Source organism: Cajanus cajan, chromosome 4, assembly GCF_000230855.2.
Source record: "Cajanus cajan strain Asha chromosome 4, NIPB_CcT2T_4, whole genome shotgun sequence".
Lineage (NCBI taxonomy): Eukaryota > Viridiplantae > Streptophyta > Magnoliopsida > Fabales > Fabaceae > Cajanus > Cajanus cajan.
This window is the reverse complement of record NC_138520.1, coordinates 18,778,640-18,850,728: the sequence shown is the minus strand read 5'-3', so window position 1 is coordinate 18,850,728 and position 72,089 is coordinate 18,778,640. Positions and strand designations below refer to the sequence as shown.

At 37.2% G+C, this 72,089-nt stretch overlaps 1 long non-coding RNA gene and 1 pseudogene across 1 annotated transcript; one reads left to right on the top strand and one right to left on the bottom strand.

Moving 5' to 3' along the window:
* Window positions 1-48,421: 48,421 nt before the first annotated feature.
* Window positions 48,422-49,079, bottom strand: LOC145957037 (uncharacterized). Its single transcript, XR_014433468.1, has 2 exons — window positions 48,992-49,079; window positions 48,422-48,902 (listed from the first exon to the last, which is right to left on the bottom strand). It is a non-coding gene; the product is annotated as an uncharacterized LOC145957037 (long non-coding RNA).
* A 1,026-nt stretch (window positions 49,080-50,105) lies between these two features.
* Window positions 50,106-51,190, top strand: LOC109814478 (guanylate kinase 3, chloroplastic pseudogene; annotated as a pseudogene).
* The last annotated feature ends 20,899 nt before the right edge of the window (window positions 51,191-72,089 follow it).

Sequence of the window (72,089 nt, the reverse complement as noted above, 5' to 3'; positions counted from 1 at the left end):
ACAATGTCAATACAAAATCATTCCCTTGGGATTACACCCACGTACACACTTATTTAAAACCTATTCCAAAAATAATTTCAAAGCTCTTTTAACCTTTAAGGTTAAGATATATCATGGTTTTTTACTTTATGATTTATAATAAGCTTCAAAATCAAAGAAAATTTTATATAGGCTCAAAGGGGATAACAAAGGAAAAAATGTAAGGTATGTCATTTTGGCTATTAGCTTATAAGGAAAGAAGTCCAAAATGATATCAATAATACATGTGAAATAAGAGGCATCAAAGAGAGTCAAGACAAAACCTAGAGTAATTAGCATGATGAATGCAATCACACAAGAAAGAAGACAATGGCATGAAAAATGGTCCACCCGTCAAACAAGGCTCAAAATTCTCACAAGGTAGTTATTCTATCACAAATGTTTCAAACTTTAATTTTTCAAATCAACTCACTAACACAAAAGTGCAAAAAATAAGTCATATCAAGTTGTAAAACCCATCAACCAAAAATGGTGCAACTTTTACAATTCTTACATTTATAAATTCAATGAAAAAGAAGAAAAATTTTCTTCTTTTTTTTCCTTATTTTTTTTAAATCATAAAATTTGCAACAAAAAAACATCAAACAAAAAATTTACAGTAAAAGAAATTAAAACAACAAATGGAAACCGAAACTAATACAAAAAAATAAAAATAGTAAACAGAATATAGAATACAAAAATAGAAAATAGAATACAGTAATAGAAAAAATATAGAAATAAAAAATAGAATGCAAAATAGAGAAATTGAAATAAAAATATAAACAAAAAACTTATACAAAAACAATAAATAGAAACATAAAATAGAATACAGAAAAGCCACATTTATCTTTTTGCAAAGATACAAGTATTATTTCACTAACCATTTTTGGCTTAACATAAGTGTTCATTGGCTTGCCTTTTTCAAGTAACTATCAAAGTATTCTTTAAACACAATGTCCCTCCATGTTTCAACAAAGAAGTATTTTTTTATAGACAAACGTCTTCAAGCTCATAGCAATAACACAAAGTTAAAGCTTGAAAATCATTATGTTGTTTCATCTTACTATCAAAATGTGATATATCAAATTAAGTTTAGAGCTTTTTACAGGAAGAATGTATTGAATTTGTACAAATGATACAATTGTACATGAGTCTTTATTCTTTTGAGTCTTCAAGTTTCTTTAAATAGGTGTTTCATGAAGATGACAATTGCAAATCCTTGAGCGTCTCTAATGGACTTCTCTTCTCCATGGTGTGCTTGATGAAACCCAAGGAGGGAGTCTCATCTTCTCCATGGAATAAAATGAAGAACAAGGGCTAGAAAATCTCCAAGGATAAGAAGGAAATGAAGATGGGCGTGTATGGTGGTGATGGTGGGAGAATAAGATAAATGGAAGGTCGAAGGTATTTGGATACTTCTAGGTTGGATCACTCCACCAAGGATTGATGAAGGCCACTCAATGAAACCCTAAACTCACTCTTGGAAGAGAGGAAAGAGTAAGGTCATGGAACCCTAATGACTAAGGAAAGATTTTGAGGCACAAAATGATCGCTCAATATCATATAATCCAAAGTGTCTACATGGTGGGAGGCCTAGGGTATATATTGAAGGAAGGAAGGAATTAGGATTGCATTTGTGAGTGCATGGCCAAGTAATGCAAGCCAAGTGCACTCCAAATGAACCCTAAATTAACCCTAAATGTGAGGTGGGTTTCCTTTCCTCATAAAAGACTAAAATACCCTTTGACCTAAAAATAAAAAAAAAATGGACTTTGATCTCAAAAATCAAGGGTTAAGTAAAAAAAAAATCCTAGTCTAAGTGCCCCATAATATAAAGGCTAAATAAGAAATACAAAATAAATCCTATAATCTAAGATACCCTAAAATACAAGTGATGGCATCCTCACTTGCATGGACATGAGATGATGGACAAGGAAGATGATGCCTCACTCCAAGGATCAAGTTCTTCAAAGGTGGCACAAGGTTTTAGGGTGGATGATGATAGAATGGATGAAAATGGAGGTTGGGTAGAAGGTGTTTGAGGAAATGCTTGAGAAGGGTACTCTAGGGTTGGCTCACTAAATGATGATGAAGGCCACTTCTAGGGTTGTTTCTCTCAAGGTGGAGATGGTAGGGTTTGGCCGAAAATAGCCAAGGGTGACTAAGGAAAGATATAAAGGCACTAAAGGCTCTCTTTATATTCAATATCCAAAGTATTTACAAGGTGTGGTGTATTGGGTATTTATAGGAGGGGAGGCATCTAGGGTTGCATTTGGGGTAGGCAAATGCATTCCAAATGAAATGCAAATGAACCCTAGATGCAACTTGGTGGCCAAGGATAGAATCTTTGGGTATAGATTGGCTATATCTAGGTGCATGATAAGACCATGCAACCTTTGCCCTCCACTTGGGCCTAAGCCTTTCTAACACCAAAAATAGACCCAATAGGCACCAAAAATATGTGTCACCCTCTAATTAACACCCTAGCCCAAAATTAAAAACCCTAATCATCTAGAGCACCCCATAATACAAGGGTAAAATGGGAAATACAAGGGAAAATAAATTCTAAGTCCTAAACACCCCAAAGTACAAGGGTAATTTTGGAATCAAAGATAAGGGAAAAAATAGGAATAAAAATAAATGCTATGCTAATAAGAACTTAGGAGCTAAGGTCCAAAAGTGGCCTCACTCCTCCTATGATTTTTTTTCAACACTAACCCATTCCTTTTGCCTCCTTCAATACATCACCTCTTGGACTTCTTGGCCTTAGCGTTATTCCATCATTCCCTCCCTCTTGAAAAGGATTTGACCTCAAATCAAGAGGTTCCTCATGGTGGGCATCATGACCAACAAAAACATAAAAATAAGCATTAGAGGTAATAGAATATGATAGAAATGGAAAGTGTATCCTAAGAGGAGTTCTACTAAAAATGCTAAAAAGATTGTCTAAATTAAAAGGACTAGACTCTCTAATGTTAAGGATAGGATCCTCCCCATGGTGAAGTCTAGGTGTATAACTAAAACCTAAAAATTTAAAAAGACTAAAACTATAGCACATTAAAGCATTAGTCCTAAGAACTAAAATATCTTGTTGAAGGTACCCAATGTAGTGACCTAGGTATGTATTGGAAAATAAAGAAAAATTAACTAAAAAATTACCTAAACAACTTTGTATTGCATTATTTGTTAGATACATATGAGAAAAAGGTGTTAAGAGGAGTCTAGGAAACTCATATAATCTAAGTTTGTCTTGTAAGGAAGTATCCAAGTTAAGTTCAAATAAGTTTGAACTTCCTTCAAGATCAAAAATAGAAGATACAACACCATGAGATGTATCCAACAAACCATACAAGCCAAAAGTTGGGTGCTTTATGAAGAAAACTAAAGTAGAAAGAGTCTTAAAGAAAGAAGGCTCATCTATCTTGGGCACCACCAAGGAAGTAGTACAAGAGGTGGTACTAAGTGAAGTCCACTTCTTCTTCACACTAAATCTTGAAGTTGAGATTCTTTTTCTTTAAAAAGGACTTGTTTTTGAATCTCCACTTCATGACTAGTGGCAACGTGAGAGAAAGAGTTAAGGTCTTGATGAATAAAGAAAGTCTTTTTTAAATCATTTTCAATAGTAAAATGACTTTCTTTAAGCATAAGCCCTTTGGAAGAAATATTATCCTCCTTACTCTTCTCTAAGAGTGTTGGTTGTTTTTCTTTTTCTAACCACTCTTTAACCTTCTCTATACTTTTCTTAATTTTTTCTTTCTTTTCTATGTTCTTTTCTTTTTCTTTCCTTCTAAGTTCCTCCTCTCTTGTTGTATTTTCTTGCTCATGCATACTCCTAGGAACTCTAACTTCTTTGCCTTTTTGAGATCTAGTTAGAACAATCCTAGGTTCGGATCCACTAGTTTCTCTCCTCTCAACTAATTTTGCAAGTAGTTGTTTTATTTCCTCATTATTTCTTTCAAACTCTTTTTCTTTTCTTCTCAATTCTTCCTCTCTTTTTATATTTTCCTCTTCTTTTTTTCTTAGGTACTCTTTGAGTTGCCTAAGCTCATCCCTAACACTAGACCTAGTACTACAAGAGTTATGACCATGCACACTAGAATGATCACTCATCTTTGATCAAAAAGGTTTTCACAAAGTTGTTTTCAAAAAGGTTTGAAAAAGGTTTTCACAAAGAATGAGTGATAAAAGGGTTTTCACAAAAGGTTTTCAAGATGCAAGATTGGTATGAAAAGGCCTAAGTATACAAATTGAACTATCAAGGGAGGTGGACTACTAAGAATCACTTAAAAACCAAGCCTTTTCAAGTAAAAATTACTAAGCCTTTTCACACTTTTCTCACAAAACAATTTTTTTTTGCACAAAAGTTAAGTGTGTGTGTGTTGTGCACGCCCCCCTAGTAGGCAAATGAAGCCTTATAAACGAAACAAATAAACAAAGTAAAGTCCTAGGCAAATATACTACCAAAGCTTTAAAGCATGCAAAGGAAAGACTTAAAGCATATGCTAGTCGGTTTCCTAGGTGAAGGTTTTCAAATCACCTTCAAACTACACGAAATTACTACCAAAAAAAATGAAGAGGTTTAAAATGGCCAATTACAACCCAAAATGGAAGAAAGCAAAGGCCAAATACAAGAAGGCCAAAAATAAAACAAGAACGAAACAAGTAAGAAAAAGAAATTGTTGAATCTCCAAGTCTTCAAATCTCCACCCCTTCACAATGAGCACCCAAGGTTAGCCTTTCAATGGTGTTTGCACTCTTTGATTTGGTGTGATCCTCCAAAGTTCCTTGAACTTAAATCAGACAGCCCCTCCACTCAATCCACCAAGAAAGTGTGTGGTGTTTAAAAGCTTTCCTCACCTAGGTCAAGAAGAAAACACAACCCAAGAGTACAAGAGGCCAAGGAAGAAAACTAAAAAGGCACAATTAAAAAGGCTAAACTCAAGTGGATTTGTTGAGACAAACTTAAGAGTAGAAAGAAAGACTCAAAAACTAAAATTAAGGCACATTAACAAAAGGCAAGCACACAAAAGAGTAAGTCCTAGAATGGCACTAGAATAGAATTTATCAAATAGGCTTAAAAGAAAGTAATGCACTTAATGTGTTTGATTAAATGTCTCATAAAGTCAATAAGCATTGTCCAAAAGTCCAAGAATAACTCCAAGTGCCAAGGTATGAAAATTTGGTCCAAAACTCCACAAGTCTAGCAAAGGTTCCCTTTTTCTTTTGTCTTTGATTCTTTTGATTTTGTTTCTTTTGTTTCTTTTGACACTTGACTAGGTCACGGTTTTGAGGTCCAAAAGTCCAGCCAATACTCTCTTTTTTTTTTGAATTTTATAGTTCTCCTTTGCTTGGGTTTTACACTTGTGTTTGTTAGTTTGATGAGTAAGTCCTTGGAGTATCCTTTTAGCAACTTACAATGGCTTAAAGAGACAAGTTTTGAGTGTCTTCTTAAGGTTTTTAATGTGCAATGTCCAGCAACAAGAACTTGCACATAAAAGGAATTTTCATACTCAAAACATCAAACAATACATAGGCATGTTAAGTGCACCAAGGAATACACAAAGTGGCCGAAAATTTTAAAGCAAGTATGTGCAAAGAAATTAATCACACATGATATTTTAGGAATGTAGAACATGCTAGAACTAATTAGCATGCATGATTGACTCTCTAAAGCACATCAAGGACTCACGGCCATTTTATCAAACAAGTGGCATGCATGTCATTTTTTGTTCATTTCAAAGGCTAAACATAAAAACTTGGAATTTCTTTCAAGGTAGTTCAAAGGAAACAAGCTTATGACAAAACCATATGGATTATAAAATGAAAAACATCATTATATCATGCAGCCCAAAAATTTCCAGCAACTCAATTTTAAAGAAAAAATGGTAGGAACCCTAGCAAGGAAGCCTAAAGCACCAAGATGATTCACAAGAATGATGAGGCATGAATCAATACATGAAAAGGAGGAATAAGAATCATGACATATGACAAGATGATGACTCAATCATGCACAACAATTTAGACATTCAAGGAGACACAAATGACATAACCAAAAATACCAAAGATGGAAAAGTTACCCTTGAAGAACCAAGGCTCTGATACCACATGATGGCATCCTCACTTGCATGGACATGAGATGATGGACAAGGAAGATGATGCCTCACTCCAAGGATCAAGTTCTTCAAAGGTGGCACAAGGTTTTAGGGTGGATGATGATAGAATGGATGAAAATGGAGGTTGGGTAGAAGGTGTTTGAGGAAATGCTTGAGAAGGGTACTCTAGGGTTGGCTCACTAAATGATGATGAAGGCCACTTCTAGGGTTGTTTCTCTCAAGGTGGAGATGGTAGGGTTTGGCCGAAAATAGCCAAGGGTGACTAAGGAAAGATATAAAGGCACTAAAGGCTCTCTTTATATTCAATATCCAAAGTATTTACAAGGTGTGGTGTATTGGGTATTTATAGGAGGGGAGGCATCTAGGGTTGCATTTGGGGTAGGCAAATGCATTCCAAATGAAATGCAAATGAACCCTAGATGCAACTTGGTGGCCAAGGATAGAATCTTTGGGTATAGATTGGCTATATCTAGGTGCATGATAAGACCATGCAACCTTTGCCCTCCACTTGGGCCTAAGCCTTTCTAACACCAAAAATAGACCCAATAGGCACCAAAAATATGTGTCACCCTCTAATTAACACCCTAGCCCAAAATTAAAAACCCTAATCATCTAGAGCACCCCATAATACAAGGGTAAAATGGGAAATACAAGGGAAAATAAATTCTAAGTCCTAAACACCCCAAAGTACAAGGGTAATTTTGGAATCAAAGATAAGGGAAAAAATAGGAATAAAAATAAATGCTATGCTAATAAGAACTTAGGAGCTAAGGTCCAAAAGTGGCCTCACTCCTCCTATGATTTTTTTTCAACACTAACCCATTCCTTTTGCCTCCTTCAATACATCACCTCTTGGACTTCTTGGCCTTAGCGTTATTCCATCAACAAGGATAAAATAGAAATAAAAGCAATAAATGCTATACTACTCAAGATAGGCTTAGGAGAGGATCAATACTCTACATACATGATGAGCATAGCCCTAGACATGGTGTCTCCTCCATCCTCCTCCACTCTCCTAGCCATGGACCTAGTAATGAGTCCCACATGAAGCTCCAAGGGTGTTCCTCCATTAGTCTCTCATAGGCTTCCTTTGTCTGTTTTCAACTTCATTCCTTATGGAGGAAAGTATCCATTGGTGCATTAAATGTGAGCATTTATTAAATGTGTTTAACCAAATTGTCACTTTTTATATGATCAAGGAAGTTGCTTGTCACCTTTAGGGTACCAAAAGAGAGGAGCAAATGTGTGTATCAGTTGGAAATAACTTTTACATGCTTCGATGGATTTAGTTGTCCTTTTTCTAACACAAAGTATGTTTGTGTTCCTTTTTGAAGTATGAGTACCAAAGAAGTTTTTTCTTATTCTTTTGGATATGTTAAGGAAAAACATTGAAAAATATGATTTGGCTATTAGATATTATAAATGATATGTCTAATGAATGCTTTTTTCTTACAAATGAAATGTTTCATTTTAGAGACTTAAAGTCAAAACAACCAATTATCTTATCATTATCTGTCTTATAAAATGATCTGAAAAACTTTTCTCTTGAAAAACGTTTGAGTTTTTTATCATTAAAACTTATATCTTGATGAATCTAAAATCGCCTTTTAACTTAGTAGTAGCTTTGAGCGAATTTTGCTTTCTCAAAGTGTCTAGGTAGCTCACTTTGAGTGAGCTAGTATAATTGTCTAGGATTGCTCTCTAACTTCACTCGCTCAATGCTCTTGTTGTAGCTCTGAGCAGATTCCACTCGCTCTAAGCAAGTATATTTTTTTCTTTCAAGCAAGTTGATATCATCTCCAAGGTTGATCTTTGACTTGGCTTGCTTCGAGTTGAGGTTTGGTCACTTTAAGCGAATTTACTCACTCAGACTCAATCTTTTTGTGTGGCTTAGAGCGATAATTTTCCCTTTGGGATTTGTATTCCAAATTACATTTTTTCATGTGTTATAACTCAACAAAGAAAAATATTAAAAATACCTAATATTTAAGCAATTAAATCCTAAATTAAAATTAACTCTTGACAAGGTGTTTTGTGACCAAAATCCAGATTTAGAAGTAAAAAATATATCAATAATTGTCTAAATTAAATGGAATTTTAAAGAATATTTGAACATTATCAAGCTTTATATGTGATGATTGGGTAACATGTATAGTCAATTTTGTGTACACTACTTTGATAATGAAGTATGAGTTCCTGTAGTTTCTATAGGAAACCCTTGATTTATAAAGTAAAGTGAAGATTGGTGTTAATTGTGTAATTGTGTGAAATTGATGTTGGATTTGACTAATTGATGGTATAATAGACTAGTTTTAGGCTTTAATTAATGTTTTCACTCATTGGAGTGAGTGAGAAATGTTGAACTTGTGTGATTTTTGCACATTGTGGAGGATTTTCTTGAACTAGTATCAAGTCAGGAGCATATCTATGGTGTTGTGCATGATAATTCGCAATGATCTTTGTTCCCTTTGCGTCAAGCGTCAAATAGGTCTCATCAGGTTTTATTTGACATTGTTTCTACATAACTTTCTACCTTTTGTGACCTTTAGGACAACTAGCATTGAGAGCCCCAAATCCACTCATTTGTGTGCATGTGGGGTAAAATTTGACCCACACCATTGTCTCAATGCGCTCTGGTGCATCTCCCCATAGTGTAGAGTGTCGTGATGGGTTGACCCTAACATGTTCTTTAAGACTACTCTATTGGAACTTTTAGTTAGGGATAAAGTGTTTTACTAGCACCATATGCATATAATTTAGTCGAGTTTGTGCCCTTTGCATTTGTTTGAATCATGAACATTGTAAACATGTTGGTGGTTGTTGGATTATTCCTTAAGTTATAATTGTTGCGTATATATATGCCTATATATGTTGTCGATGCATATATTTCACATTCAGTAGTTATATCTCCCACTGATAGTCAAAGCGCAACATTTTGCACTCCTTGTTATAAATGTCTATTATGTAAGTGAGGGTCATGAAGAGGAGGATGATAGTGATAAGACATAGTGCCTTAGTAATGTTTAGATATGTTTTGATATAGGATGTGACATTAGAAACTTAAAGTTTGTGTTATGGTCTTTGATATCTTACCTTTAAATTGGTTTAGTTGTTTAAAAACATTTTTTAGATCTCTTCTAAACTTGTAATGGTTCATCTATAGCCACCAAGCTTCATTGTTTTAGTTTTCACAATATTATCCAATTTTGGAAATTCTTTTAGCTTATGAACAAAATATGAGTCCTCTATCCTTGGAGACCTATGTGAACTCTTTTCATTTTATACCTAAAGTATATGTGTCTATAGTTAATGGGATAGAGTGTGTCACAATAGATATTTTTTTGATATGTCAAAGATCATTAGTCCATCAAAAATCATAATATTTTTGTTATCATCAAAATTGTAATTTTAAAAGATGAAGTTAAAATTAGTGTTTTAATCACGACAACAATAATAAATAAAGATTTGAACCCGAATGGGAAAATGAAGTACAAGAGAAGTTTTAAAAGACATAATACATAAATTTTAATTTGAACTGATTTAAAGAATATATATTTTCATTGATTGTAATTATATATAGTTTATGTATAAAGACTTTTGTACATCAATTATTTTGAAACCAATGTAAAAAAGAGTTGTTTTACATAAGGTATTTTAGAATCAATGTACACAGGTCGCTTTAAATAGCAAAAATAACACCGCGGTACTTTCTTTCTACTCGATTGTTACACAACCAAATATAGAAAAATATTGTAAAATATCATTTTTGTACCAATAAATCCTTTATTAACTTGCTCAGGATAGCTAGTAGTAGAGAACTTGAATAATTTATATGATATTTTAAGTTTTAATCTCACTATTATTTTGTAAAAAAAAAATGTTATTGTACAACAAAAAAAAAATAATGAATCCTTTTAATTTTTTTCCAACAATTGATAATTTTAATGGTTTCAAGGTTAAAAATATATCAAATAGAACTTGCAATAATTATTTTACAAAAAAATAATAAACGGAAAATAATGGTTTTGAAGGAGACTATATGATTCTAAAATCTGGTTACAAAATTGAAATCAAAATTAAAACGTAGAGAATAATTATAATAAAAACATATTATTAGATATCAAATATATGATATATGATTGATAGATAATTTAATCTTTTACATATATTGTCAAATAATAAATAATTGATATCTGATTGGTATGTATGGATATAAACATATTTATTAGATGACAACTTTTTAAACAGATCTAAGTATTTAAAAATTCTCTTCCATAACTTTCGATTAAAGAATATATTAATTTATAAAAATGCAAAAAATAAAGAATAATATCTCCATAATTTCTCGGTCACAATATTGACCAATTAAATTGGTCTATTTATTTAGGTACTATCTTATGAACAGTTCAATCCCTACACATCAAAGGATAATAATTAAATATCACAGTACTTATATAATTTATTAAATTTATATTAATATAATATAATAATTGCTCTATAAAAATTATTTTTTCAAATTAGAAATTATATTCATTTCTTAAAAGTCTTCGCGCCGGTAATTCAAATCTTTAAACGGGCTTTCAAATTGGGCTACGCTTTTTATATATATCACCTAAAAGAAGTCAGGTTTTTATATTTCTACATCAATATTGCAAAACTTAAAACTAAAAGTAAATTCTTCAATCAAGCAGATTTATGACTTCCATTATATTGGTATTCATGCCTATATTGCACCATTAAGTAGTATACTATATCAGAAAGACTATGAACACATTTTCTGATATACTATTTTGAACACATTATTATATGGTATGCAACTACAATATATGTACAAAAATGTGTAACAGGTACAATTTTATATTTTATATATCCTTGCAAGCTAGTTGCATACACACGTCTTCTCATCATACTTTCAATCAATTTGAGCAAGGAGGTAACTAGGATTAAGAGTTTGAAGTAAACGTTACTTATAGCACTTAGTTTGCAAGGACGTTTTGACCTATATATATATATATATATATATATATATATATATATATATATATAGGCTAGGGGTCCCTTTCCATCCATTTCTTTTTTTATTATTCATCTCTTTCTTTTAAAAAGGTAAATTATGATTGTGTTTTTGGTAAGACTTGCTGGTTGTTGCACGTTTGAAAAGGTTAATCATCATTGTGCCGTGGTTGAGGTTTGAGTTCATGCTACTGAATCTGTTAGTGTTTCCACAAACATATAGGAACAAGATGTTCATTTAATTTTTGGAAAGTAAAATGCTATGATGAACCTGCTGACGCCTACCGGATGACCACGCCGTGCAAGGGGACATATAGTATTATTATTTTATTTCTGGTAAATAAGAGATGTTAGATTTAACATGTTGTGTAGAAGATAAACAAAATTGTACTTAATGTATATAAAAAAAAAAACCTAAATTATATTTTGGCATATACCTTTTTCATTTGTAATTTTGAAATAAAGATATATATTTCCTCAAATTTTAAAAATACATAATTTTGACCACATTATCAATTTGAAATACATTGATAACTAGATTCTAATGTTACACTGGTACAGAATATAGATTTTACGTCGGTCATTTTAGGGGGTTTTACGTCGGAAAACGGTGCGACGTAGAAGCGGGAGACGTAAATTTTACGTCGGGGGCGCGAAAACCGACGTAAATTTACGTCGGACATTACAAAGTCCGACGTAAAAAGTTGTAAAAAATTTTTAAAAAAAAGAAAAATGACTGCAAGCAGAACGGGCCGTTCTGGTTGGAGAACGACCTGTTCTCCAAGCAGAACGAGCCGTTCTGAATGGAGAACGGCCCGTTCTAAACGGAGAACGTCCCGTTCTTCGTGGAGAACGGCCCGTTCTGCTGGGAGAACGGGCCGTTCTCCAACCAGAACGGCCCGTTCTGCTGGGAAAAAAATAGAATGCACAAAAACTCAGCTTCGAAAACTCAGAATGCACGAAGAAAGTAGTAAGTAGAAGACGATGAGTTACCTTAAAGACCCTCACGAGGACAAATGCAACCTTAAACATGAAAAAATCCATGTTTTTCAGTGAGAAAACATTGTGTCATGTGAAGAAAACGAAAATAGGAAATGAATACCTTGCTGTGAAGAAAAGTGAAGAAAACGAAGAAAAGAGCAAGATGTAGATCAACGAAGAGCCACGATTTGAGAAGGAAGCGGGAGATGAGTTTGGGTTGAAAATTTTGAATTCTCCATGCGTACGTGAACGATTCTTTTATGCGGGAATACGAGGCTAATTTACGTCGGCCTGGTGGGGTCCGACGTAAATTAGCAATTCTACGTCGGCTTGTATACTGCTCCGACGTAGAATTGATAATTTACGTCGGACCCCCACCAGGCCGATGTAAATTAGCTCTCTTTATTTACCGTTCTGCCACCGCGTTTTTATAACGTCGGTGTTAACCTATTCCGACGTAATTTAGGTGACGTAAAAGGCTCTTTTTGCACTAGTGTTAACTTGTTACATGTCACATCTTAAGTAACTTTTTTAATAACATGATATTTAGAGATAAGAAAATAATGTGACAAAAATTTCGTATTTTAAAATTAAGGAGATCAAATGTCTCTATTTTAAAATAAGGAACCAACGAACAATTCATTGGTCCAACTGGTACTAGATTTGATCCTCTGAAGCAATCTTTTGTGTTCAAATGTTGCAGATGAAATAATGTGATTGAGAGAGGATACTTTACTTAAGGTGACCAACAAAGTTGATGGAGAACCATCCTTGGAGTTACATGTGTGATCCATCAATAGGTCTATGATTAGGATAACGAAGGAGGATGGAGGAGCTACCATGCCTATAGCCATGCTAATCATGAGCATAGAGTATTGATTATCTCCTAAGCCTTGATATTATTTGAATAAGATTTATATTTTTTATTTTATTTCATTTGTATTTTCTATTTTGTCCTTGTACTTTAGGTACCCTAGAGTACAAGACTTTGTTTGATTTTCTTGCATAGTTAGGGTATTATAGGAGGGTTATTGGAGTAATGAGTGGTGTGACCATTAGTGATTCATTTGGACTTAGTGAAGCTTTGACTAGAGAGGAAAGGCACCTAGGTTTCACATTCTTATCATGCACCTAGTTGTAGCTAAACTAAAGCCCAAAAGATTCTTTTCGGCCGAGTTTGGTGCATCACATGTAAGGCCAAATTTGAGTCTTATTTGTGATGCATTTCCTTCTCATTTTGGTATGGAAATGATCATCAAATGATGACCTAGGCCCCACTCCTTACTAGGTCTAGACCTTATCACTCACTTATAAACACCCTAGGCTATACCTCTTATAGACACTTTGGAGTATATTGATAGTGAGTAAGCCTTTGTGACTTGATATTTTTTCTTAGTCATCCCTTGGTTTATTCGGCCACCACCCTTTTTCTCTCTACCTTGAGTGATCAAACCCTAGGAGTGAACTTCATCCACCATGAAGTGAGTCAAATCCTAGAGTGCCTCTCAAACCTTTCATCAAACACCTTGTCTCGACAACCATTTTCGACCATCACTTTTATCCAAGTGCTAGATGACTTGAAGAATCATGATCCTTGGAGAAATGAAGGCCTTCCATTGGTATTTCTCATCCATCAATAATTGAAGGGCTCCATCAAAAGTTCACTAACAGGGATTAGTTACTGTCGAAGATGATGGATACTTCTTACAAATAACATGATTATTAAAAAAAATACAAGAACCATAATTATGTATTGCAAAATTAAAAGAAACAAAATTATAATTTAGCCTAAAAGAAATAATTATTCAATAAAAAATATAATAGCAAAACACTATTTTGGGAGAATAATAAACCAAAGTTTCTATTGGAGCCAAAGACAAATGTCTATATCCCCATAAGAATTTTTGATGATAACAACAAACATTAAAAAATTAAATGTCAACATCTTTAACAAAATCAAATTATGAAAATGGACTATCTATATTAAAAATCAAGGTGTTCAATACATATTTAGAAGACTATTGATGGATGACCATTCTTGAAGATTCACATTGGACATATGGTAAGGTCCATGGCTAGGAGGATTTAGAAGATGAAAAGACTACTTTGCATACACCTATACTCTTATGGAGTATTGAGTATTGATTCTTTTCTCCTTAGTACTTGGTACTCTTAGCCTTTTCCATATTAGTTTAGGAATATTTGTATTTTATTTCTAGTGTATTTCATTTTACCCTTGTATTTTAAGGGCACTTTTAGTTGTAGGACCTTAAGGACATAACCTTGGGTTGTAGGATCATGGCCTTTTTATTTTTGGCCTTGTATTTGGCATGTTATTTTTTTAGGTTTGGGCAAGATTAGAGAGGAGTTTTATTAGTGGAGGAAATAACTCATCTAAGTGTATTAAATAGGCCACGAATTATCTTAAAGCATTGATCGAACCACTTTCATTATTTTGAGTATTATATTCACTACAAGGAAAATGATGAGTTGCGACGGTTATCCTGAAACCGTCGTCGCTTTGATATTGCGACCATTCATACGACAGTTTCTACCAACCGTCGCAAAATTTTTCAACATTACGACGGTTTCTCCCAAAACCGTCGCAAAATTTTCCAACATTGCGACGGTTTCTTCCAACCGTCGCAAAAATTTTCAACATTACGACGGTTTCTCTCAAAACCGTCGCGAAATTTTCAAACATTGCGACGGTTCCTCCTAACCGTCGCAATTTACAAGACAAAAATTGAAATAAAAATTCACACAAAGTCATGCACACTCCAAAATTATATAATTTTACTTTCAATAAAAAATAAAAAATAAAATAATAATGACATGTAATTACATTTAGAAATGTTAAAAAGGAAAAAATATTTTAATATACTATATTAATTTTATTTATCTATCTTTTAAATTATTTTAGAATAAAAAAGTTTTATGTTAATCCTAGGAAGCTAAAAATTAAAAAAAAAATATATATGTTACATTTTTTTATGTGTTAGTGAAATTAATAATATATCTTAATTGTGGATTAAATCGAGAATATTGAAAAAATAATAAATAATTTATGAAATTTATTATTTTAATAGTTAATTAATACGAGATATTTGATAAATTAATTATCTTTTCACAAATAATAACTTAAAAATGACTTCTAGGTTTGAATATAACACACACACATGCACACACATACACACACACACACACATATATATATATATATACAACCCCTATTTAATTACAATTTAAAAGTTATTTTTGGTACAAACTAAATATTATTTTGTTCAAAAGTTACAGTGAAATTTGATAAAGTTTAGGATTAAAAATACATTTAATAGTAGATTAGACCAAAAGTAATATTTTTATTTTGGAAGTATTATATTATCTTAATAAACTTATATTTTATTAACAATTATATATATATATTTTGTTTAATAGAAGATACACAATTATCATATAAAAAAAATTATATATATATATATATAGAGAGAGAGAGAGAGAGAGGAGGAGAAATCAAATGACTCACAAAGTAACTCTTAATAAAGTTACTCCGCTCAATAACTCATGGTATAAGTTAAATTTTATCGATCCAATTATTAATTAAAAGATTAAATTTTACTAATAATTAATATAGAAAAAATTGATTAGAAAATAAAACAAGAATAAATACATTTTTTGAATTTTATATCTTTGATTTAAGATGAATAAATAAACTAAGTTAATTAATAATTTATTTAAAATGTTAAAATTTAATTTATAAAAATAATATTTTAAAAGAGAAAGGTTATAATAACATTAGTGTAACTTTTACTTACACCGCTCAATAACTTTATATTAAATGTGAATTTTATACATTCAATCGTTAGATTGAAAGTTTTTTACTCTTAGTTCATATATACAAAATTTTATATTAATTCAAGATGATTTGATACTTCATTCTTCTAAAAAAAATGACGTAATGTATATATTTCAAAATATATTAAAATATGAATACTTTGATTACCTTCAAGTTGTTCAACTTTAACAAAATTTGATATAAACATATAAAGTGATATGAACTTTCAATCCAACGGTTGGATTTACAAAATTCACATTTAATATAAGATTATTAAGCGGTGTAATACTTAGTAAAAGTTACACCAATGTTATTATAACCTTTCTCATTTTAAAGTATATAAATTATTATTTAAACTTTTAAATTTATAATAAATAATTTAAATTGTATCATACTATTAATTTTAAATAGAAATAAGTAGATTGTTAATTATAAAAGTAAGTATATATATAAATAAAGATTAATTAAATATAATATAATTATTATTCGTAATATAATTATTATATATTTATAACGATTCAGACACACCGGAATGAGAGGGATCCAAAGATAGTATAAGTATGAAATTGTATAGTTGAGAATGACTTAAATGAATTAATTTGTACTACTTATACTGACAACATGTATATGCTTTTTTGTAGCTTATCTCATCAGAACTCCATAGTTAAGTGTGCTTGACTTGGAGTAATATAGGGATGGGTGACCTTCTGGGAAGTTTCCCAGAAACTGTGTAAGTAAGGACAAAACATGCTAAAAAGTGAAGTATTATGAAATAGAATCCTTGAGAAGAATAGCAGCCAATTTTGCGACGGTTTGTGCAACAGTTTCAGTAATCGTCGCAAAATTCACTCGTAACGGATATTTCTGCAACGGTTGGTGAACCGTCACAATTGTGTCTTTGCGCCAGTTTTAACCGTCGCAATGTAGGTCATATAATTGTAACAAAATCGTCATTTTCTTGTAGTGATTGAGTGAAATTTTCAGAAATTCTCCCATATTTCTCAATGTCTCTACTATTATTGAGTGTATCTCCTTTCTTTTCCATTTGTGACTGAGTGAGTGAGGATAGGAACACTTCATCTTCAATCCAGGTGATGGAAACCTACTTCCCAAGGGTTTCCTTTAGAAGTGATAAGACCATGAAGGGTGAAGGTTGATGGAGAATCATCTAGAGGAAGCTCACACTTGAAGGCTATTATACTTTTAACAAGGTCCATGGTTAGGATGTTAGAAAAGGCTTCTACAGAGGAGGTGCTTCTTAGACCTGTGCTTTATATGAGCATTGAATATGATTATGGTTTTTAGTCTCATAGTCTTTACTGTACATACCTTGTATAGTTTGAGTTTTTTTACCTTGTATATAGTAGATACTTGTATAGACATATTTCTTCTTTTGTATTTGTAAGGCACCTTTATCTTTCTTTGTAGGTCATACCCTTAGGATTTTAGGGTATGTTGCTTGGAAACTTTTACTTTATTTGATCTTGTATTAAGGGTCATAGATTTTCATAGTTTTAGTTTTAGTAGTGGGGTAGCAAATAGCAAATGTGTAGGTAAAGCTAGTAATTGGGCCTTTAGTGGGTCTAGGCCAATTTTTACATATTATGCTTGTTTTTCTCCATTTAATCCAAGGAATTGATCTTGCTAGGTCTCACCATCATTTGGTTAACCTAACTAAAGCAATTCCAAGATTTTGGATTGGATTAGATGAAGTAAAACAAGCCTTGGCCACCCATCCTTCTCCATGGCTAGAATTAGTAGCTTGTCCAACACACCTTGTCTCTTGACTTGCCAAAGGGACAAGGTGACACTTGGCACTCTGATGGAATCACGCTAAGGCCAAGAAGACCAAGAGGTGATATATTGAAGGAGCCAAGAGAAATGTGTTAGTTTTGAAAATCGTAGGAGGAATGAGCATACTTTTGGTTTAATGGGCTATAGCTCCTAAACCTTATTAGTATAAGATTTGATTTTAATTTCCTATTTTACCCTTGTATTTTGGATACCTTAGACATAGGATTTATTTTTGCTTGTATTTCCTATTTTACCTTTGTATTTTGGGGTGCCTTAGATTATACGATTTTATTTTATAATTAGGGAATTATGATAAGGTGGGAGGAATGGCCTATACGTGTTGTTTAGTGATTTTTGGAGTTATTTTGGGTTTGGAGAAGCTTAGGCCCAAAAGGAGGGCACATGGGTTGCATAATCTTATTATGCACCTAAATTTAGCTTAGCCAAACCAAAGATTCCATCCTTGGTCACCAAGTAGGCATGTCATTTAGGGTTGCATTTGGTATGGATCTGGGTTGCATTTCCTTCACATCTTGCATGGAAATGTGCACACATCTAGACCTAGCCATCACTCTAAATGAACGACCATGACTACACAACCTAATCTATAAATACCCTAGTCTATGCTACATGTAATTACTTTGGATACTGATATAAAGTGAGCCTTTGGGCCTTTTTATTTTTCCTTAGTCTTCCTTGGTCATTTTCAGCCACCACCATCAACTCTCCATCTTGAGTGATAAACCCTAGGAGTGGCCTTCATCTACCTTGGAGTGAGCCAAACCTCAAACATTTCATCAAACACCTTCCTTCCATCTCCTTTTTTGGCCATCTTCATCATCCAAGACTAGAACATTTGAAGAACCATGATCTTTGGAGTCAAAGAGGCCTCCCTTTGATGTTCTTCATCCATCAATATTAGGAGGGTTTCCATCACACTCTATGATTGGCTCATCTATATCTAAGTGTCTCCTCCTTGTCTCCTAAGAGACAAGGTAACACTTGGCACTCTATGATTGACTAATCTAGATCTGAGTGTCCCTACCTTGTCTTTACCTTGTCTAGCTTGCATTACAAGCTTCTCCACCACGATTTTAAATTCTCTTTTTGATTTTCTTGCAATTCTCTTACCCTCTTCCTAAGAGTTGTTGGTCCCAGTTTACAAGAATCTAGAAGGGGGGTTGAATAGATTCATTCCTAAGATGACTCACTTTTTGACGAATTCTTGATAAAGACCTATCAAGATATCTAAAATACAACCTTTACTCAATTTGAATTAATATATAATAGAAGATTACAAGGTTTATTACCAACGTATCAAAATATCAACGTTAATGCAACGAAACAATCACTTGTAACCAACGTTTATTTTATATTACCTTCTTTTTAATAAATTTTATTTACAAGAATAAAGATCAGAGTTGGTACTGTAATTGAAATTTCATATCTCAGAAATCTTTAAATTCTTTAAACAAGAAATTAGCAAGATTCTTTAAAGATAAGGGTATGAAGATAAAGAACATAGAAATTTATACTGGTTCAGCCATCCACTTGGCCTACATCTAGTTTTCCCTGATTTAGCACCCCACTAAATCAAAGATCATTCACAATAATATTGTTTACAAACACCTTGCACACACAATATTACAAGAATTAAAAAAAAACATCAATCTTGACACCCCAAGATTGAAAAAAGAAAACAATTTATATACCCCACAAAAATTACTTGAGAATCCCTACTCAAGATTTCAACATCTCTTGTTGAGACACCCTATCTCAAGAGATACATCAATCAAAATGAAGATACAAGTTTCAAGATCATAAAGATATCACCTAATTTCGTGTAGATATTGATCTTTCACTCTTGAATACACTTCTTGAATTTCTTCTTTCAAGAATTCATGTTCTATCTTTGCACTTCTTGAAATTTCAGAAAAATTCTTTGATAAGCCTTGAATCTTGCTTTTGAAAATAATTTTTTTCTCAAAAATGTTTTTCTTTCAAAAGATTTTTAAAGTCTTTTAAAAGTTCTCTTTTCAATTTCAAAAAGATTGATTTTATAGAGTGCAAGACGTGATTAAGTTATAAAGAGTAATAATAGAGGTAATCTATTACCTTATATGGTAATTTTTTACCAGCTCTTCAAAATGAACCAGAAACAAAAATATCTTCATTCTGTGGATTTTCTGAGCTTTTTAAGATCCAGGATTTCCTTTCATTCTATGGTAATCGATTAACTCTAGTGGTAATCAGTTAACACGATGAAAACTTTGATTCTTCAGCCTTTTTTCAAGCAAGAGAGTTTGTTTTAATCTATTACCAACTTTGGTAATCTGTTACCTTAGAGAGTACTTCAAAAACATTTTATAGTAACAGACGTGGTAATCTATTAACATAGAGGATATTTGAATATCCTTTTCCAGTAACAGATTTGGTAATCTATTACCTTGAATGGTAATTGATTAACAATGTTACCTTGAAAACTGTTGTTTGAATCAAGTCATATTTCTATGTTTAAACACTTGGTTGTAAATTACCCTTTTCAAGATAATCTATTACTTTATGTTTACCCATGGAAATACTAAAAAATCTAATTCTTGGTTTCTTAAAAAACTTGATTAGTTCTTGAATTAAACATTCATTTTCATCATTAATCATAAATAAACACACACAAGCCTATATCTATTATAATCAATACAATATCCTTTTGGATAGGCTTAAACACCATCTATACATTAACATCATCAAAACTAAAATTTCTTGAGGAGTCTTCAAGTCATCTTAATGATCTCCATCATCTCATCAATTTGTTCCTTTTTGGTTTTGATGATCCAAATATCTAATTATGATAAATGACATATCTTGAATAAATGTCTTGTGTTTGCTTGATGATCTACTAACAATACTTCATACAAAAAAGCTTCCAACAAACAAGTTAAGTAATACACTGAACATACAAATGTTGTGCTTTGACCATTCATTCATATATAAGAGCATAACATTCAAATCATTCATGCATTCATTCTTTTCCTTTCTCCCCCTATTTGGCTTAACCAAACCTAAATTAACAGAGAGAAATAATGTTTGCTATTTATAAAACATAACAAATATATAGAAATGAATTCAAACAGAACCACATTAATATATAAAACATGTTCATAGCACAAATTGCTAAGAGTAAGCAATACTGAAAAATATTACAACCCATTAAAATTTTACAAATTAAAATGACAGAAAACATAACAAAATGCAACATAAACTATGCAGTGCCTATGCATGTGGATCATCATCAGGGTATGTAATGTTCATTGCGTCCAAGCGCTCAGAGATAGACCCAAAACAAGCTTTGAGCTCACTGTAGTCATGCTTTTGAGTTTCCCTAATATCACTCAACTTAGCAAGTACCGAAAATTCAAATGATGATAATAGTTTTTCTTCAGGTTCAGCTTCAGCTTCCAATGGTTCATCTTCATTGGCTTGAGCCATTTCATCCTTTTCTTTCCATCTTCTAGCATGTTTCACCAATTTCATCATCTTGAGGGCACGATCCTTCACATTATGAGCCTCCCTAGTTACTTCCATTGCTTCACTTTGTAGAGGTACTTCATAATGAGCAAGCACCTTGCTAATGAACAAAGAATAAGGACACTTATAGTCCATAAGTCTCCTGGTCTTCAACATTGTGTCTTCCAACACATAAATCCAAATGACTTTAACTCCATTCTTAAGGGCAGCCATGAGAATCATGTCATCCTCACTGATTTGAGCATGATTGCTCCCCCTTGCAGCCAAAATCCATGCAATACAATAATGTAGTAGTCTATCATCTGTCAATAGACCACCAACATTATAAGTAACCTTCTTACTGTTCCTTTTCTTAGTAGCCTTGTTTGCTTCCAAAGCATATACGTCTCTTAACATACTTTCAAAGAGAACTTCTTATTAACCTCAATACCTTTTTCTTTCAGATTGGAAAAATTTGGAATGATACCAGTCTTTTCCAATCCAGCCACCTTATCATAAACATCATCAGTCAAAGTAAGGGTTACACCAGTAACTTCAGAAACTAGAACACATTCATTATTTTTATGTAAATTGCAGTAAAATACACAAACCAAGTTAGGATAATAGAGTCCATTCAGATTGATGAACTTATCTAAACCTTGAGCAGATAAAAAATTTTGAAAATCAAAGCCTTCTTTAGTCAGCCAAGAGGGGTAGAATACCTTTGGCGGAGCGATGTCTTTGCAAGTGAAATATTTGTTGAATGTCTCCTTTTGAGTCTTGGTCAAGAACCAATGGTGTGGAGAATCTTCCTTGGATTCAACTGGAGAAGGTTCTCTTTTCATCTTTCTTGTAGAGGATTCACCTTGAATTGGTTTTGAAGGTTTTGGGTATTCATAGTTTTCTCTATGCTTCACTCTTTTGCCTCTTTCATGGGCATGTGTAAATTGAAAATTCTATTTTAATGCCATACACTTTTCTACTTCATTTCTCTTCTCCCATTTATCTACTCTAAGCCTCGTAAACAAATCTTAAATGAACAAGTACATTTGAAATAAGGACGTCATTAGAAATAATGGCTTAATACACAATAAAAAAACACATAAAGATCAATCAAATTTGGCATGACTTGTGGATAAAAGTCCAAATGAAATCAGTGCAAGGGGCACCCCCTTTTAATCAAGGAATGAAAGATGATCACAAATGTTGCAAAGACAAAAGCCCCGCAAGAAATCCATTGAGAGGGCAACGCAAAGATTAGGGAAAGGTTCGCTAGGAGACCCACAAACAAAAAGGGTAGCCTAGGCAAAAACAAGGATCAAAAAAGAAAATGTCCGCTAGGGAACACACCTCAAGTAACTTAGGCAAAAGTTAGGACAAAGCAGCATCCCGAGCTGAAAACTGAAAGGCAGCTCGGGAAGAACATTTAATCAATATGCAATCCTAAGTCATCGCTTAACTTTGAAGGAAATAATAAGCCAACGCAAAAAATCATTTCCTCACTTTGAATGTGCTTGTTCATCAGCCTAAACCACAAGCCTACCTCGGCCAACCATTCTTCTAAAAACCATTTTTGGAAAAATCCTTTCTAACAAAACTTCTACAAAAAAAAAATGTATATATCTCATTCCTTTCTTTCCTCTTGACATATATGGCATTAAGATAAATTTGAGAGATACATGTATGCATAGTGAACACTCACAAGGAAAAGATGGAGGTGTCCTAGAATAGAGTCTAGGTACACCTGATCTAAGGGCTAACATATCATATCCGGTACAAGCAAGAGGGCTGAACTACACAAACCTCAGGTTCAAGAAGCAACACTGAATTCGACAAGGCTAAAGGCTAACAATCCATGTCATTGATCAATGTGCATAGATTAATTACTTGAAAGTAAGAATAAATTTTCATTTTAAGCATTAGCATAGAAGCATCATTGCATAACATGCATATGACCCAAGTGTGCATAAAAGGGTATAAGCTCAAAAAAAAAAAATTTGAAAAAAAACCAATCCATTCCTGTTTTGCATTTTCTTTTGCATTCTTGCATTCTTTGTGTGTGTCTATCCATCACTTGTTGGAGGAATCAAGAGGTTGAAACACTCGTAAAAAAGATCAACAGCTAGACAATACCTTAAGAGCCAAGATCATGTCAAAAAAAACCTAGCCCCAACAAGGGCATTCCATACAAGTGGTTTCATATAGCCACCAAGAAAAGAAAGACACATTAATAGCAAGATGGCATAGAACCAGACGAGGAAGAATAATCAAGCCTATAAGCATGAAGAGGCCATCACGCCTTACTTCTTCACCAAATGAAGGATAATCCAAGAGAATGCCAAGACCACCAGGAATGGTTTCCTAACCAAAGCAAGGAGTGGCTTTCAAAATAATACTCATCAATAAAGATTCATCAAATAACATCATGGGATGAGATCCCTCCACCAATGATGACAACACAAGATAAAATAGAAAAAGGCAAGCTTCGTAAATGTTGAAAAAGTCAAAGCATTTAGAAAAATAGCAGAAAAAGGCAAGCTTTAAACATGAAAGAGCCGAAGCTAAACAAAAATGAAATTCAGAAAAATTTTATCACAAGCACACGCCTGGAAAGGCATCACAATACTCACATGGCAGGGACAACACCATAATCCCTGTCACCCATCTAACGCCCATCAACACAGGGGCACATCAAGTACATCTTGCCCATCCTCCTTGGGGCATTTTCCATCACAAGTCAACAATGAGGGTACCGTCGAGTACCTTACCATCAAGTATCCACCCAAGATTTAAAAGTTCCTCCTTCAAAGGATATCAACAATCATCCAAGTAAAGAGCTGTCGTCGAGCCTCTCAAATCATTAATCAACAACGAGGGTACCACCGAGTTCCTCAAAGTAAAAAATGGGACTGTCGTCGAGCTCCCACCATAGGCTGGCTGAAGCCTTAAAATCAGTCCAACTTGGTTGAGAGCTGTCGTTGAGCCTCTCAAATCAATGAACGACAAGGAGGGTACCGCCGAGTTCCTCGGAGTCAAAATCGGGATTGCCGTCGAGCTCCCACATAGGTCGGCTGAAACCTTAAAATCAGTCCAGCTTGATCGAGAGCTGCCGTCGAGCCTCTCAAATCATTAATCGACAACGAGGATACCGCCGAGTTCTTCGACGTCAAAACTGGGACTGCCGTCAAGCTTCCACCATAGGTCCACTGAAGCCTTAAAAATCAGCACAGCTTGATCGAGAGTTGCCGTCGAGCCTCTCAAATCATTAATCAACAATGAGGATACCGCCGAGTTCCTTGAAGTAAAAAAAAAGGATTGCCATCGAGCTCCCACCATAGGCGGCTGAAGCCTTAAAATCAGTCCAGCTTGATCGAGAGCCACCGTCGAGCCTCTCAAATCAGTGAATGACAACGAGGGTATCACCGAGTTCTTCGAAGTCAAAATCGGGATTGCCTTCGAGCTCCCACCATAGGTCGGCTGAAGCCTCAAAATTAGTCTAGCTTGATTGAGAGCCGCCATCGAGCCTCTCAAATCAGTGAATTATAACGAGGATACCGCCGAGTTCCTCGAAGTCAAAATTAGGACCGTTGTCGAGCTCCCACCAGTGGGTCGGCTGAAGCCCTAAATGTTAGTCTAGCTTGGAGAGGCTGAGCTTAGAATATACTTCCTCTTTAAAAAGCTCACAAATAAAAGAGTTCACTACATGAGACAAGCAGAAGCAATAGGAAGCATTTACATGAAGACCAGAAGCGTAGATGTTTCAAATTTTTGCCTCACTATCACAAGAAAAACAATGGAGCATCTACTCGAAGACTGAAGATCAGGACTATAGTTTGTCACCCTTGTTACCCCATAGAGTATGCAACCCAACACTCAACTGCTCTAAAAGGAAATGATACGAGCAAATACACCTATCCAAGGGAAGCAACGTAGAAGCATCAACACAAAGAGACAAAAAGAAGACCTGGACAAAATGTCTACATCTTTACTTGCCTTTGGAAAAGCAACACATAGCTATTCCAAAGGACAAGTAAAGAAGGGAAGCTATAGACACCCAATTTCATCTGGGAGGCGTACAAACAAAGAGATGGACGTCTATTATCAAGGAAAGGAACTCCTAAAGCAAGAAAAAAACAAAACAGGACATTAGAGGGCTGAAAGCCCAAAACAACTGGTTTTAGTGGCACGGAACGGGTTGTTCCAAAACCAGAACGGGCCGTTCCAAACCAATCAAAAGGCCTAAAAAAACTTGGTCTGGAACGGGCCGTTCCTAAACCAAAATGGGCCGTTCCAAACTGTTAAAAAGGCCTAAAAACCTAGTTTGGAATGGGCCATTCTAAGTAAGGGAATATAATGTTAATCTCAACTCCCGGAATGGGCCTTTCTGGGTTCTAGAATGGGCCGTTCCTAGGTGCGTGATTAACACACAACGTTCGGATGTAGAACGGGCCGTTCTGGCCCCCATTCTGATGCCTATAAATAGACAGCTTGGACACAGTTCTCAAGGCCACAAAATTTCGTCTAGACTTCTTAGAGCTCGAAATTTCTCTCTTTTTTTCTCTCTCTCTTTTGTATTTCTTGAGATTTTGTGAGGCACATTGTAGTGTGAAAGGTTGCCATAAAGCACCTAAAATCTTCCTATTTTGAAGATTCAATAGAGCTCATCCAAGAGTTATTTCAGTTAATCTCTTTCTCTTTTTTTTTTTTTTATTTCTTATCTATAATAAATATTATTATAATAAAAATAATCATGTAGACATTTTAGGGTGAATTGTATAATTTAAATTTCAAGCATGTAAATAGTTATTAATAAAAAGGATTTAATATTTCTATTATTATCATTTATAATGCTAACTTCATCATAGGGTACCGATTAAGGGCATTGTAGGGGTGCTTAATACCTTCCCTACATTTTAAAAAAACCTTTTCTTTTTTCCAATGTTTTGAGTAAAACATTGGTAGCAACTCTATGAACCTATTTTCAAAACCATTAATTAAGGATTAGTCTAGTGTCCGGGCATTCATAAATTTATGAGATTTTCAAAAGGATGTCTATACCATAGGTTGCAAGATCGAAAATTTTTGGGTTGCGACACTAGGGTATTCTATTAAGGTGAGAAATAGGCCTAGACATATTTTTTGGTGAACATTGATCCATTTTTGGACTTGGAAAGGTCAAGTGAAAGAAAATAAAGGTCAAGTGAAAGCAAGCTGATCAAGAAGCAAGATCTCAAGTAATAACTAGATAAGTCTTGACTGCTTAGCTTAGTATGTAAAATGAACTTTTAGAATTTGCAAATTTCACTTGGCCATTAAAATAAGGATTTCAAGAAAACCTAAACTTAATCTTTTTGAATATAAGAATAAGTGGTTTGAAAAGAAAGAAAAAGAGTATTCAAAAGATTAAACAAAAATATTCTTGACTGGAAAATAAAAGCTTTCTATATCTTAAGTTTTCATAAAGCTAATTTTGGTATTATCAGTCTGGTAATCGATTACCAGGGCATGTAACCGATTACTAGAGGATGGAAACTTCTATGTTCAAAATTGAAATGTTAAATGGTCTCTGGTAATCGATTACCAGTCATTGTAATCGATTACCAGAAGAGAAAATTTCAAAATTTGAATTTGAATTATACAACGTTTCAATCATTTTGAACTTTAACCATTGTAATCGATTACCAAGTCTTGTAATCGATTACCAGAGCCTATTTTCTAAAAAATTATAGAGAGTTACAAATCTTTATGAAAAGACATAACCTAAGAAACAATTGTCTATAAATACCTATAATTTTTCAGAGAAAAGTGACGAACTCTATCGTGAAAATCATTTACAAAAACTACTTGGCCAAAATCATTTGCAAACAATTATCTAAAGAGTTCATCAAGTTCTTAGAAAGTGTAATATCTATTCTTTAAAGAGAGTCATTCTATAATACCCTGTTGATCTGTTGATCTGTAAAGGAGAAAGGGTTTTTCTCCTTGTTGATGTTTGAATCTCAACACAAGGAAAGGGAGTTCCGAGGTGTTGGAGGATTCATTTTCTTGTAAGGTTTACAAGAGTAGTGGAAATCTCAAGTGGGAGACTTGAGGACTGGATGTAGGCAGGATTGGCCGAACCAGTATAAAATCAAGTTTGCAATTCTTCTTTCCCTGCACTTTTAATTTCTTGTTATTAATTATAATTGTGTAGTTTGCATCATCATTCATTCTTTACATAAAAATTTGTCTAATGAAATAAATTGATAAAGAAGTAATTGGAAAAGTTTTTGTTATAAGAGGAAATTTAGTAAACTTAATTCACCCCCCTCTTAAGTTAATTGAGGCTAAGGGACTAACACCTAGGTTCCATGGTCTTATCATGCACCTAGTTGTAGCTTAGCCAAACCCAAAGATTCCATCCTTGGCCACCAAGTAGCATCTAGGGTTAATTTGGGTTTCATTTGAAGTGCATTTGGCATGCAAATTTCGGCCATACACTTCCAAATGCAACCCTAGATGCTCCCTCCCCTATAAATACCCTAAACCATCCACCTTGTAAATACTTTGGAATATATGAATTTGATTGAGTGAGCATTTTTTTGCTTCAAATCCTCTCCTTAATCACCTAGGTCATCACGGCCTAAACCTCCCTTCTCCTCCCTTGAGTGAGTTTAGGGTTTATTGAGTGGCCTTCATCCCCACTTGGTGAAGTGAGCCAACGTAGAACCACCTAGATACATTTCCCTTCCACTTCCTCCTATTCGCCCACCATAAACACCTCACGCCCATCATCCTTATTTCTCCACCCTTGAAGGAACATCCACCATTGAGGTCATCTCATTGGCCTTAGCAAGGAGTCTCTCTCCCACCTTGGACGTCTTGGTCTCTCCCATGGTGGAAGGAGTCCATCATTTGGTATCAAGAGCTTAGGTTATCTTTAAGGGTAACTAGCTTCCTTTTCATCTTTTTGAGTCTTTATTTCTTTTGAGTCTTGATTTGCGTCTTCTTTGTGTCTTCTTGTCATCCATGAAAGCTTTGCCATAAGGTCTCATTATATTACTCTATGGTTCATTCATTATTCATGAGCCTCCTTTTGCGCTTTAGGGTTTTTCTTGAGTTTTAGGGTCTTGTGTGCCATTTTTGCTTTCATTCTTGTTTGCTAGAAAAATATTTCAAGAACATGAAGAACACCTATTGCATCTTCTTTTGATCCTTTTACCTTTTAAATTTTGTTAAAAGTTGTGTTTCTCTCACCCATCTCAAAAAGACAAAAATATATATGTATGATTTACCCATTTAATGTATGAAACAATGAAAATATGAAATGTATGTGTTTTTCCATGAGGTGGCTGAATGTTTTACTGCACCATGTAGAGTCATTCATGCATGTTGATTAGTCCTTGGCATGCTCCAAATTTGTGTTGAAATCTATGTGTTATTTGCTTCCTACACATACATGATTGGCCACCTTTCCATGCACATCATTACATGATTATTCCTTTGTCCTTTGTGCACATGTGTGAAGTGATAAAATATTGTGTGTGAGTGCTGGAATCTTTGACAAAATCTGCACAAAAGGAAAAAAATAGTACAAGACACACTCCACTCACAATATGCCTCATCACCCACTCATGTGTTGCCACTTGTCTCTCTAAATTTGACTCCTTTATGTGCTGCATTTTTAATCACCCACAAGTGTAAAAACCAAGCAAAATTTAAAAGGAAAATAGAAACAAAATCTGGACAGAAAAATTAAAAAAGAAAACGTGACCAAAAAGGCCAAAAGAAAGCAAAAGGATTTGTTGCTAGAGTTGTGGACATTTGACCTAATTACCCTTGCACATTGGAGTTGGACTTGGACTGAATTTTTGGACCTTATTGGGCCCATTTTGAAACTCAAAACTGTGGCTATACTTTACCCAAACAAAGACTTAAAAAAAAATTACAAGTGCTAAACCATTAAGTTTCAATTCCATTCTAGTGCCATTTTAGGATCTTCCTTTTGAGTGCTAGCCTTTTTAATGTGTCTTAATTTTTTCTTGTCTTCCTTGGAATTCTTATGTTTGTCTGATTAATCTCTCTTTGAGTTTAGCTTTCTAATTGAGCTTTTTCAATTTTATTCTTTTGGCCTCCTTCTTGCTCTTGGTTGGTTTGTTGTCTTTGGGTGTAGGTGAAGCACTACCTCAAAACCCCTTAGCAAAATTCTCTGGGGGATTGAGAGGAGATTAAATCCGTGAAGGTCCCAAGTACCTTGGAAAGGTTACCATACTTCAAGGAGTGTAAACACTAAAGGAGAGGACTAACCAAGTTTGTTCTTTATGAAGGAAGCCAAATTGGAGGAGTTGAAGACCTTTAATTTTCTTGCTTTCTTACTTGTTCCTTTTGCTCAATTTTTGACCTCTTGTATTTTGGACCTTGATTTTCATTATTTTTGGGTTGTAATTGGCCATTTTAAACCTCTTCATTTTATGGTAACTCAAAGTAGTTCTTGTGGGAATGGCTTGAATACCACCAAGGTCACTTCAAGCTCCCACCCTAGGGAATACGACTAGCATATGCTTTAAGTTTCTTCTCTTTGCATGTTTTTATAGCTTTAGTAGTATATTTGCTTAGGCTCTTTATTCTTACTTGTTTCTTTTTAGAAGGCTACAAGTTGCCTACTAGGGGGCCGTGCACACACACCTAATTCTTATGCAAAATTGTTTTGTAAGAAAAGTGTCAAAATGACTTAGTGATTTCTACTTGAAAAGGCTTGGTTTTTAAGTGATTCTTAGTAGTCCACCTCTCTTGATAGTTCACTTTGTGCACTTAAGTCTTTTTACACTAATCTTACACCTTAAAAACTTTTTGTGAAAATCTTTTCATCACTCACTCTTTGTGAAAACCTTTTTGCCAACCTTTTTGAAACATATTTGTGAAAACCTTTTTGATCAAAAATGAGTGATCATTCTAGTGTACACGGTCATAATTCTTGTAGTACTAGGTCTAGTGTTAGGGATGAACTTAGGCAATTAAAAGAATACTTGAGAAAAAAAGGAAGAAAATATAAAAAGAGAGGAAGAGCTTAAGAAAAGAGAAAAAGAAAATGCTAGAAATAATGAGGAAATAAGACAACTACTTGCTAGACTAGTTGTGGGAGGGGAAGCTAGTGGGTCAAATCCTAGATTTCCCCAACCTAAGTCCTCAAAGGGCAAGGGGGTTAGAATACGTTCAAGTATTCATGAGGAGGAAGGGCATCACACCTAACCTCCAAGTGAGATCTTTTATTGTAGTCATCACAATGATGATTACTATCAAAGACCCCCAAGGGCACATAGACATAGGGAGTCTTCCAATAAGGAACCCAACATCACTATTCCTTCATTTCATGGAAAAGATATTGTAGAAACAGATTTGGATTGGGAAATGAAAGTGGAAAAATTGTTCTCTTGCCATGGAGTGAGTGAAGAAAGGAAGGTTTCTTTGGCAACCCTTAACTTCCAAGGGCATGCCATGTATTGGTGGACCTCCTTATAAAAAGAAAGGAGAATAAATCAAGAGCCCCCAATCCAATATTGGAATGAGCTTCGTAGTGCCTTTAGAAGGAGGCATATTCTTCCATTCTATGACCGAGAGCTTATGAATAAGCTACAAAGATTGAAACAAGGGTCATCTAGTGTGGAAGAATATAGGAAATCTATGGAGTTGCTAATGATGAGGGTTGGGATAAGGGAAGAAGAGAGGACCACCATCTCAAGGTTTCAAAGTGGTCTTAACCTTGAAATAAGAGACAAAGATGAACTCCTTCCATATAGAGATTTGATTGAGCTTGTTCAACTTTGTTCTAGAGTGGAACATCAACTTAAGAGAAAATATTTTAGAAAAGACTCCACTCTCTTTAATTCCAAGAATTTTAAGAAGGAGGGCCACTCTTCCCAACCTTATCCCAAAGAAGAAAAAGAAAAAGAAAAAGAAAAAGAAAAAGAAAAAGAAAAAGAAAAAGAAAAAGAAAAAGAAAAAGAAAAAGAAAAAGAAAAAGAAAAAGAAAAAGAAAAAGAAAAAGAAAAAGAAAAAGAAAAAGAAAATTAAAAATCATCTTTCAAAGCACCTTCCAAAGAATCTAAGTCAAGTGAAATTAAGTGCTTCAAGTGTCTTGGAATAGGACATATTTCTTCTCAATGTCCTACAAAGAAAACTATGGCTTTAAAAGCCCAAGACCACTATAATAGCCTTGATGAAGCTACTTCATCTTCCTCTAGTAGTGAAGATGAAGCCATAGATTCTGAGGAAGAAATCTTACCTTGTGAAGGAGACTTATTATTGGTTAGAAGGCTCCTTAGCAATCAATCTAGTGAAATTGACCAATCTCAAAGAGAGAACTTGTTTCAAACTAAATGCAAGGTTCTAGAAAGTACTTGTTCTCTCATTGTAGATAGTGGGTCTACTTCTAATTATTGTAGTACTAGATTGGTTGATAAGCTAGCCTTGACTACAAAACCTCATCCTAAACCTTACAAAATGAAATGGATCAATGAGGAAAGAGGTATTTTAGTTAACCAACAAGCAAGCATACCAATCTCCATTAGCAAATATCAAGAAGAAGTTTTGTGTGACATAGTACCATTGGAGGTTAGTCATGTCTTGCTTGGGAGGCCATGGCAATTTGACAAAAAAACAATCCATGATGGCCTCACGAATAAAATAAGTTTCTGACACTTGGGTAAGAAATTTGTGTGGTGTCCTCTATCACCTCTTCAAGTGAATGAGGAACAACTCAAATTGAAAGCCAAGAAGGATGAAGAGGAAAAAAGCAAAATCAAAAACAAAAAGAAAAGAAAAGAAAAGAGTTTTTCCTTTGGAAATAAGGAAGGGCTAGGTTCAAGAGAACCTTAACCCTTGCAATCCTCATTCTTTTGGTGCCAAAGAAAGATGGCAATGGAGGATGTGCACCAATTTTAGACAGCCATCAATAAATATAGGCACCCAATCCTTAAGCTAGATGATTTGATGAATGGCTTACATGCGGCCATTAATTTTTTCTAAATTTGCTTATATGGATGCTTGGTGATGCCTTTTTGGGCCTCCCCACTACCCCTAGCACTCTCATCCATCTAATCATGTACTTAAGGATTGAGTAGAAAAGTTTTAGTAGTTTATTTCCCTAAATGGATGAGCTTAAAGATTTGAGGTCAAAATCCTTCTCAAGAAGGAGGAGATGATAGATGACCATCCTTGGAGCTTCATGTGGGACCCATCAATAGGTCCATGGCTAAGGGATTGGAAGAGGATGGAGAGCTAACAACCTATAGACATACTTCTTGTGGTTAAAGGATATTGATCAATCTCCTAAGCCTTGTTAGCATAGAATTTATCTTTTATGCCTATTTTGCCCTTGTCTTTATTTTTCCCATTTTTACCCTTGTATTTTGGGAATCTTAGACATAGCATTTATTTTACTTGTATTTCCCATTTTACCCTTGTATTTTGGGGTATTTTAGCCATAGGATTTATTTTCACTTGTATTTCCTATTTTACCCTTGTATTATGGGGTGCCTTAGATTATAGGATTTTATTTTTGGACTAGGGTATTCTATTAGGGTGAGAAATAGGCCTAGACATATTTTTTGGTGAACATTGATCTATTTTTGGACTTGGAAAGGCTTAGGCCCAAGTGGAGGGCACCTAGGTTGCATGGTCTTATCATGCACCTAGTTGTAGCTTAGCCAAACCCAAAGATTCCATCCTTGGCCACAAAGTAGCATCTAGGGTTAATTTGGGTTTCACTTGAAGTGCATTTGGCATGCAAATTTTGGCCATACACTTCCAAATGCAACCCTAGATGCTCCCTCCCCTATAAATACCCTAAACCATGCACCTTGGAAATACTTTGGAATATATGAACTTGAGTGAGCATTTTTTTGCCTCAAATCCTCTCCTTAGTCACCTAGGTCATCATGGCCTAGACCTCCCCTCTCCTCCATTGAGTGAGTTTAGGGTTTATTGAGTGGCCTTCATCCCCACTTGGTGAAGTGAGCCAACGTAGAACCACCTAGATACATTTCCCTTCCACTTCCTCCTATTCGCCAACCATAAACACCTCACGCCCATCATCGTTATTTCTCCATCCTTGAAGGAACATCCACCATTGAGGTCACCACCTTGGCCTTAGCAAGGAGTCTCTCTCCCACCTTGGACATCTTGGTCTCTCCCATGGTGGAAGGAGTCCATCAGGAGATACCTAAAAGTGATGACTTGTCCTTTTGAAGGTGAGTCATCGGTGTTCCTTTTCGTAATATTTTACGATGTGAGAAAGGTTACACTAATTTTTTCTTTTGTTAGAAATTCCTTGCTAACCCTACGTACACGTATGATGCACATTTTCGTATATTTATTATTTTAAGGGGAATTAAAAAAAACAAATGATTTGAAATAACAATAATGATTTTCGTATATTAGATCCACGAGCGTCACATTCAAATTCATGGGCCGTGGTCCCTATCAAAGAAAGTGTGTTGTATAGGAAGGTTCTAATCTTACTAGTCGTTAAAGACTCCCAAGGTGCCCCCATTGTAGGGACCCAGTGCCTTTATCACCATCACCTGGAAAACTCTAAGGTCTATCACAGTATTTCAGGCTAGAGTAACCAGTCATCACCTTGAGTGTGATTTCTGACAAGGCTTGCAGGCTCTAAGGCCATACTTGAGCCAGTCGTACGTCAACCACTCTCTATGTTTACGCGCTTATGCCCTCGGGTATAGGGGGATTGTTGTGTGCTACAGTTTGTGTATAGTTTTTAATTCAGACACGTGCAGGATTTAAGCATACAAACAATTATCAAAGCCAAACAATTAAACAAACAAAGTAAAAGGGAATGCCCAAAAAATTATCAAAGCCATTGGTCGTAACCCAAAAAATTCCGATCTTACGACCAATGGTTTGGACTACCATTTTGAAAAAAAAACTTCATTAATTAAAGGAATGCCTGGATACCAGACTAATCCTCAAATAATGGTTTTGAAAATAGGTTCATGGAGTCCCCACAATTGTTTTGCTCAAAATATTAGAAAAAGAAAAGGTTTTCGAAAATCGAATAATGGCCTTAATAACCAAAGTTGGGCTCGGGGATCGATTACGTGTAGGAAAGGTATTAAGCACCCCTACAACGCCCTGAATCAGTACCCTATGATGGAGCTAGCATAATAAGAATTATCAGTTTAAATATTAGATCTCCTTTATTGATTATTATTTATATACATGAAATTTAAATTACCCGATTTACCCTAAAATGTCTACATGATTACTCTTTAATTATTTAAAACAATATTGATTAAAATGAGGAAATTGATGGAAAGAGAAGTGTTGACTAAAATACCTCTTGATCGAGCTTTATTAGATCTTTAAGTATGAAGACTCTTAGGTGCTTTTTGGATACCTAACACACTACAATATAACTCACAAGATCTCAAGAAATACAAGAGGAGGGAGAGAGAGAAATTTTGAGCTATATCAGACTTCCTAGAAAAATTTTTCCAGTCCCAAGAGCAATTCCTGAGTTTACTATTTATAGACATCAGATCTGACCAAAATGGCCTATTTTGGTTTTAGAATGGCCCGTTCTACATTAGTATGTTAAGAGTAAAATTTGAATTTGGAACGGCCTGTTCTAGATTTGAAATTTAACTCATAATAACTTATGTTGGAATGGCCCGTTCTAGACTGGGAATGGCCTGTTCCCAACTAGGGTTTCTAAGACTTTTTAGTAGTTTAGAACGACCTATTCTAGGTTGGGAACGACCTATTCTAGGATTTTGGGAGCTCTTTTTCATAATAAAAGTCCATTTCTTTATTTGTAGGTCTGGATGAAATTAGGTGTCTACAGATGCCCCTCTTTACTTGTCCTTTGGGATAGCTAGGTGTTTTCTTTTCCAAAGGCAAGTAAAGACGTAGACATTTCATCCAGGTCTTCTCTCTATCTCTTCGTGCAGGTGCTTCGCGTCGTTTCCCTCGGATAGGTGGGTTTGTTTGTATCCTTGCCTTTAAGAGTATTTGAGGGTTGTTTTGTGTACTCTGTTGGGTTACAAGGGTGACCAACTGTACACCTGATCTTCAGTCTTCGAGTAGATGCTCCATGTAATTTTTTCTCGTTACTTTTCTTGTGATGATGAGGTGAAGATCTGGATCTTCTCTCTTGATTTGATAGTAGATGCCTCCACATTGTTACCTTCAAGTAGATGGTGTTTACTTGTATCCTTACCCCTTAGAGCAACTGAGTGTTGGGTTGTATGCTCTATCGGGTGTCAAGGGTGGTAAACTGTACCACCTAGGCTTCCATCTTGGTGTAGATGCTTCTTGTTACTTCCGCTTGTCTCATGGTAGTGTGATCTTCATTCGTAGCTCGCTGATGAGGGAGTATGTTCTAATCTTAACCTCTCTAGGCTGGAATGATATTTGAGGCTTCAGCTGGCCCAATCTGAGTTGTGTGCTACTTTTGGGGTCAAGCAACCCTTTTCGAGCTTGTACTAGTGATGGAGGACCATCCATGGAGCTTCATGTGAGACCCATCACTAAGCCAATGGCTAGGAGAGTGGAAGAGGATAGGGAAGTCAAAACCTTAGAAGACATGCTTCTCAAGATTAAAATACACTAATCACTCTCCTAAGCTTTGATAGCCTAGAATTTATCTGTATGCCTATTTTGCCCTTGTCTTTTGATTTTCCATTTTTACCCTTGTATTTTGGGGTATCTTAGACATAGGATCTATTTTACTTCTATTTCCAATTTTACCCTTGTATTTTGGGGTATTTTAGTCATAGGATTTATTTTCTTTTATATTTCTCATTTTACCCTTGTATTATGGGGTGCTTTAGATCATAGGTTTTTATTTTTGGGCTAAGGTATTTGATTAGGGTGGGAACAAAACCTAGACATATTTTTTGTGGCTCTTGGACCTATTTTTTGGTGTTAGAAAGGCTTAGGCCCAAGTGGAGAGCAAAGGTTGCATGGTCTTATCATGCACCTAGATGTAGCCTAACTAATCCCAAAGATTCCATCCTTGGCCACCAAGTTGCATCTAGGGTTCATTTGCATTTTATTTGGTGTGCATTTGGCTTGTGAATTTCGTCCATGCACTCTCCAAATGCAACCCTAGATGCCTCCCACTCCTATAAATACCCTAGGCTATGCATCATGTAAATACTTTGGATTATATGATATTGAGTAAGCATTATTTGCCTCAACATCCCTTCCTTAGTCACTAGGTTACCTTTGGCTAACTTTCTCCTATCTCCACCATTGGAGAGTGAGAAACCTAGAGTGGCCTCCATCTACCTTTGGAGTGAGCCAACCTTTGAGCACCCAAACACTTCCGCCACCCTTCACCATATCACGCCTAGTTTCCTTTTCCCACCTTAAACCTTCCTTTGCCTAACCTTTGGTGAGCCTAGATCATGGGCAAGGTGACTCCCTTCAACACATCACTTACAACCATGGAAGGAGGGTCTCCATCAACTAGTTTTTAGGATGTAGCACCTTTTTCGAGCTTGTACTAGTTTTGAGGGCCTAGCAACCTTTTTCGAGCTATACTAGTTTTGAGGGTCTAGTAACCTTTTCCGATCTTTTACTAGTTTTGAGGGTCTATGATAGACCATGGGCCAAGGGCCCAGTGACCAGAGCTATGGCTAGGAGGATGATACAGGAAGAGCTGGATCTAGAGAAGACTAATGGGCTTGTCAGGCCCAAGATAATCTTCACTTGGAATGCTCTATCATGAAGAGAAGGCCTTAGTTCTACTTGTTTATATTGTACAGTTTATACATAGTCTTGTGTATAGGTTATTTTTGCCTTTGTATTTGTGAGGCACTTTACTAGCTTTTTCTAGTGTTTGTATATTGATTTTGAGGTAGGTTACTTGGAGAGTTTAACTTCATTTAACCTCCCTAGTTGACACACTCATTCTTTATTTTTTCAGTAGGAAAAAGGGGGTGACATTTAGCAAAGTTAGGGAGTGTGCTTAGAAATTGGGCCAGAGTTGGGCCTAGGCAAAATTTTACATATTGGACTCATTTTGCTCCTAATTTTTCATAGATTTGATTTAGCTAGGTTTCATCATCATATGATGAACCTAACTAAACCAAATCAAAGAATTTCAAATTAAATCAAGGAGCAATTTGAACCATGGGCCGCCTAGCTTACTTCCTTCTCCTTGGCCGAATTTTTCAAGCATTCTTGCTTGAGTTTGAAGCTTGTCTTGCAAGCTTCTAAACTCAAGCAAGGTTAGCTTAACCTTACCTTGGTTCCTAAAAGAACCATGGTCAAGGTTTAGCTTCTCCTAGAAGCTAGCTAAACCGTAGGAGTTTAAGTTAATCCTACCATGGTTCTTAATGAACCATGGTTCGGGATAACTTCTCCTACAAGCTACTATTCCCTATATATTTGATTTTCCTACACTTGTACTCACTTTTGTCATATTTGAGAAATAAACTCTGAATTTTCTCTCTCAAACAAGAGTCACCAAAACTGTGAGCACCTCCACTCTAGGTTTCCCTCAAAGGTTCTTCAACCTTTGTTTTGGTTCCTCAATCTTCTACCCTAACTAGAAGTGGCCGAACCATCTCTTCAAGGCTTCTCCTCCATGGAAGCTTCTTTCATGGAGATTCAAGCTTCTCCAAAGGATTAACCTCAAGAACATTCGGTCCAAGCATGGAGGAGTTGAAGTTCATCAATCTTCTTCAACTTAGCTCCATCATTTTTGGTATCTAGAGCCTAGTGCTCTTGAGGTTTTTGTCTCTAATTTTTTCTAATAGAATCCGTGTTGTATCTTCCTCATATTACATGTCTTGTTGTGTTTTCTGTATGGATCTAGGTTTTCTAAAATTTTTGATGGATCCTATATGTCAAGTTTGAAGTAAATGATTCATGTTTGCTTGTTCCTATTCCTTTGAATCATTTTCGGTTTGTGCTTTAGGTTCATGAACTTGTGTTTTTAATTTTTGCTTGAGTCTTCTCCATTCCTATAACATGAGTCCGTGATTGGACATTGATAATGTTTAGTGTATATTTTGTTTTTGAATCATATGTTTTGTCTAGAGTCATGTGTAGTCCTTTGAATGTCATTGATTCCTAGACTAGCTTGTTTTGACCTAGTTTTTGTGTTGTGTTGATTGAGTCCGAAATTTGTTGTGTATTTTCTTATTAAATCTGAACCTTCCTGTATGTGCTTTTGCTTTACATGTTTGAGTTCTTAATTTGCTATTAGTTCTAGCAAATTTCCTAGAGTTAGGTTTCTATTATGTCTTGTTAAAACTTTTGTCAAAAAAAATTGTTAAACACTTCTCCTATTAGGTTTCCTTGTGTCTTGTGTTGTGGCTGAAACTTTGTGCAATTTTTTTAGCCTTAAAACAGAGCCAAAACAGAGGTGTGAGTGTCTTAAATGCATGAGAAAAACAAAGGAAAAAGTGCTTAAAAATTTGACCTAAAATACTACAAAATTGTGAAGCACTAGAAAAGAAACATGCATGTGAACACCTTTGTTTTGTGTAGAAATTTTGCTGCAGTTTTTCTACATTAAATCCGAGACTTATAAGTTTTTAAAAGGCATTGAAACTCCTGAATATCAAAATAAAAATAAGAGAAAAATATTTTGCAAAAGAAAAAGAAAGAAAATAGCAAAAGAAAAAGCCATAGGAGTGAAAATTTGGTGTTGTGTGCTCTCGGATTTGGAAAATTTTTGTGACTTGTTTGCTTTGGTCCAGCCATATCTTTGAGTCTTATTTTGTTTTCTAATCTTAGCTTTTGATTTGTTAATCCATTCTAGTACCATTCCTAGGTTATTCTTTTGTGTGCTAGCTTTCTAAAATTTGCCTTAATTTTTGCTTGTCAAATTTTGTGGAACTCTTTCTAGTCTTGTCTCATTTCTCTTCTACCAATTGGTGTAGCTTTCCTAAATTGTTCATTTTCAGTTTTAGCACTAATATTCAGTCTTGAAGGTGGTTGAGTGCTTCTTGAAAGGTGTAGGAGGCCAAGGCAAAGGACATCCACTTGAAGGCTTTGGTGGTTGCTTAGGGAGTTTGTTCTCTCTTGGTGGCTAGGCTCTTGGAAACACCTAGAAGTGACTAACACCAAGGTTGCTTCTAAGAAGAGTGAAACACCTTGTGAGGCTGCAGTTTGGAGGCTGAATTGGAGCAAGGAAGAACAAAGCAAATTGTGAAAATTTTTGTGAAAATTAGAGATTAATTTAGTGACGGAATTTTTTGGTCTCTAAACTAGTTTTTCTTTACAAATCCGTGACTAAATTTGTCTCTAAATTAGTGGCTGATTTGTTTTCTTGAAATTAATTGCAGCCACTAACTTCAATTGAATGTGAATTTACATTTCATTTGAAGTGTGAATTTGCATTTCATTTGAGGAAAATTTGAATTTCATTTGTCTTGTAATTTTTAATTTCCAACCTTTTGTACAAGGCCTTTATTAAGGAGTGTCTTGGAGTACCTTTGGTGTAACTCCATCTCTCCTTAAGAGTTTCCATAGTAAAATCACGTGTAGTGCTTGTGAGAGTGGTCCTTGAAGGTCTTTGGTACCTCTCAAGCTCTCACTTAGGTTTTATTGCTTTAAACGTCTAGTTTAAGTTTTCTTGTCTTTAAGTTTTCAAGCACTTTATGTTTTAAGCAATTTATGTTTTCAGTCATTTAAGTTTTCAAGCAATTTATGTTTTCATGCTCTTTATGTTTTCAAGCATTTTATAAATTGTACACATAGGCACTTGCTTGTTATTTTCTTTAGAAAAGTTCTTTGTGAAAATTGTTTTGTGCAAGACAAAAGTACAAAGGGGTTTAGAGATTTTTACTTGAAGAGGCTTGGTTATTAAGTGGCTCTTTAGTAGCTCACCTCCCTCCAAAGTTCAATTTGTACTCTTAGACCTCTAAGTGCCAAGTCTAAAGCACTCCAAAACCTTATTTTCATAAAAACTATTTTTGTGTGAAAAATATCTCTTGAATTAAAATGTCTCAAGATTCCTCCCATAGTGAAAGTGATGGATCTCCAAAAAGTCTTTCTTACATTACTAAAGAGCTCAAATCACTTAAACTATGGAAAAAGCAAGAGTCCATTCAAAGAGAGAAGGAAAGAATTGAAAGAGAAGGACAACTTGCTTATCTTGAGGAAGAGTTGAAAATTTTAAGACAAGAGGAGGAAAAATTGAAAGAAGATATGAAGAAACATAAGAAAAAGAGTAGGAGCTCACATTCCCAATACACATCCCCTAATGAAAGCATGAATCAAGGGGATCACTACCAACATACTCCTAGGAGAACTACTAGGCCAAGGGAAGTCAAGGTTGACCTCCCACAATTCTTTGGCAAAGATGATGTGGAGTCTTATTTAGATTGGGAAATGAAGGTTGAGCAACTCTTTGCTTGCCATAGGGTAAGTGAAGAGAGGAAAGTACCTTTGGCTGCCCTTAGCTTCCAAGGGCATGCCATGTATTGGTGGACAGCCCTAGAGAGAGAGAGACGCCTCCACAATGATCCTCCAATTCAATATTGGAATGATCTTAAAAGTGCAATGAGGAGGAGGCACATTCCCACCTACTATGGGAGGGAGCTTATGAATAAGCTCCAAAGGCTCCAACAAAGAGACATGTCTGTAGAACAGTACAGGCAACAAATGGAGCTATTAATGATGAGGGCTTGTATTAGGGAAGAGGAAGCTACTACTGTAGCTAGATTTTTGAGTGGTCTTAATTTAGAAATAAGAGACCAAGTGGAGCTACTACCCTACAGGGACCTAAATGACTTGGTCCAACTTTGTGTAAGGGTAGAACAACAAAGAATGAGGAAATCTTATAAAAATAGCTCCAACTCTTCATTTCTAAAAGAAGATTCCAAGAAGGAGGGAAAAACTTTTGAAAAGAAGAAAACTTTTGAACCCTCCAAAAATCTAGCCACAGAAAAAGATAAGGGAAAGGGAAAGGACACTACACACACTAGTTCTAGGACTAGTGATATTAAGTGCTTTAAATGTTTAGGGAGAGGCCACATTGCCTCCCAATGCCCCACAAAGAAGGTAATGATCATGAGGGGGCATGACATTTATAGTAGCCAAGATGAGGTTACTACTTCCTCTAGTAATAGTGAGGAAGAAGCAAGTGATCAAGAGAAAGGTGTAGAGTCTACTTTTCCTTATGAAGGGGAGCTCTTAATGATTAGGAGACTCCTCAACAACCAACCTAGTGATACTCTATCACAAAGAGAGAACATATTTCATACTAGATGCAAAGTTTCAAACAATGCATGTTCTCTCATTGTTGATAGTGGCTCATGGTGTAATTGCTGTAGCACTAGGCTGGTTGAGAAGTTGGGTTTAACTACTAATTCCCATCCTAAACCTTATCAACTCCATTGGATTAATGAGGATGGTGATTTAGCAGTTGACCAACAAGTAAAGGTCAAAATTTCCATTGGGAACTATGAAGATGAGGTGCTATGTGATGTAGTACCAATGGAAGCTTGTCTCATCTTATTAGGAAGGCCATGGCAATTTGATAAGAAAACCATGCACAATGGCCTTACTAACGAGATTACCTTTACTCATAAGGAAAGAAAGTTTGTGCTTCATCCTCTTTCTCCTCAACAGGTGGCTGAGGATCAAGCACAAATGAAACTCAAAAGAGATAGTGAAAAGAGATTTATAAAAAAAAAAGAAAAGAGAGAAAAAAAAAAAAAGTCTGTGAAACTTAAGGATAGAGAGGAATCTAGGGAGAAAGGAGTTCCCTCCCTAGAGGTCGTTAATCAAGAGAATAAAATTTCCAAACAAACCCTCTTGATTCAACAACCCTCTTATTTCCTTCTCTGTAAAGGAACTCTTTCTTGCACTGCCACATCTAGTGGACATGAGACTTTACCTAAGGGGGTAAAAACACTTTTAAAAGAATTTGATGATCTATTTCCTCCCGAGGGTCCAATGGGCCTTCCTCCTTCTAGAGGAATAGAACATCAAATTGATTTGGTGCCTGGAGCTAGCCTACCTAATAGGCCTGCCTATAGGACCAACCCCCAAGAAACTAAAGAAATTGAGTCTCAGGTCCAAGATTTGTTGGAGAAGGGCTGGGTTCGAAAGAGCTTAAGTCCTTGTGCTGTTCCAGTGTTGTTGGTTCCAAAAAAAGATGGCAAGTGGAGAATGTGTTGTGATAGTAGAGCCATCAACAACATCACTGTGAAATATAGACACCCCATCCCTAGGCTTGATGACATGTTAGATGAGCTTCATGGAGCCATCATATTTTCTAAAGTTGATCTTAAAAGCGGATACAATCAAATTAGAATCAAAGAAGGAGATGAATGGAAAACCGCTTTCAAGACCAAGTTTGGATTATATGAATGGTTAGTGATGCCTTTTGGGCTCACCAATGCTCCTAGTACATTCATGCGTCTCATGAATCATGTCCTTAGGGATTGTATAGGTAGATTTGTAGTAGTTTATTTTGATGATATTCTCATATACAGTAGGAGTCTAAGTGATCATATAGGACACTTAAGGCAAGTTTTTGATATTCTTAGGAAAAATCAACTTTTTGGAAATTTAGAAAAATGTACCTTTTTTGTAGATAGTGTAGTTTTTCTAGGGTTTATAATTAGTAAAAAAGGGGTTCATGTGGACCCCGAGAAAATCAAGGCCATCCAAGAATGGCCCACTCCTAAAAGTGTTGGAGATATTAGGAGCTTCCATGGTTTGGCAAGCTTCTATAGGAGGTTTGTTCCTAATTTCTCCACACTTGCCTCCCCATTAAATGATTTAGTCAAGAAAAATGTGGAATTTATATGGGGAGAGAAACAAGAAAATGCCTTCATAACTTTAAAGCATAAGCTTACTCATGCACCACTTCTAGCTCTACCAGATTTTTCAAAAACTTTTGAGTTAGAATGTGATGCTTCTGGAGTTGGCATAGGTGCGGTTTTGTTACAGGGTGGGCACCCTATTGCATATTTCAGTGAAAAACTCAAAGGTGCCTCTCTTAACTACCCTACCTATGACAAGGAGCTTTATGCTTTAGTTAGGGCCCTTCAAACTTGGGAACACTACCTTATTCCCAAAGAATTTGTCATTCATAGTGACCATGAGTCACTTAAATATTTGAGGGGCCAAGGCAAGCTAAACAAAAGGCATGCTAAGTGGGTAGAGTTCTTAGAACAATTTCCATATGTGATTAAATACAAGAAAGGGAAAAATAATGTTGTGGCTGATGCCCTTTCTAGGAGATACACTTTGTTAATCTCCCTTGGATCTCAAATCTTGGGATTTAATCACATTAAGGAATTGTATACTAATGATCTCGAACTCAAAGAAAATTATACCCAATGCTTAGCAAAGCCTCAAGGAGGTTTCTATATTTCTGAGGGGTACTTATATAAAGAGGGAAGAATTTGTATACCCCAAGGATCTATAAGAAAACTCCTTGTTCAAGAAAGTCATGAGGGTGGTCTCATGGGGCACTTTGGAGTTGAAAAGACTCTAAGTTTTCTAAAAGAAAAATTCTTTTGGCCCCATATGAGAAGGGATGTTGAGAGGTTTTGCTCTAGATGTATAGCTTGTTTACAAGCAAAGTCTAAAGTAATGCCTCATGGCATCTATACACCCTTGCCTGTTGCTAACTCTCCATGGGTTGATATCAGTATGGATTTTATTTTGGGCTTGCCCAAGACCCAGAGAGGCATGGATTCTATTTTTGTGGTAGTGGACAGATTTAGTAAAATGGCCCACTTTATACCCTGCCACAAAATAGATGATGCAAGCAACATAGCAAGACTCTTCTTCAAGGAAGTGGTTAGACTTCATGGTCTACCCAAAACTATTGTCTCAGATAGGGATACTAAGTTCCTTAGTCATTTCTGGAAAACTCTTTGGAGTAGGCTAGGAACTAAATTACTTTTCTCTACTACTTGTCACCCACAAACTGATGGGCAAACGGAAGTAGTTAATAGATCCCTATCTACAATGTTAAGGACAGTCCTTAAGGGTAACCATAAATCTTGGGATGAGTACTTGCCCCACATTGAATTTGCTTACAACAGGGTAGTCCATAAGACTACCAAAATCTCACCTTTTGAGGTTGTATATGGTTTTAACCCTCTTACTCCTTTAGACCTAATACCCCTACCAGATTCTTCTCATTATTTTCATAAAGAAGGGGTATCGAGGGCTGAATTTGTTAAGAAATTGCATGAGAAGGTTAAAACTCAAATACAACAACAAAATGAGAGAACTGCTTTAGATAGAAGCAAGGGAAAGAAAGCCCTCATTTTTGAGGAAGGGGATTGGGTTTGGCTTCATTTGAGAAAGGAAAGATTTCCTTCTCAAAGGAAGTCTAAACTCAACCCAAGAGGAGATGGTCCCTTCCAAGTCCTCCAAAGAATAAATGATAATGCTTATAGGTTAGATCTTCCCAGTGATTATGGAGTGAGTAACACTTTTAATGTGAGTGATCTTATTCCTTTTACAGGCTATGGTGAAGAAGATGAACCTACAGATTTGAGGACAAATCCTTCTCAAGAAGGAGGGGATGATAGACCATGGGCCAAGGGCCTAGTGACCAGAGCTATGGCTAGGAGGATGATACAGGAAGAGCTGGATCTAGAGAAGACTAATGGGCTTGTCAGGCCCAAGATAATCTTCACTTGGAATGCTCTATCATGAAGAGAAGGCCTTAGTTCTACTTGTTTATATTGTACAGTTTATACATAGTCTTGTGTATAGGTTATTTTTGCCTTTGTATTTGTGAGGCACTTTACTAGCTTTTTCTAGTGTTTGTATATTGATTTTGAGGTAGGTTACTTGGAGAGTTTAACTCCATTTAACCTCCCTAGTTGACACACTCATTCTTTATTTTTTCAGTAGGAAAAAGGGGGTGACATTTAGCAAAGTTAGGGAGTGTGCTTAGAAATTGGGCCAGAGTTGGGCCTAGGCAAAATTTTACATATTGGACTCATTTTGCTCCTAATTTTTCATAGATTTGATTTAGCTAGGTTTCATCATCATATGATGAACCTAACTAAACCAAATCAAAGAATTTCAAATTAAATCAAGGAGCAATTTGAACCATGGGCCGCCTAGCTTACTTCCTTCTCCTTGGCTGAATTTTTCAAGCATTCTTGCTTGAGTTTGAAGCTTGTCTTGCAAGCTTCTAAACTCAAGCAAGGTTAGCTTAACCTTACCTTGGTTCCTAAAAGAACCATGGTCAAGGTTTAGCTTCTCCTAGAAGCTAGCTAAACCGTAGGAGTTTAAGTTAATCCTACCATGGTTCTTAATGAACCATGGTTAGGGATAACTTCTCCTACAAGCTACTATTCCCTATATATTTGATTTTCCTACACTTGTACTCACTTTTGTCATATTTGAGAAATAAACTCTGAATTTTCTCTCTCAAACAAGAGTCACCAAAACCGTGAGCACCTCCACTCTAGGTTTCCCTCAAAGGTTCTTCAACCTTTGTTTTGGTTCCTCAATCTTCTACCCTAACTAGAAGTGGCCGAACCATCTCTTCAAGGCTTCTCCTCCATGGAAGCTTCTTTCATGGAGATTCAAGCTTCTCCAAAGGATTAACCTCAAGAACATTCGGTCCAAGCATGCTTTTCCGATCTTGTACTAGTTTTGAGGTTTTAACAACATTTTCTGATCTTGTACTAGTTTTGAAGGTCTAGCAACCTTTTCCGATCTTGTACTAGTTTTGAGGGTCTAGCAACCTTTTCTGAGCTTGTACTAGTTTTGAGGGTCTAGCAACCTTTCCAAGCTTGTACTAGTTTTGAGGGTCTAGCAACCTTTTCCGAGCTTTGACTTGAGGAACTTGACGGTGTCCTCTTATTGGTGTTATGGGATGCCCCTCTGGTTGACAAGTAGGGGAATGCTTGATATGCCCCCCAATTTGGGCTAGGGCTAACGGGATGTATGATGCCCCGCTATGTGAGTATTGTAGTGATGCTCTAGGCGTCTTAATTAGGGAATGAGATGGGTGGCAGGGATTCTAGTGTTGTTCTTATCGTGTGAGTATTATGATGCCTCTCCAGGCGTCTTCCTTGAGGATGTATGTGTGGCAAGAATTCTATGTTTCTCTCGCCAAGTGAGTATTATGATGCCTTTCCAGGCATCTTCCTTTACGACTTTGTCGTGTATCGGATTGGGAGGTGAGTACCATCTCTCTAGACTTTTCCCTTACGAATTTGTCATATCCCAGATTAGGAGGTGAGTATTATTGTGTCGGCCTCTCCAGGTCGCCTGCTTAGTAGTGACTATTATTGTGCCGGCCTCTCCAGGTCGTATGCTGTGATGGTGAGTATTATTGTACTGGTCTCTCTAGGTCGCTTGGGGGGACGATGAGTATTATTGTGCCAGCCTTTCTGGGCTGCCTACTGTGATGTTGAGTATTATTGTGTCGGGCTCTCTAGGCCACCTATTGTGATGATGAGTATTATTGTGTCAGTTTCTCCAGGCTACCTGTTGTCATGTTCAGTATTCTTGTGTCGGCCTCTCCAGGCCACCTACTATGATGATGAGTATTATTGTGTCGGCCTCTCCAGGTCGCCTATTGAGATGGTGAGTATTATTGTGTCGGTCTCATCGGGCCGCCTAATTAAAGATGATGAGTATTATTGTGCTGACCTCTCCAGGCTGCTTGCTGAGATGGTGAATATTATTGTGCCAGCCTCTTCAGGCTGCCGGCTTAAGATGACGAGTATTATCGTGTCGACCTCTCCAGGTCACCTGCTGTGATTTCTATGATCTGATTGCCTCTTTTCTTTGGCGAGGATGTCTAATTAAGATGGGGATCGCTTGTAGGTTGTGCCCTTGTGCTGATGGGAGGTGGGTCATATTTCTTGCGAGATGATGCGGTGAGTATTCTTTGTAGCCTCTCCAAGCCGGAGGTTGATGCTTGAACCTAATTGCTTGCATGTGGTTTGTCAAAAATACCCCTATATCAATGGGTGGAGGAGTTTTATGAAGGACCATGGCTTATGATCCTATTTCTTTTTTTGGTGGAGTGTTTTTTGATGAATTGCACCCTTGAGATGTCAGGCAAGAAGGATTCCTTGTTTGAGAGGGATCGTGGCTTGGGATCCTATCCCCTCTCGAGTGATGTATGTGCTTGACGTCGCTGATGACCCTAGTTTGGGTTGTGTGAAGCAATGCTCATTGTGGTGGAGAAGTGATTGATTTGGATGCTTTTGTTGTTTTTGTTGGGGTGTTAGATAGTGTTTATCTACGGAGTATGAGAGCTCCTATTGATCCTAATGTGGTGTTAGTTGAGGTGGCTTAAGGGTGTTGTGGTTGTCTTGCGAGCTTTTACTAGTCTTGATGTTGGGACGTTTGATTGGGTTTTTATTGATGAGTATTATTTTGAAATCCACTCCTGGCTTTGGTGAGGAAGTCATTCCTGGTCTTGGCATTTTCTTGAATCATCCTTACACTACTACAAGATGCATATTCTACATCGGTTCTAAAACCGATGTAGAATAGAGCGACGTAGAAAATGTATACATTTTTACATCGGTTCTGAAAAACCGATGTAGATTTAAGCATAAATCTACATCGGTTCTCTTTATATTTCAATATTTATTCTTTCCACCAGTACTTCCTCAATCAATTTACAGCAATATCTCCTTGGACAATCTTAATAAAATAAAACTTTTTGGCCCCAAAGTACACAAATCCAAATAAGCACCAAGTCTTCAACACATAACTAGTACTTGCAATAAGAAAGGAAAATAGGAATCAGGGAAAACAAAAATGAAGAATCACATCAGCAATGAAATATCAATTATCATCTAGAGGGAAACCAAACCTACAAGAGAGGCATTAGCATAAAAGATGTTACAAATAAAGATTTCCAATGCAATATGGGTGATTAATGCTTTTTCTGAAAATAATCCCTTAAATGCTGTACTTTGGTTAATTAGCATACATGCAACATGACTTATTCAAATTTGTGCTCATTGGATAACTTAGGATCAACTCATTACATATGCACATATGCTAAAATTTGAACAACTTTTCATATTGCCAGTTTGAATTATTAGTTAATAGGTTCATGTATAACACCAGAAAAGAGATAAAATCAGCATGCCACGCAAGTACAAAAAGAAGTAAATATTTTCATCAGATGTAAAATTTTAGATCCCAGCTTGCATCAATACCATGGTCATTAAAATTTTAATTAAGATTTCTATGGCAATCAATACATTTTGGTTTCACTATGCAAAGCAATAAACCAAGAGCTATCATTAATTAATAAAATAAATATTTAAATATAACCAAAGGGAAAATTATCAAATTAAGAGAACATACTGAGCATGGGATGATAAAGGAAGTGTTGTATATCCAATAACCACCTGTCAAAAATTAAAAAGCATAATCAATTCAAAACAATCCATATGTACAGACACAAGCAATAAAGGCAGGAATGAAAAAATAATGAATTTAGTGGAACACATAAATTAACTTACTGGCTTAGGAGCTTCCAATTTTGTTTGCAGATCAACATGAAATAAAGTAAATAGAAGGTGGTGATTTGGCATCTACGTAGCAAGAAGGGAAAGTTTAATTTCATCGTGGTAGCAAGCAACCCTAGCCCCAGCAGCAACTTGGGTGTGACCCCACTTCTGAAATGATGCATCTAGACCTGGATCTCTAGGATATATTGCCTATGCAGATTGAGTCACCCAAGAAAAATAAGAAGGAAGTATAGCTTGGGCCATGACTTTCCTTAAGAACACAAAATAAAGGTCATTACCTCCAATGGCTGCCTACGAATATCACCATCATCCTCCCTGAGTTCAACCCATATAAACAAATTCCTTTTCCTACGAATCCCTGAAACTTACGCCACGCGCCAATCATCAATGTCAGGTTTTCCAGGCATTTTAGCAACACATTTTCCTTGAACAACACAAAGATACAACAAAATTCAAAATCACAGATTCACAAGAGCATGATCAAATTCCAAAATTTATTTGAAACAAAAAAGAAACGATACTCAAGATCAAATGAATCTCAATCTGTTAACTCCATTACAAAGCTGGAAAAGGGTAATGAAGTTCAGACTAAATTACATGCAATAAAAATGAGTCTATAAGTAAAATGAAACAAATTTAAACACTTACCCTCCACTCAAATCCCAAAAAGACTTGAGCTTGATTAAGCTCTATGCTCTTGAGCAGGGAATTTGATTATTTATAGCTACTTTGAAATGTAAAAAAAATAAAATAAATAAAGTGATGAAAAGTGACTAGCCTTTTTCACTATCAAAAGTCAAAATTGTTTTTCTCAAGTATTGTTCCCAATGAAACACACATGCTGAAAAGAAAATTCTCATTTCTCACAAACAATAACCTTAAAGGAAGACGAAGACAAACAAACAAACACAGAAACACACTTTAAAAAGTTAAAGTCAAATTTGAATAGAAACTAGAGATGCTGTGGTGTGAGAAAATAAAGCCATGAACTTCAGAAGAACTTACTAAGTAAAACTTTGGTTTTCAAAATCAGAATTGCATTGAGATGAGACTCATTCTCTCTCTTTTTTTGTATAAGCCTGCAACCTCAAGAGAGATAACGAGGCTTGATGTAGTGATGAGAATGAGTTTTACGAATAATAAGGAAATAGAAAAGAAAAAAAAATAGAAAATGAAAATGTAAGAAATATATTTTATTTCTACTTCACGCAAAAGTCGTTGTCAATCTCTATTGTCAATGTTGGAACTAGACATTTTTACAATATTATCTCGAACATCAGTTCATCCTAAGAAATGCAACTTTGTTTCTTGAAAATTCAAATATATTTTCTATAGCACAGGAACTTGGGTATTAATATTATGGGGTGCCTAAGTCTCACATAAAGTAGTAGTATGGGATGTTCCATGGAGTACTTAAGTGGCTTGTTCTCTCCCACCGTGAAGGTAGCTATCAAGAGAAGGTTCCCCAAATGCTTGGGTGCTTATTAGAACTTATTACAAATACAAAAATTAATATGATTTCTTTCTAGACATGACATAAATCAAGAGGTGAAAATATCAGCTATAATATGCGTCTAATTGCAGCAACATCGGCTCAAAATTAACAGGTAATGGAGAAATTATAAGTTGTTGGTGGCACTCTCACTCCAGACTACAGCTTTAGTTTTAGTTTTTGTTCATGCAAGTAGGCATGGTAAAAATGACAAAATCTGAGCCCATAAATTGAGACCACAACATTGCAACCCCAACCTAGAAACTTACCCCTATACCATCCATATAGCTCTCTAGGAGCCGATTCAATAAATCAAGGACTCATTTAATAATCCCAGCCCAACCCCTTGACAATACTCATTTCTTCCCACAGCCGTAGATTCCCACATAGAAGTCATACAAAAGTCACAAAATAAAAAAAATTAAAATTAAAAATTAAAATAAAATAAAAAGGGTTAGGGTTTTACCCTAACAATTAGAAGCTTCTCCTCTTCGAAAATGGGGGATGCCAGGAGACCCTCACCGGTCCCCATCTCCACCTTGGACAAAGCCCAACGCTCTGACCCCAACCCCCTTATCATCGCAGCCCCAGCAATATCGGCAAGGACACCCTCATCGCCCGCCTCCGCGAGTCTTGCCGCGGCCTACACTTCATCGTCATCGCCACCACACGTCCCCGCCGCCCCTCTGAGCTCCACGGCCGCGACTACCTCTTCGTCTTCAAGCACGACTTCGTCGCCATGGTCCATCGCGACGAGCTCCTCGAGTACGCGCTCGTCTACGGTGACTACAAGGGCGTCCCCAAGCTGCAGATTCGCGAGGCGCTCGCCAAGGGCTGCGACGTCGTGCTCCGGGTCGACATCTAGGGCACCACCACGCTCCGCAAGGCCCTCAGCAAGTTCGCCGTGTTTGTCTTCATGGCTGCCGAGAGCGAGATGGCCTTGGTGGGGCGAAGAGATCCTGGAGGGAGGAGGTTGACGTTGTGAGAATGGTGGAGGCTGGGTGTTGGGAAGAAGCATATGGCTTCGAAGCACTTCACATTGCAACGCACACTGTACGTGTTAAACCCTAGCTTCTATACTACATCGGTTATTTTGAAAACTGATGTAGATCTACTTGTAAATATTTACAAAATTGCCACCGCGCATCTAAATCTACATCGGTCCAATTAAAAATGATGTAAAATGCTTAATAATTACATCAATTTTGTACATAACCGATGTAAATTTTCTTTACATTCAACTCATATTTACGAATATGCCACCGCATCCAATTTTTACATCAGTTCTACCTAAACCGATGTAAAATTGACGATGTTGAACAACAACTTTCTAGTAGTGTTAATTCAGTTGAAGGGTATAGCTCGATCGAAGAAAGAATAAAGCATAGTGGTTTCTTTGTGCTTGTAGGCTCGATTATTCTTCCTTCGTTATTCTACTACATCTTGTTGTTGATGTGTCATTCTTTGCTTGGTGACTATATGGAACCACTTGTAGGGAGTGCCCTTGTTGGGGCTAGGCTTCTTGACATGATTTTGTCTCTTAAGGCCTTATCTGGCTATTGAGCTTTTTACGAGTGCTTCGGCCTCTAGATTCCCATGTAATAGGTAGACACAAACAAAGAATGCAAGAATGCAAAATAAAATGCAAAACAGGAATGGATTGGATTTTCTTTTTTTAATTTTTTTATTTAAAGCAAACTTATACCCTTTTGTGCACACTTGTGCCATATGAATGCTATGTAATGATGCCTCTATGCTAATGCTTAAATGCATATTTAATTTTACTTTCAAGAAATTTACCTATGTGTATTAATCATTGGCATGGATCGCTAGCCTTGAATCGTGCCAAATCCATCCTTGTCGGGTGTTCTTACTTGAACCTGAGATTTACGCATTAGGCCGTCCTTTGCCTACACAGGATATGATTTGTCTATTCTTTAGATTAAGCATTCCTAGACTCTATTATGGGGCACCTCCAACTTCTCTCTATGAGTATTCACTATGCATACTCCGTGTACTACCTTAATGTCATATGGGTCAAGAGAAAATAAAGGAAGGGGATGTATTTATATAATTTTTTTTTGCAAAAGGTTCGTTAGAAGAGATTCTTTTCAAAAATGATTTTTAGAAGCATAGCTGGCTAAGGTAGGCTAGTGGTTTAAGTTTATGAACATGCACATTCAAAATACCATTTTCCATGTTATCTTATTATTTCCTTCAAAATTAAGTGATGAATTGAGATTGCGTATTGGTTAAATGATCTTCCCAAGCTACCTTTTCGGTTTTCTGCTCGAGATACTGCTTTGTCCTGACTTTTTCCTAGGTTACTTGAGTTGTGTTCCCTAGCAGACATTTTCTTCTTGATCCTCACTTTTTCCTAGGTTACCCTTTTTTATTTGTGGGTGTAGACCCCTAAAATTGTCCGGGTCGGAAATAAGACTCGAAGACTCTCGAAGACCGAAGGAAAGTCAGCCAGAAGGACTCCTGGAAGACCCTAGGATGATTATCTGTAGGTTTAGAGGTCTTAGAGTAGCTTAAAATAAAGATGTGGGAGGATTGAAGCTCAATACGGCCTCCTAGAAGTTCAGTACGGCCGTACTGAACAATTTGAACTACAATACGGCCGTACTGAAACCAATACGGCCATACTGAAGTTTTTGAACTTCAGTACGGCCGTACTCAAACCAATACGGCCGTACTGAAGTTTTTGAAACTTCAGTACGGCCGTACTGAATTCAATACGGCCGTACTGTAGTTCAAATCTTCAGTACGGGCCGTATTGATGTCAGAGGCCGTATTGCGCCTCACTCCTATATATAGGACGTCATTTGGACGTCATTCCACACCTTTTCCAGACTTCTGGACCCTCTTGCTGAGTATTCTGGGGTTTTTGAGCAGTGTTCTGCCCTAGAATTCTCTCCGAGAGCCGATCCGACGAAGTTCTTGAGTTCTGAGCATTTAGCTTGAGAATTCGAACTAGTCGAAGGGAAATCTTTTTGATTTCCATAGTAAAGATTAATTTTTAGGGAAGGAGCGAGCGAGCGTGTAGTGGGAGGGAGCGCCAAAAAGCCTCCTAACATTTGAATATATAAAAGTACGCTTCAAAGGTTTCTTCTTCAAAATCCTTCCTTTTACTGCTTTCTGATTGTTGCATCGCATGTTTAATTTATTCATCATGTAGATATCTTATTCATAGCCGTTTATAATAAATAAGGGTAATTTAGTAATTTTACACTATTATTAATAAAATAATCCGTCATAGGGAACCCGAAAGGGGCGTTGTGGGGTGCTAACACCTTCCTCGCACGTAACCGACTCCCTTACCCGACTCTGGTTGTAATGGCCAAAGTTGATTTTTGAAATCAATTGCCTTATCTCTTTTTCCAATGTTTTGAGTAAAACATTGGTGGCGACTCCAAGAACCCTTCGTTTGCGAAAACCACTAATCCATGGAGGGTCTCGCTTGAGATTAACATGGATTGGTGACTCATTCAATAAAATTGTTAGTTCGATGAGGTCTCAGTTTGAGAATAAGTCGTTCTAACAATCCATCATTTTCCAAAACTATAAAAAGAGTCCGACCATCGTCGCGAATGCCAAGGTCCGTTTCGGCGGGTGGCGACAGATGGCGACTCCGCTGGGGAAGCCTCGAGAGTCAGTCCCATTTAGTGATGGATTGTTTTTTTAAATGATAGTCTAAAATTACTTCATTACCCCTCGCTTGTATGATAATATGTTTTATCTATGTGGCTTTTAATAACTGTTGAATGTTTAAATTTTTGCAATTGTTTGAAATAAAAACTGCACACAAACCTTTGCACACAACAGTTCCCTCTATACCCGGGGGCATGAGTGGAAAGCCATAGGGAGTGGATGTTAGTACGGCCGGTTGTCGAATGGGTCTATAGGTGCCCGCAGACCGTTGTCGGAAAACATCACTCAAGGTGATAACCATGAACTCAAGTCCGACAGTGCGTTGGAACTTTCCATCGACTTACGACGAGAGGAATTGGGTCCCTATAATGGGGGCACCTTGGGGGCCTCAGACCAGTGAGAACAGTTAGAACCTCCTTGAATATGCACTTTTCTGCAGGATACCCCTACCTCGTGATTCGCTCGTGACTATTCGTGGATGAGTGAATTGTTTGTGCATTGTTTATGTGACATTGTTTGAGCATACATTGCATTATTTAAACATACAACATTCCCTTTTAAAATAAGAATAAATAGGAATAAGAATCTTCCATTACATGGTGTTAACATCTACCTTCATCACATTCATGTAGGTAGTTTCCATTTTTCACCCAAAAAAAATACAAAAAAAAAAATACCCAAAGAAAAATAAAGAAAAAAAAATTATTTATCCAAACCAAGCAAAATCATGCATCATCTTAGGGACATCCCGAAAACATGATAATGCTTAGTTGAATAAACACAATGCATGCATATTCATCGCCATCATCTCATATCATGCATTCTTATCGAAAATCATGGAGGGATCTAGGGGAGTGCATTGCATACATCTCTCCTAGTAATTCAATAATAAACATTAATAAAAAGAAAGGATTAATCGATGCGTATGTTCAAAATGGATCGCACGCCATTTGTTATTAAGTGTAAGCCAACAACCGCGCCAAGCAAACGCACATCAACTCCGTTGTTGGTAATCAAGACGAATAAAGGGGAAGGTCCGACACCGTTAAGGATCACTGCTCCAAGACCTTTTCCCTACGAATCGAATAAGGCTGTGCCATGGATATACGACATCCATTCTTCTACCGACAGCGATATCTCTAACATCGCTGGACTTGGGGGCATGACTAGGAGTGGCAGGATCTACACTCCCGAAGATCTTCATGATAAAGCTCCCAAGAATAAAGGGAAAGAAAAAGAAGAGAAAACCGAGGAAAATAAAGAATCCGAGGAGGAGACTAATGAGCTGTTAAAATATATCCGACAGAGCGAGTACTCCATCGTGGATCAAGACGCCATCAAAGATTACTCTGTTGTCGTTGATCCTATGCTCCGAACCGCATCGGCAAGCTCTGTTGAAAGTCTTGAACGAGGCATACGTGTCGCACACTATCTCCCAAGACAAATTTGAGGGGATTGTTAGTCACATCACGACTAATGATCACCTCACTTTCACCGATGAAGAAATCCCCGCTGAGGGACCGAACCACAACAAGCCCTTGCACATCTCTGTCAAGTGCAAGGAATATCACATCGCTAAAGTCTTGGTAGATAATGGATCTTCCTTGAATGTGATGCCAAAAAGAACGCTCGAGCAAGTGATAATCAAGGGAATCCAAATGCGCCCGAGCAACATGATCGTCTGAGCTTTCGACGGTTCTAAAAGAGAAGTGGTGGGAGAAGTCAATCTTCCAATCCAAATTGGACCCACCATCTTCAACGTCGAATTTCAAGTGATGGACATTACTCCCGCATACAGCTGTCTCCTTGGCCGACCTTGGATTCATAATGCGAAAGTTGTTCCCTCTACGCTCCACCAGAAAGTCAAATTCATAGTGGGTGACAAGCTGGTGACTGTACAAGCTGAAGATGACATACTCATCAGCAAGCCATCTGCCATACCTTACGTGGATGCAGCAGAGGAAGCTCTAGAAACCTCCTTCCAAGCATTGGAGATTGCCAATGTCGAAACGTTTCCCCGAGAAATGAAGAAGGTAGCCTACATGCTCACCAAGAACGGATACTTGCCCGGACAAGGACTTGGCAAGGATTCCCAAGGAATTCCCGAGCTACCCACTATCAAGAATAATTCGGGGAAACAAGGGTTAGGATACAACCCTATTAAAGATCAAAGGACGAAGAGGAACCAAGATCCTCCTCGACGTTCTTTAAGCCAGATCTTTAGGAAGGCCGGTTCACAAGCGTCAAGGCCGGTCATCATCATCAAGTGCTCTTCTCCTTCCGATAGGGATGTATAGACCTGATGACTGTTAGAGATTACTCCTCGGGGACAGCCCGACCCCCGAGCCTCGATAGGGCACATGTTTCCATTATGATTATAATAAAATCATTCTTTATTCTTTCTTATTGCTTCTTTTCTTGCTTGCAATAAATTTCTAGACCGCATTATTTTTAACCCTGTTTGAATAAGCATGAATGAGGTTAAAATTGTCTTAATAATAATAAACCCGCATCATTTTTATGTGGAAGTGTGTGTGACAACTTGGAGCACCTTTCCTTGGCCTCGACAAGTGCCATCATGGATAAAAAAGAAATCCTTTAAAAACAAAAAAATAAAAGAAGCTCGGCAGGAAACCCAAAAAGGGGGCTGCGCAAAAATAAGAGCAAAAGACCCGCTAGGAATCCCACGAAAGGGTGACCTAGGCAAAAGTTAGGGTTGCAAAAATGAACAAAAACAAAAGTCCGCTAAAACGCCACAAAAGGGTGTTTTAGGCAAAAATAAGGACAATCAAAAAACAAAAGAAATCCATGATGGTACCATGAGCCGAATTCAAAAAAGGTTCAAGGGAAGCTATCTAAGTTGTCAAAATTACAACGTCAATAACAAGATTTTCTTAACTTCATAAGTGTTTAATCAAACAAGCCTAAACACATAAGCCTACCTTGGCCAACCATTCTTACAAAAACCATTTTTGAAAAATAAATCCCCTCTAAAACACAAACTTTAGAACAAAAATATCTTTCCTTTCTTTTCTCTCTTGTCCCAAACGATTTTAGGATAATCTAGTGGAAACATGGAGATATAGTGGTCAATAGGAGGGTTGACATGTCTTCTAAAGGAAGGGAAGGATCACTTGGTTGATGACACCAATCTCGATATAACACGCATCATTCCTCGGTTACAGAAATCGGCAGCGCACAGCCCGTCTAGAGGAATGGCAAAATCCAAGCAAAGAAATGCATCGGTTAATTCTTTTGAAAAAATAAAATCAAATAGAATTAGGTGCATCATACTGCATACATGCATACAGATGATAGGTGTACTGGAAGATCACTTATTCTCTGTTTATTGAAAAAACAAACAAAAAAACAAAAAAAAACAAAACAAAAAAAACAAAAAAACAAAAAAAAAAAAAACAAAAAAATACAAACTTCAGAAAAAACAATGCGCCCGTACCATGTTCAGTACGCCCGTACTAAAATTAGGGTTATGAACAAATTTTTAACTCAATACAGGCGTACTGAAATGGATACAGCCGTATTGGCCTTTAATTGCACATTTAAAGACCTTATCATGAGGCAATCGCATAAAATAGAAAAATAGAAAAAATTGCTTGTGTATGACAGCAGTCAACAGAAAAAGCCAAAAAATGACAAAAAAGGCAAAAATTCAGAAAATCAACCGCATCGTACAGAATAACTGAGCCTGGAGAGGCTTGCCGAAATAATACTCCCCAACCGTACAGAATAACTGAGCCTGGAGAGGCTTGCCAAAATAATACTCCCCAATCATACAGAATAACTGAGCCTGGAGAGGCTTGCCGAAATAATACTCCCTCATCATACAGAATAACTGAGCCTGGAGAGGCTTGCTGAAATAATACTCCCTCATCATACAGAATAACTGAGCCTGGAGAGGCTTGCCGAAATAATACTCCCCAAGGGACATCTCAGTTTGCACTCTTGGGCTGAACAGAAAAACCAATAAATCGTACAGAATAACTGAGCCTGGAGAGGCTTGCCGAAATAATACTCCCCAGAGACTTCTCAGCTCACTCTCTTGGACCAAATTCCCAGTAAGAGCTATCAGTGCAAGATCAGCAAGATTCCCCAATGGAAGCATGATCATCCGAACAGAATATCCGAGTCAAAGGACTCAGACTTCCTCAGTGGAAGATAGCTGTCCAACTCGAGCGACGAGTGAAGCTAAGCCTGAAGAGGCTTTCTAAATAATACTCTGGGATACATAAGATCTTCAATTCCCATTCGCCTACTCAGAGGCACCCCTTCAAAAAGAGAAAAATCGAAAAGATCAATAACCATTCCCCAAACGGAATTCGGCATTCAGCCAAACACCGAACGTCAAGATAATCCGCCTAACAGAAGAGGCCAATCAAGATCAATACGACAGAATCCCCCAGCGGATAACAGCCTACGCAGAGGCAACAAAATCAGAAAATCAAAAAGAGTCACCCGAATAAGGATAACCGGGATACTCCACCAACGTCGAAAGGACGTCAACCAATCATAAGGCATCGCTCACCTCAGAAAGAGCATCTTCGTGTCTGCATCCCCAAGGAATCAGAAATTCCCCAGTGGGTACCAACTACGCAATGGAAAGTTGGGACACAAGAACTTATGAAATAACTGCACATCCCCTAGACGGATCCCTGCGTTATCCAGCCCTCAGCGGCATCAAAATCAAAAACAACCGTCGAAGCAGCATCGTGGACTGTGGAGACAAAATCATCACAATCCTTGGAGAGGGCAAACTCACACTGCCAACGTCGTCAGAAACACGGAGGCAGACCCTGGGGAGGGCAAACCGCAGACCCTGGAGAGGGCAAACTCACGCTACCAAAGTGACTAGAAGCACGGAGGTACGCAACCCTGGGGAGGGCAAACCGCAGACCCTGGAGAGGGCAAACTCACGCTACCAAAGTGACTAGAAGCACGGAGGTACGCAACCCTGGGGAGGGCAAACCGCAGACCCTGGAGAGGGCAAACTCACGCTACCAAAGTGACTAGAAGCACGGAGGTACGCAACCCTGGGGAGGGCAAACCGCAGACCCTGGAGAGGGCAAACTCACGCTACCAAAGTGACTAGAAGCACGGAGATACGCAACCCTGGGGAGGGCAAACCGCAGACCCTGGAGAGGGCAAACTCACGCTACCCCCGTCGTCACAAACACGGAGGTATGCAGCTTCCGGCTCGAAGGACGAGCGAAGCTAAGCCTGGAGAGGCGGTACTCACGCTACCCCGTCGTCACAAACACGGAGGTATGCAGTTTCCGGCTCGAAGGACGAGCGAAGCTAAGCCTGGAGAGGCGGTACTCAGCTACCGAGGTTGTCAGAAGCACCGAGGTATGCACGAGCCTGGAGAGGCGACGACTAATACTCAACCTGGAGAGGCTACTCAACAATTTTCCATCGGAAGACACTACAAGTCAGAAGGATGGCCTACTCCCCGGACAATTGGGTCAACTCCTTTACTTCGCAACCGGTACACTAAAAAGCCGTTTGACTAAGTAAAGGGGGGGCAACTGTAGACCCCTAAAATTGTCCGGGTCGGAAATAAGACTCGAAGACCGAAGGAAAGTCAGCCAGAAGGACTCCTGGAAGACCCTAGGATGATTATCTGTAGGTTTAGAGGTCTTAGAGTAGCTTAAAATAAAGAAGTGGGAGGATTAAAGCTCAATACGGCCTCCTAGAAGTTCAGTACGGCCGTACTGAACAATTTGAACTACAATACGGCCGTACTGAAACCAATACGGCCATACTGAAGTTTTTGAACTTCAGTACGGCCGTACTCAAACCAATACGGCCGTACTGAAGTTTTTGAAACTTCAGTACGGCCGTACTGAATTCAATACGGTCGTACTGTAGTTCAAATCTTCAGTACGGGCCGTATTGATGTCAGAGGCCGTACTGCGCCTCACTCCTATATATAGGACGTCATTTGGACGTCATTCCACACCTTTTCCAGACTTCTGGACCCTCTTGCTGAGTATTCTGGGGTTTTTGAGCAGTGTTCTGCCCTAGAATTCTCTCCGAGAGCCGATCCGACGAAGTTCTTGAGTTCTGAGCATTTAGCTTGAGAATTCGAACTAGTCGAAGGGAAATCTTTTTGATTTCCATAGTAAAGATTAATTTTTAGGGAAGGAGCGAGCGAGCGTGTAGTGGGAGGGAGCGCCAAAAAGCCTCCTAACATTTGAATATATAAAAGTACGCTTCAAAGGTTTCTTCTTCAAAATCCTTCCTTTTACTGCTTTCTGATTGTTGCATCGCATGTTTAATTTATTCATCATGTAGATATCTTATTCATAGCCGTTTATAATAAATAGGGGTAATTTAGTAATTTTACACTATTATTAATAAAATAATTCGTCATAGGGAACCCGAAAGGGGCGTTGTGGGGTGCTAACACCTTCCTCGCACGTAACCGACTCCCTTACCCGACTCTGGTTGTAATGGCCAAAGTTGATTTTTGAAATCAATTGCCTTATCTCTTTTTCCAATGTTTTGAGTAAAACATTGGTGGCGACTCCAAGAACCCTTCGTTTGCGAAAACCACTAATCCATGGAGGGTCTCGCTTGAGATTAACATGGATTGGTGACTCATTCAATAAAATTGTTAGTTCGATGAGGTCTCAGTTTGAGAATAAGTCGTTCTAACAATCCATCATTTTCCAAAACTATAAAAAGAGTCCGACCATCGTCGCGAATGCCAAGGTCCGTTTCGGCAGGTGGCGACAGTGGGTCTCCTAGCGAACCTTGCCCTAATTTTTGCGCAGCCCTCTTAGTGGGTTTCTGATGGAAACTTCTAGTGGAAGGGATTGATGTTCTTCAACTAGCTTCATCTTCAAGTCAAATCTTCTCTTGAGGCTTAGAGGTTTTCATGCACAAGATTCAAGCTCCAAAAGCTTGAAGGAAACAACAATGGATGGTGTGGCAATCTTCTTGAAGAAGAAGAAGTGATGAACCAAGGCATAAAGGAAGGATTCCTTTGTGAAGGTTCTTAAGGAGAGAAAGTTCTCCACGGTTTTGGACTCTTGATTAGAGAGAAATTTTTGAAAATTCTGAACTTATATATGTCAAAAGTGATTACAAAGCCAAGAGAAAGACTTATATAGTGGAGGGAAACTTGTGGTTCAAGCTAGACTAACTATGGTTCAAGAGAACCATGGTTAGTCAAGCTTGACCGGCCTAGTTAGTTTAGGAGGCTTTTCGAGCAAGCTTCTAACTTAGGAGCTTGGGAAGCAAGCTAAGTTAGAAGCTTGTAGCATAAGCTTCCCAAGTGTGTAGGAGAAGCTATGCAATTCGGCCAAGGAAAGGTGCTAGGTGGCCAAGGCTATTTTCCAACATTTAATCCAATCCAAAAATCTTGGAATTGGTTTAGTTAGGTTCACCAAATGATGGTGAGACCTAGCTAAACCAATTCCTTAGAAAAAAATGGAGAAAAACAAGACCAATATGTAAAATTTAGCCTAGGCCCACTTCTGGCCCAATTACTAGTTGCACCTACACACCTTACTATTTGTCACCCCACTTATACTATTGAAAATATGAAAATGAATGACCTTTAATACAAGGCCAAATGGAGCAAAAGTTTCCAGGTAACATACCCTAAAATCTAAAAGGAATATCTTATACGAAAAGAAAGAAAGTGCCTTACAAATACAAAGGAAAAATAAACATATACAAGTAACTACTATGTATATACAATCCTTTTTTGGTCTTCAAGACTAACCCATACCTATTGGGTCCTTCAATGTATCACCTTTTGGTCTTCTTGGCCTTGGTATGATTCCATCATACCCTTCCTCTTGAAAAGGATTTTTCCTCAAATCTTGAGGATCTTCATGATAGACATCATTACCTACAATTATAAAATACCATTCATGAGACGTGACATATTCAAATAAGAAATGTCAAAGGCATACCCTAGGAGGAATCCTTCCAGAGATCCTAGAAAAGAAGTTTAAATTAATGACACTAGACCTTCTAAGGTAATGGATAGGATCCTCTCCTAAACAAATTCTAGGTGTGTAACTAAAACCTCAAAATGTGTTAAAACTAAGACTATAACATCTTAAGGAATTAGTCCTAACAACTAAAACATCTTGCCTAAAGTACCCTATGTAGTAACCTATGCGTTTCCTAAAAAATAAGGAAAATACTACTAGGAAAGTTTCTAAACAAGTTTGGATTATATTATTTACTAGATAGTTATGAGAAGAAAGTGCCAAAAGGAGCCTTGAAGACTCATCTAATCTAAGTTTATCTTGTAGGGAAGTAGTCAAATTAAATTCAAGTGAATGTGAATGTCCCTTAAGATCTAACATAGAAAATATGACACTATAAGTTGTATCTATCAAACAATATAATCCAAGAATTGGGTGCTTTATTAGAACAATTAAGGTTGAAGGAGTCCTAAAGAAAGAAGGGCTATCTACCCTGGGCACCACCAAGGAAGTAGCACAAGAAATGGGACTAAGTGAAGTCCATTTCTTCTTCACTAAATCTTGAAGTTGAGATTCTATTTCTATAAAAAGAGCTTATTTTTAGATCTCCACTTCATGACTAGTAACATAAGGGTAAGAGTTAAGGTCTTTATGAATAAAAAGAATATTTTTCAAAGGGTTTTTAGTGATAAAACAATTTTCTTTACTCACTATAGACACCCAATTTCGTCCGGGGGCATGCAAACAACGAGACAGGATTTTAGAGGGCCCAAAAGCCCAAACAAGCTGACTTTAGAAGACTGGAACGGTCTGTTCCAAAACCGGAACAGGCCGTTCCCAATTTGGAACGGGCCGTTCCAAGTTTCTAAAAGGGCCAAAAACCCTAAATTGGAACGGGCCGTTCCAAAATTGGAACGGGTCATTCCAAGATTGGAACGGGACGTTCCAAGCTTATAAAAAAGGGGCTAAAACCTTTATTGGAACGGTTCGTTCCCAAACTAGAACGGGCCGTTCCAAGTTAAGAAAAAGGCCTAAAAACCTTTCTTTGGAACGGTCGTTCCAGTATACCAAAAGAAGTGTTAATCTTGTCGTTGGAACGGGCCGTTCCAATTTCGGAACTGGCCGTTCCAGTTACAAAATTTGCACGTAACGGCCATATCGAGAATGGGCCGTTCTGATTTTGGAACGGGCCGTCCTGGACCCTTTCTGAAGTCTATAAATAGACAGCTTGGTCTCATTTCTCAAGGCCCCAAAATTTCGTCCAGACTCCTTAGAGTACGAAATTTCTCTCTTTTTCTCTCTCCCCCTCTCTTTCTCCCTTTTTTATTTATTTCTTCTCTATAATAAATATTTTTATAATAAAAATAATCATGTAGACATTTTAGGATTAATTGTATAATTTAAATTTCAAGCATGTAAATAATTATCAATAAAAGGGGATTTAATATTTATATTATTTTTGTTTATAATGTTAACTTCGTCATAGGGTATCGATTAAGGGCGTTGTAGGGGTGCTTAATATCTTCCCTACACGTAACCGACCCCCGAACCCAATTCTGGTTATCAAAGCCATTATTGGACCTTTTAAAAATCTTTTCTTTTTCCAATGTTTTGAGTAAAACATTGGTAGCGACTCCTAAGAACCTATTTTCAAAACCATTGATTAAGGATTAGTCTGGCGTCCGGGCATTCCTTAATTGATGAGATCTTTAAAAGGATATCTAAACCATTAGTCGCGAGATCGGAAATTTTCGGGTTGCGACAGATGGCGACTCCACTATGGACGTTTAAAGAGGGTCAGACCCATTTAATTGATGAAGTTAATAAAATAAAATATAATAATTTAAATATTTTCCCCCTTTACCTTGTTTGTTTTCTTTGTTTGGCTTTGATATCTGTTTGCTTATTTAAATTCCGCACCTATTTGAAATAAAATTGTACACAAACCTTTGCACACAACAGTTCCCCGTACACCCGGGGGCATGAGGGTATTAAACATAGGGAGTGGTTGACGTACGACCGGCCCAAGTTTGGCCTTGGAGCCTGCGAGCCTTGTCAGAAATCACACTCAAGGCGATAACCGGTTACTCTAGCCCGAAATACTGCGACAAACCTTAGAGTTTGCCAGGTGACGGTGACAGAGATACTGGGTCCCTATAATGGGGGCACCTTGGGGGCCTTAAAGACCAATGAGATTAGAACCGTCCTATACAACGCACTTTTCTTGTAGGGACCACAGACCAAGGATTTAAACGTGACTGTTCGCGGGTGTACATTTGTTTGAGCATATGTGTGTTGCATTTGTTTGTGTTTATTTATTTCAAATGGATAAGAATTAAAAACAAATAAATATTAAAAAAAAAATATGATAAAATTTTAACTCCATTCTATATACCCAAACCTCAAAGCATCATATAGGATAGTTTACTTTAAAAAAAAATAATATAGCAAAAAAAAATCATGCATCATAACCTTTAGTCAAAAACATGATAAAATTTAGGTAGAAAACAAATATCATGCATCTTTTAGTTTAGCATATACATTCATTAGAAATGGAAGACACATAGTATGCAAAGATTTTTGAGAAAGGAGAACATTCTAAAGTACAAGAATCGTGTGCCCTTATACTAAGGAGGTCTACTAGACTTTGAACTTTCGTCATCCTTTCAAAAGAAGGCAAAGTCTACATCTTCTTAGACTTCTTCCAATCTAGAAAGATGTCATTACTCAATTCAAATAGGAGATTATTTGAAATTTCGAAAAGGAGGCACGCAAAAAAAAAGGGAAATTGAAGCAAAAAAAAAAGAATTTGCTTCAAAAGAACATAGTTTGATAATAAGCACCCTTACACCTCCAATTCATTATCAAATCACTCCAAACCGCATCTTTTTTCTCTGACTCATCAAACTTGTCAATAAAGATGGAAATTTTGGCAACCACCAAAATAGTGGGGAATCCGAAGATCCTATTGACGGTTACTTCTGATGGGAATAGCAAGAAGAGAATCTGAGAAGAAACGAAGATTAATTGCAAACCAATGAACAAGCAAACATGTCTATAGGGATATCATTCAAGCATGAGCTTCTGTAGCTTGCAAGAATATCATCGAAGTGCACCGAAAGATCTTGTACAAAAAAATGTTCTCTAAACAAACAAATCAATGAGAATGATATTTGTTGAATTTCTCAATCATCTTTGCATCCTATTTTGCACTTCATATAGATAATATGCATTCCTTGTAAATAATAAATAAGAATAAAAGGGAAACCTAACCTGTGCGTGTTAATCAAATAATTAGATCACTGGTAATCAAGTGCAAACTCGATACATCAAATTGAAAGCACTTAAAAACCAATAATTGTGTAAGAAGACTGGGGGGCATAACACGTCCAAATTGATGATTCAAACACTGAGAGTTCCCCATGCAGAAATGACAACTGTTGGGATAGGAGGAATGATCAAGAATGAATGAATTCTTGCTTTTAGGGAATTTCAACAAAACCCAATTGAAGAATAAAGGCATTGCATGACAAAAACCCGCTAGGACGAAAACCCGTAAAGGGCGTCCTAGGAAAAAATTAGGGTAAAAGAATCAAAATCCCGATATGATACGTCCTATGCAAAAGTTAGGGATATATAAAAAAAAAGCAATGTCTGCTCGAGTTGAAAATCGAAAGGCGGCTTGAGTATTCCCTTTAGAAAACAAGAATTCATAAAGGTTTCACTCCGAAGTCGAAACACACACATTCAAGCATGTGAGAATGTGTTCCTAATGTAGTTCAACCAATCGTCAACCATGCCTCTCTAGGGGGCAACCTCGGTTAATCTCTTTATGTACAAATCACGAACTCGGGGCATGCCCGGGCCTCCGAGCTCTGCTAAAAGGGCACGTGTAAATTGAAAGTACTATTTTAAATGCCATATCACTCTTTCATTTCTCTTCTCACTTTTATCTACTCTAAGCCTTGTCAACAAACCTTAAATGAACAAGTACATTTGAAATAAGGTCATCATTAGAAACAAGGGCTTAATACGCGATAAGGAACACATAAAGATCAATCAAATTTGGCATGACTTGTAGATAAGAGTCCAAACAAAATCAGTGCAAGGGGCATCCCTCTTTAATGAAGGAAGGAAAGATGATCACAAATGCTGCAAAGATAAAAGCCCGGCAGGAAACCCACTAAGGGGGCTGCGCAAAAATTAGGGCAGGGTCTGCTAGGAGACCCACAAACAAAAAGGGTAACCTAGGCAAAAGTAAGGATCAAAAACAAAATGTCCGTTAGGAAACATATCTTAAGTTACCTAGGCAAAAAGTTAGGGCAAAGCAGCGTCCAGAACTGAAAACCGAGAGGCAGCTCGAGGAGATCACTTAATCAATGCGCGATCTCAAGTCATCACTTAAACTTTGAAAGGAATACTAAGCTAACGTGGAAAATGGTTTCCTTACTTTGAATGTGCTTGTTCATCAACCTAAACACTAGCCAACCTCGGTCAGCCATTCTTCTAAAAAAACCTTTAAAAAAAAAAAAGAAAAAAAAAATCCTTTCTAACAGCCTTTTGAAAAAAAATGCAAACATCTTTTCTTTCTTTTCTCTTGACCCTTATGACATTAAAATTGGTACTGAAAAGATACACGGAAAATGCACTGTGAATACTCACAGAGGGAAGGCTGAGATGTCCTTAAACAGAGGTTAGATACGCTTAACCTCACATCGACTGGATAGTCAAGGAGCCACTGAAGCTTGGGCTCAAAAGAAAATATCCCGACAATAATCAAGATTGGCATGGATAAAAAGGAATCGTCATCATTAACCTTAACGAGCACTGTAGACCCCTAAAATTGTCCGGGTCGGAAATAAAGCTTGAAGACTCTTGAGGACTGAAGGAAAGTCAGCCAGAAGGACTCATGGAAGGCCCTAGGAGGATTCTCTGTAGGTCTAGAGGTCTTGTAATAGCTCAAAATAAGGAAGTGGAGGGAATGAAGCCCAATACGGCCTCCCAAAAGTTCAGTACGACCTTATTGAACATTTTGAACTACAATACGGCCACACTGAACTCAATACGGCCGTATTGAGGTTTCTTGAACTTCAATACGGCCGCACTGAACTCAATACGGCTGTATTGAGGTTTCTTGAACTTCAATACGGCCGTACTGAATTCAATACGGCCGTATAGTAGTTCAAAACTTCAATACGGGCCGTATTGACTCCAGGGCCCGTATTGCGCCTGTTCCCTATAAATAAGACGTCATTTGGACGTCATTCTACACTTTTACACTGAGTTTTAACCCTCTTCTTGAGTATTCTGGGTTTTTTTGAGCAGTGCTCTGCCTAGAAATCACTCGGAGAGTTGATCCGACAAAGTTCTCGAGTTCTGAGCTTTTTGCTTGAGTCTCGAACTGAGTCGAAGGGAAATCCTCCGGATTTCCATAGTTAAAATTTCCTAGGAGGGAGCGAGCGGGCTTGTAGAGCGAGGGAACGCCAAAAAGCTTCCCAGTTTTACTTGAATATAAAAGCACGCTTCAAAGGTTTCTTCTTAAGACCTTCCTTTTACTGCTTTCTGTGTGTATATTTAACTGTCATCATGTAGATAGTTAAGTTATAATTGTTTAGAATAAATAGGGGAAATTTAGTAATTTCGCACTATTATTTTTAGAAATAATCTGTCATAGGGAACCCGAAAGGGGCGCTGTGGGGTGCTAACACCTTCCCCACGCGTAACCGACTCCCTTACCCGACTCTGGTTGTCATGGCCGAAGTCGATTTTTGAATCGATTGCCTTAAACTTCTTTTTCCAATGTTTTGAGTAAAACATTGGTGGCGACTCCATGAACCCTTCCTTTTTATGAAAACCGCTAATCCATGGAGGGTCCCGCTTGGGATTAACATGGATTGGTGAGCCTTTTAATAAAATTGCTCGTTTGACAAGGTCTCAGTTTGAGAATAAGTCATTCTAGCAATCCATATTTTTAAACAAATAAAAGAGTCCAACCATCCTTCGCGAATGCCGAAAGCCCGTTTCGGGCCGATGGCGACAGATGGCGACTCCACTGGGGAAGCCTCGAGAGTCAGTCCCATTTAGTGATGGATTATTTCTAAAATAATAGTTTAAAATTACTTTATTACCCCTCACTTGTATGATAACATGTTTATCTATTTGGCTTTAATAACTGTTGTTTGTTTAATTTTCCGCAATTGTTTGAAATACAAACTGCACACGAACCTTTGCACACAACAGTTCCCTCTATACCCGGGGGCATGAGTGGTAAGCCATAGGGAGTGGATGTTAGTACGGCCGGTTGTCGAATGGGTCTATAGGTGCCCGTAGACCGTTGTCGGAAAGCATCACTCAAGGTGATAACCATGAACTCAAGTCCGACAGTGCGTTGGAGCTTTCCATCGACTTACGACGAGAGGAATTGGGTCCCTATAATGCGGGCACCTTGGGGGCCTCAGACCGGTGAGAACAGTTAGATCCACCTTGAATATGCACTTTTCTGCAGGATACCCCTACCTCGTGATTCGCTCGTGACTGTTCGTGGATGAGTGAATTGTTTGTGCATTGTTTATGTGACATTGTTTGAGCATACATTGCATTCTTTAAACATACAACATTCCTTTTTAAATAAGAATAAATGGGAATAAGAATCTTCCGTTACATGGTGTTAACATCTACCATCATCACATTCATGTAGGTAGTTTCCCTTTTCACCCAAAAAAATACAAAAAACAAAATACCCAAAAAAAAAAAGAAAAAAGGGTTATTTATCCAAACCAAGCAATATCATGCATCATCTTAGGGACATCCTAAAAACATGATAATGCTTAGTTGAATAAACACAATGCATGCATATTCATCGCCATCATCTCATAACATGCATTCTTATCAAAGATCATGGAGGGATATAGGTTTGCATTTCATACATCCCTCCTAGTAATTTACTAATAACAGTAATAAAAAGAAAGAATTAAGCGATGCGTATGTTCAGAATGGATCGCACGCCGTTCGTTATCAAGTGTAAGCCAACAACCGTGCCAAGCGAACACACGTCAACTCCGTTGTTGGTAATCAAGACGAACAAAGGGGAAGGTCCAACACCATTAAGGATCACTACTCCAAGGCCTTTTCCCTACGAATCAAATAAGGCTGTGCCATGGATATACGACATCCATTCTTCTGCCGACAGCGATATCTCTAACATCGCTGGACTTGGGGGCATGACTAGGAGTGGCAGGATCTACACTCCCGAAGATCTTCAGGATAAAGCTCCCAAGAATAAAGAAGAAAAGAAAACTGAGGAAAAAGAATCCGAGGAGGAGACAGACGAGCTGTTAAAGTTTATCCGACAGAGCGAGTACTCCATCGTGGATCAACTTCATAGGACGCCAGCAAAGATTACACTGTTGTCGTTGATCCTAAGCTCCGAACCGCATCGGCAAGCTCTGTTGAAAGTCTTAAACAAGGCATATGTGTCGCATACTATCTCCCAAGACAAATTTGAGGGGATTGTTAGTCACATTACGGCATCAAGGCCGGTCGTCGTCATCAAGTGCTCTCCTCCTTCCGATAGGGATGTGTAAACCTGATGACTATTAGAGATTACTCCTCGGGGACAGCCCGACCCCCGAGCCTCGATAGGGCACATGTTTCCATTATGATTATAATAAAATCATTCTTTATTATTTCTTGTTGCTTCTCTTCTTGCTTACAATAAATTTCTAAACCACATTATTTTTAACCCTGTTTGAATAAGCATGAATGAGGTTAAGATTGTCTTAATAACAATAAACCCGCATCATTTTTATGTGGAGGTGTGCGTGACAACTTAGAGCACCTTTCCTTGGCCTCGACAAGTGCAATCATGGATAAAAAGAAAATCCTTTAAAAACAAGAATCATAAAAACAAAAAAAGCTCGGCAGGAAACCCAAAAAGGGGGCTGCGCAAAAATAAGAGCAAAAGACCCGCTAGGAATCCCACGAAAGGGTGACCTAGGCAAAAGTTAGGGTTGCAAAAATGAACAAAAACAAAAGTCCGCTAAAACGCCACAAAAGGGTGTTTTAGGCAAAAATAAGGACAATCAAAAAACGAAAATAAATCCATGATGGTACCATGAACTGAATTCAAAAAGAAAGGTTCAAGGGAAGTTATCTAAGTTGTCAAATCACAACGTCAATAACAAGATTTGATTAACTTCATAAATGCTTAAACAAACAAGCCTAGACACAATAAGCCTACCTTGGCCAGCCATTCTTACAAAAACCATTTTTCAAAATAAAAAAAATAAAACCCCTCTAAAACACAAACTTTCGAAAAATATACCTTTCCTTTCTTTTCTCTCTTGTCCCAAACGATTTTAGGATAATCTAGTGGAAACATGGAGATATAGTGGTCAATAGGAGGGTTGACATATCTTCTAAAAGAAGGGAAGAATCACTTGGTTGATAACACCAAATCTCAATATAATACGCATCATTCCTCGGTTACAGAAATCGGCAACGCACAGCCCGTCTAGAGGAATGGCAAAATACAAACAGAGAAACGCATCGGTTAATTCTTTTGAAAAATGAATCAAATAGAATTAGGTGCATCATACCGCATACATGCATACAGATGATAGGTGTAATGGAAGATCACTTATTCTCTGTTTATTCAAAAAAAAAAAAAATATAAGCTTCAGAAAAAACAATGCGCCCGTATCATGTTCAGTACACCCGTACTAAAATCAGGGTTATGAACAAATTTTCAACTCAATACGGGCGTACCGAAATGAATACGGCAGCATTAGCCATAACGTCCACACCAATACGGGCGTATTGAATTCAATACGACCCGTATTGGCCCATTCTCATTCATCACAACATCTTCATTCCTCTGCATACTTCATCTGTGAGTGTGTTTGAGATCCCTCCAACAGAAAAAGCCGAAATCAACAAAAAAGGCAAAAACACAGAAAAAGCCAAAATCAACAAAAAAGGCAAAAACACAGAAAAAGCCAAAATCAACAAAAAGGCAAAATACAGAAAATCCAACAAATTATACAGAATAACTGAGCCTGGAGAGGCTTGCCAAAATAATACTCTCCAAAAGACATCTCAGCTTGCATTCTTGGGCTGAACAAGAAAAGCAACTCATCGTACAGAATAACTGAGCCTGGAGAGGCTTGCCGAAATAATACTCATACAGAATAACTGAGCCTGGAGAGGCTTGCCGAAATAATACTCCCACAGAATAATTGAGCCTGGAGAGGCTTGCCGAAATAATACTCCCACAGAATAACTGAGCCTGGAGAGGCTTGCTGAAATAATACTCCCACAAAATAATTAAGCCTGGAGAGGCTTGCCGAAATAATACTCTCCAAAAGACGTCTCAGCTCGCATTCTCGGGCTGAACAAAAAAACCAATTCATCATACAGAATAATTGAGCCTGGAGAGGCTCGCCGAAATAATACTCTCTCAGAATAACTGAGCCTGGAGAGGCTCGCAGAAATAATACTCCCCAGAGAACCCTCAGCTTAAGCTCATGGAACAAATCCCCAGCGAGAGCTATCAAAGCAAGATCGTCAAAATCCCCAATGGAAGCGCGATCATCCAAGAAAAATATTCAGTCAAAGGACTTGAAACTTCCTCAGTGGAAGATAGCTCTCTGACTCAAGCGCTGAGTGAGGCTAAGCCTGCAGAGGCTTCCTAAATAATACTCTGGGATACATAAGATCCCCAAATCCCCAGTCGCCTACTCAAGAGGCACCCCTACAAAAGGAGAAAAATAAAAAAAATCAATAACCATTCCCCAAGCGGAATCCGGCACTCAGCCGAACACCAAACATCAAGATAATTCGCCTACTCAGAGGCACTCCTTCAAAAAGAGGAAAAATCGAAAGATCAATAATCATTCCCCAAGCGGAATTCGGCATTCAGCCAATCATTGAACGTCAAGATGATCCGCCTAACAGAAGAGGCTAATCACAACAAAACGACAAAATCCCCCAGCGGATGATAGCCTACATAGAGGCAACAAAACCAGAAAAACAAAAAGAGTCACCCGAATAAGGATAACCGGGATACTCCACCATCGTCGAAAGGACGTCAGCCAATCATAAGGCATCGCTCACATCAGAAAGAGCATCTTCGTGTCTACACCCCAAGGAAACAGAAATTTCTCAATGGGTACCAACTACGCAATGGAAAGTTGGGACACAAGAACCTATGAGTAACTGCACATCCCCTAGACGGATCCCTGCGTTATCCAGCCCTCAGCGGCACCA